The 53,392-nt window shown below is 62.7% G+C and overlaps 2 protein-coding genes across 2 annotated transcripts; both read right to left on the bottom strand.

Moving 5' to 3' along the window:
* Window positions 1-20,057: 20,057 nt before the first annotated feature.
* TNFAIP2 (TNF alpha induced protein 2) lies at window positions 20,058-32,450 on the bottom strand. Its single transcript, XM_028506303.2, is given in 14 exon segments — window positions 20,058-21,101; window positions 23,067-23,188; window positions 23,320-23,475; window positions 23,729-23,851; window positions 24,629-24,740; window positions 25,304-25,402; window positions 25,986-26,086; window positions 26,242-26,364; window positions 26,514-26,628; window positions 28,547-28,593; window positions 28,595-29,119; window positions 29,121-29,182; window positions 29,518-29,788; window positions 32,388-32,450. Coding segments are annotated over 13 exon segments (1,944 nt in total). The 5' UTR covers window positions 29,735-29,788; window positions 32,388-32,450; the 3' UTR covers window positions 20,058-20,959.
* Window positions 32,451-39,533: 7,083 nt separating this feature from the next.
* Window positions 39,534-48,209, bottom strand: EXOC3L4 (exocyst complex component 3 like 4). Its single transcript, XM_036014138.1, has 11 exons — window positions 47,728-48,209; window positions 46,153-46,804; window positions 45,133-45,244; window positions 44,797-44,919; window positions 44,299-44,399; window positions 44,097-44,177; window positions 42,480-42,594; window positions 41,857-41,976; window positions 41,616-41,768; window positions 41,031-41,152; window positions 39,534-39,968 (listed from the first exon to the last, which is right to left on the bottom strand). Exons 1-11 carry the CDS (start codon window positions 48,152-48,154, stop codon window positions 39,773-39,775), a joined length of 2,202 nt encoding a protein of 733 aa, XP_035870031.1. The 5' UTR covers window positions 48,155-48,209; the 3' UTR covers window positions 39,534-39,772.
* Window positions 48,210-53,392: the final 5,183 nt, after the last annotated feature.

The following is a 53,392-nucleotide window of genomic DNA, read 5'->3' as shown; positions in this document are numbered from 1 at the left end:
CGCACAAACCCGAGTGAGCTTGTGCAGCGATCCTGCTCCGCGCGCCGCCCTGCGAACCTGCGAATCTACGTTTCTCTCTTAACGCCCAGCTCTCGGCATCTGGGCGGGGTGGCCCGGCTCCTCTTCGGAACGCGCGCGCTGTCACGTGACCTGCAATGGCCTCTCCCTCTTTTGCTGGGTATTTTGGGATTTTCCAGCTTTCCCCACAATGTGGGTCCTCGTAGACATATGACACGTGTCTGTCTCGTCATTTCTGGCACACACGCTCCCCACAGGTGCGACGGCCACCTCGGCGACCTGGTGGGAGGGGAGCCGAGACTCTGGCCTCTGCGTGCAGACACGGCACCCAGCAGAGAGGCAGACCAGCCCCCGGCCCCCCCCCCCCCCCCCCCCCCCCCGCCCCCGGCCCTGCCAGGCGTCTCCCGGGGGCTCGTGCTGGCCGGGGGTCCAGAAATGGGGCCGCGGACCCGGCCGGGGGGGCAGTTACCAAGTGAGACCAGCAAGCCAAGCAGAGCTCCAGGTCGCTGTCTGAAGTTACCTTCTAAAGCCGTGACAACACATTTTAAAGTCTTTGAAACATCGTCCAAGACGCTTCTCTTTAATTTTTTTAAGATTTGTTTACTTTTTAGAGAGAGGGGAAGGGAGAGAGAAAGAGAGGGAGAGAAACATCAGTGTGTGGTTCCTCTAACTCACCCCCCACTGGGGACCCAGCCCACAGCCCAGGCATGTGCCCCGACTGGGAATCAAACTGGTGACCCTTTGGTTCGCAGGTCAGCACTCAGTCCACTGAGCCACACCAGCCAGGGCCGGCTTGGTCAGTTTTCATAGGCCTGTAGACCTTGTGATACTCTCACAGTGCTAAAGGTAGCGAACATATCCATCACCACCCAAAGTGGGTCTGTGGCCGTCGGTCACCGCCACTCCCCCTCCAGGCACCCACTGGCCTGCTCTCTCAGCTGGATCAGTTACCATTTGCTAATGGCAAGGCGGGCGGCCACCCTGCGCTCTCACCCAGGGCTCTGGGGAGAAGGTGAGCACAGCCCCTGTGCAGGGCCCGCACCCGCGAGCCGGCCACGCCCTCTAGGAATGCACCTTAGCGCTGCGATGACCTCCGTGCACGAGGCGCAGGTGCCGGGCCGCTCACTGGGCCTGCAGCTGCCAGCGTCGGAAACCCCCTGAACGCCGGCAGACGCCCGAACAATGGAGCACTATGCAGCTGCGAGCGGGGAGAGGGAAGTTCTCCGAGCTCCGCTGCGGGAGCGGCTCCAAGGTGCGACGTGAAGGGGAAGCATGTGTACACAGCGGTGGGTGGCATGGGTGCCCCTTCCCTATTTGGGGGCATTCGTGACAGCCGTGACCCCGACCTTGCCTCTCTTATCTCCCCTCCACCCCTCGCCCCAGGTGGGTGAAGGTATTAAGCGTCTTTCCCTCTGGTTTTATCTGTTGGCTTTGTTCTGCTTTTCTCCTCGTCTCTGGGCGGGGAGTCTGTCCGAGGTCAGCCCCGCTGCCCACCTCCAGGGGGCGTGTCTGCCCAACGACAGCGGTGCGAGCAGCAGACGGTTCGAGGCCTGCAGGGAAAAGCGCCATTCTGCGCATGCGCCTTCTCCGCTCGTTCCGCCGGTTTAGCGCGTCGGTGATTGTCTCCGCTGCACCTGCCTGTCCGTCTCAGGTTGCATCCAGGTAGGTTTATTCCCCCAACAATGTGGTGGCATGGCAACAGTTGTACACATGTTATGCATGCGTAATTCAGGGCGTGTGTGTATGCTTGTGCCCGGTGAAGTACACGCGAGGTAAAATTCACCATCTTAATCCTGTTAGTGTTAGCTCAGGGGCTTTAAGAACCGTCCCGTGGCTGTGCAAGCAGCGCCACCCTCCACCCCCTAGTTCCTTTGACCTTGTACACAAACTGCGCCACGGAAGAGTCACTGCCCACCCCGCCTCCCCTGGTACCCGCCCCACCCCACCTTGAGTCTTTGTGGCTTTGACGACTCCAAGTGCTTCGTCTAAGCGGAACCTTATTGTATTTCTCTTTTTGTGGTTGGCTTATTTCACTTAGCAAAATGTCCTCAAGTTTCTTCCATGTTGTAGCATCTGTCAGAATTTCCTTCCTTTTAAAGAATGTGCCTGTTGACTTGGAAGAAAGACGAAGGAAGAGAGCGAGAGGGAGAGAAAGAGAAACGTTCATTCATTGCTCCATTTAGTCTACACTCATTGGTTGCCCTCGTATGTGCCCTGACCCGGGAATGAACCCGCAACCTTGACCCCAAACTTGGTGTGTGGGGTCAGTGCTCAAACCAACAGAGCTAATTGGCCAGGGCCTTTCCTTCCTTGTCTTTTTAAGGCTGCATAATGAATTCCATTTCAATCCAGTGGAATTCCGTTTCATTCCGCTTGTGTATGCTTACATATTGCTTGCCCACCCACCCAGCCATCGATGGACATGTGAGTTGCTTTCCTGTCTCAGCAGTTGTGAATACTGCCCCTATGAGCGTGGGTGTGCGCCTGCCTCTCCGAGATCCTCTTTCACTTCTCTCGGGTACACACTCAGAGATGGGATTGCTGGACCACAAACGGTCACCGTACTTTAGTTTTCCTGAGGAAGCCCACAGTTTTCCACTGTGGCTGTGCTGTGTCACATTCCCGCTAGCAGTGCCCAAGGGCTCTGAGCCCTCCGCTTCCTCACCAACGCTTTTTTAAAAAAATAATAGCCACCCAAGCCCTGGCTGGCGTAGCTCAGTGGATTGAGCGTGGGCTGCGAGCCAAAGTGTCGCAGGTTCGATTCCCAGTCAGGGCACATGCCTGGGTTGCAGACCATGACCCCTGACAACCGCACATTGATGCTTCTTTCTCTCTCTCTATCTCCCTCCCTTCCCTCTCTAAAAGTAAATAAATAAAATCTTAAAAAATAATAATAGCCATCCGAATGGGTGTGAGGTGGTGTTCCATTGTAGCGTTGATTTGCATTTCCCAGGTGATTATGAAACATCTTTTCATGTGCTTCGTGGCCATTCATGCTTTTTTCCCTGGAGAAATGTCTATTCAAGTCTTTTGCTCGTTTTGAATCAGGTAGTTTTGTTGTTGCTGCTGTTTAGAAATTCTCTAAATGCTATGGATATTCATCCGTTGTCCGATGTATGGTTTGCAAATACTGTCTCCCATTCTGTGGGTTGCGGTTTTATTCTGAAGACAGTGTCTTTTCACGAACAAATGTAAGTTTTTCAGAAAGTCCAATTTGTCTATTTTTTTCTTTTGTTGCCTAAGCCTTGCTGTCACAACCAGGAAATGATCGCCAAACCCAACGTTATGAAGCCTTTGAACTATGTTTTCTTCTGAGAGCTTTGTAGTCTTTGGTCTATCATTTGATTCCTTGGTCTATTTCGAGTTCATTTTTGTGCACAGCGCTGGGGACAGGTCTAGTTCCATTCTTCTGCATTTCCCAGCACCATTTGTTGACAAGACTGCTCTTTCCCCATTGAGTGGTTTTGGCAGCTTCATCAAAAGTCATCTGACCCTGTTCGGGAGGGTTTAGGGCTTGGGGCCTCATACCGTTCCACCGGCCCGTGTCTGTCTGTAGGACAAAGCTGCATGGTTTGATTACTGTAGCCTTGTAGTAATTTTGAAACCAGGAAGTGTGAGTCCTCCAGGTTTATTCCTTTTCAAGATTGTTTTGGCTACTTGCGGTCCCTTGAGATTCTGTGTGAATTCTGGAATGGGTTTTTCTGTGCTGCAAATTATGTCACCGGGATTTTGACAGAAGTCTTGCGGAATCCACAGAGTGCTTGGGACAGTGCTGGCATTTTAACAAGTCTTCCGGTCCGTGAGCACAGATTCTTCCCGTTTATTCATTTTTCATTTCTTTAAGTTTTTTTAAAAGATTTTATTCATCCATTTTTAGAGAGGGAAGGGAGGGAGAAAGAGAGAGAGAGAGAGAAAGAAACATCCATGTGGGGGTGCTGGCGCCGTGGCCTGCAACCCAGGCATGTACCCTGACTGGGAATCGAACCTGCGACACTTTGGTTCGCAGCCCGAGCTCAATCCACTGAGCTACACCAGCCAGGACTTGTCTTTCATTTTTTTTTCAGCAATGCTTTTTTCTTTATACCACACTAGTTAATTCTTCAGTATTTTTTTCGTGCATTGTAAACAGTTTTGTTTTTGTAATTTCCTTCCCGGGTCACCCGTGACGCGTGTGTAACGGTGCGGCTGACGTGTGTGTGTTGCCCTCGCACCCGCCGCTTCACTGAGCTCGTTTACGACGTCCGATGGCTTTTCTGTGCGGTCGCTGGGGTTTTCTGCGTGTACGGACCGCGTCGTCTGCAAAGAGACATCATTTTCCGTCCCCTTCCCCAGTTCGGAAGCACTTTATTTCTTTTCTTTGCCCGATTGCTCTGGTTAGGGTTTCCAGCACTATGTTGAGTAGAGGTGGGGAAAGCAGGCGTCCCTGCCTTCCTTGTTCCTGATCTTAGAGGTTTTCCTAAGAAAGCGTTTGGTTTTGGTCTTTCACCATTAAGCATGAGCCCTGGTGTGGCTCAGTGAGTGGAGTGAGTGCTAGCCTGGGAACCGATTCGATTCCCAGTCAGGGCACACGCCTGGGTTGCAGGCCAGGTCCCCAGTGGGGGGCACACGAGAGGCAACCACACACTGATGTTTCTTTCCCTCCCTTCCCCTCTCTAAAAATAAATACAAATTTTAAAAAATTATGCCCTGTTTGGTGTGGCTCAGCGGATTGAGCACCAGTCTGCAAACCAAATGTCACTAGTTCCACTCCCAATCAGGGCACACTCCTGGGCCAGGTCCCTGGTTGGGGGCGTGTGAGAGGCAATGTTTTCTGGATGTAGCTCTTACACATTGGTGTTTCTCTCCCTTCCTTCCCATCTCTCTAAAATAAATAAATAAAATCTTTAAAAAGCGTGTGATGTTTGCTGTGGGATTTTCATATATGGCTTTCATTGCGTGGAGGTGGTTTCCTCCGCCTCCCAGCGTGTCGAATGTTTCGTCGGGGAAGGTGGTGATGTGGTTGCGTGCTTGTTCTGCATCCGTTGAGATGATGCTGTGGTTTTCCGCTTTCACTCCGGTGCTGTGCCGTGTTACACCGCCCTCGCCGGCTGGCCCGTCCTCGCGCTCCCGGGGTCAGTCCCACGTGGTCACGGTGTATGATCCTCTTTCCTGCTGCTGACCCTGGCTTGCTGGGGTCTTGCTGAGGACTTTAGTGTCATTGTTCACGGGAGACACTGGCGTGTGGTGTTCTTTTCTCGCCATGTAGTCTTCAGGCTTGCTTCATGGAAGGAGTTAGGAAGGGTTCCTTCTGCTTCAATTTTTCGGGAAAGTTTGAGAAAGATTTGTGTTCTTTCTTTCCCCCTTAATCCTCATACAAGGATGTTTTTTTTATTGATGAGAGAGACAGAGAGAGAGAAACATCTATTACCACCCCCCCCACACACACCATACGTGCCTCCCCCTTCCCCTCCAACCAGCCTAGCTGTGTGCCCTGACCAGGGAGTGGACCCACGACTGTTTGGGTGAACCGGGCGACGCTCCAACCAGCCGAGCCACCCGGCCAGGGTGGTATCAGCTCTCCTGCGGCTGTTTGGTGGAATTCACCAGGGAGCCCGCCAGGCCCAGGACTTCTCTTTGCCCGGAGACGTTAGGTCACTGAGCCAACCTCCTGATGAGCTACAGGTCTGTTCGAACGTTCTGTTTCTCTGCGGTTTGGTCTTGGCAGGTTTTGTGCTGCTGGACATTCGCCCATTGCATCTCGGTTATCCAGTTTTTTGGTGTGGAATTTTCATGCCACTCTCTTACAATCCTTTTTATTCCTGTAGAATCAGTAGTACTGTCCCCGCTGTAATTTCCAGTTTACCAATTTGAATATTCCTTATTCCTTAGTCACACTAGGTAAAGGTTTCTCAGTTTTGTTGCTTTCTTTTGAAAAACCAGCTTTTGGTTTCATTGATTTTGTTTTGTTTTGTTTTGTTTTGTTTTAAGAATAAACATCAAGCTTCTTTTTTTAAAAGATTTTATTTATTTTTATTTTTAGAGAGAGACAGGAGGGAGATAGAGAGAGAGACAGAGACATCAATGTGCGGTTGCTGGGGGCCTGTGGCCTGCAACCCAGGCATGTGCCCTGACTGGGAATCAAACCTTCAACACTTTGGTTCACAGCCCGAGCTCAATCCACTGAGCTACGCCAGCCAGGGCTGGTTTCATTGATTTTTGTCTCTTGTCTTCATATTTCCTTTATGTTGATTTCTGCTCCGATCTGTATTATATCCTTCCTCCTGGTAGTTTCACATTTAGTTTGTTGTTCTTTTCCTTGTTCCTCTAGTTTTAAAGTGTGGTTGCTGATGAAGATCACTCTTGTTTCGTAATGTACGCTTGTACAGCTGTAAATCCCCCTCTGGGCACCGCGTGGCTGCGTGCCAAAAGTTTTGGCGTTTCATTCATCTCTAAGTGCTGAATGTTTTCTAATTTCCCTTGTCATTTTTTTCCTTTGATCCATTGGTTGTTTAAAAGTATATTGTTTCATATCCACAATTCTGTGAATTTCCTGGTTTTGGACATTGGATATTTGTCTTTTAAAATCCACTGGGACCTCATTAGTGGCTTCACTTGAGGTCCATGCCTGGGGATGTCCCACATGCACTTGAGAACAATGCGTCTGCCGTCTTGGCAGAGCGCCGTGGCTGCCTCTGTCAGGGTGGGCCGGCCTGCTGTGCCGTGGAAGTCCACCTCCGAGTCCTCACTCACCTCCGCCCGGCGGCCCCCCCCCCCGTGCTGCGTGGGGTGTGGAAGTCTCTGACCTGGCCGAAGACACTGCCCGTGTCTCCCGTTCCTGCCGTTGGTTTTTGCTTCAGATGCTTTCATAGTCCCTCATTAGGAGAGCACATATTTTATAGTTGTTACGTCTTCTTGCCGCATTAAGACTTTAATTAACATATAACATTTTTCTTTGTTTATTGATTTTAATGAAATTTATTGGGGTGTCATCGGTGAGTGGGATCACACAGGTTTCAAGTGGACATTTCTGTGATGCGGGATCTGTACGTGGCACTGGCGCCCACCCCCCCAAAGTCAGTCAATCTTCTGTCTCGTGTGCTAGGCCCCTCCCACACCCCTCCCTCGGGCACCCCCCACGTTGCCGTCTGTGTCCACGGGTTTCCAGTTCTATATCCCACATGTGAGCGAGGTCTCATGGTTCTTAGCTTTTTCTGACTGACTGGTTTCACTCGGCACAATATTTTCAAGGTCCGTCCACGCTGTCGCAAGTGTCTCATCTTTTCTCGTGGCTGAGTCGTGCGTGGTCCACGGCACACGTCGGGTCGCACAGCTTCCTTGCCCTGCCCCCTACGGAGGGGCACTTCTGTTCATTACACACCTGTTTTCTCTGGTGTCCGTTTGTGTGGAGTGTCTTCTTCCAGCCTTTCACTTCAAGCGGCTTCTGTTTGCGATCTCGAGGGAGTCTCTTGTGGACAGCCTGCAGCTGGATCCTGTTTTAATCCGTTCCACCAATCTCTGTCTTTTGATTGGAGAGTTTAACCCATTTACGCTTAAAGTGGTTACTGTTAAAGAGAGACCTAATTCAGTCATTGTGCTGCTTGTTTTCTAGTGCCTTATAGCTTTTCTTCCTCGTTTCCCACATTACTGTCTTTTGTGATTAGTTGATTGCGGTGGGGGGGAGTTAAATATTTAAATTCCTCTCTGATGTCCTTTTTAAAAAACCATTTATTTTTTAAAAGATTTCACTTATTTATTTTTAGGGAGAGGGGAAGGAAGGGAGAATGAGAGGGAGAGAAACATCAATTTGGAACTTCTCACACACCCACAACCAAGGTCCCAGCCTGCAACCCAGGCACGTGCCCTGACCGGGAATGGAACTGGTGACCTTGCAGTTTTCAGGCTGGTGCTCAGCCCACTGAGCCACCCCAGCCAGGGCGCTAATTTCCTTTTGTGTCTATTCTGTAGTTATTTTCTTTGTGGTTACCATGGGGATTATTACATCTAACATGCTAACACTGTGACACCCTAGTTTAAATTTGCACCAGCCTAGCTTCACGGGCTCTCCTTTGCGGTGCTACCCGACCCTTGCGGTTGCGGCCACGACACGGCCACGTCTGTAGGCATCACCGTTGTGCGTCCAGCCCTTGGGTGGCGACCCCCTCGGCTCGGAGCATCAGAGGCACGGGCCTGGGCCCACCAGCTGACAGTGACCCAGGGGCGGGAGAGTCTCCTGCCCAGGTGGGTGTTGTCGCTGGGCTGGCCCTTGAATTCCCTGTTACAATTTCCTCTTACGATTGCAGGTGCATTTCAGCAGGACGCCCTCAGGGAACCTGAGGAATTCGCTCTATTATTCATGGGTCTGGAGGGCGCCCCCCCCCCCCCCCCCCCCCCCCGCCGAGGGTCACACAGCCAGGCTGGGAGGAGAGGACAAGGACGTGGGCCTGGGGCTCTGCCCTTTTTGGGGTCTGAGGGTGGGGTGCCCGAGGTCTTGTGGGGTCACTTGTTAGAGCCTAATTGGAAGCATAAGAGTGGGATCTAGGGCGTGGGAGGGCGGAGGTAGGGTCACTGGAAGGATCCGTTTTCTAGGTCACCCAGGGATCCCGGAAAAGGGAACTTCGTGGGTGTGGGTGGCTCAGTTCCTTTAACTGCCTCTTGGCTGGGGACCATGTCATATGTTTCTTCAAAATGGGTCTCTTTCTAGAGCTCAACATCAAGCACTTATACCACGTTTGTGTTCTCAGCAACATAAAATAATAATTCCTTCTTTAGTAGGTTTTTAAATCCTTGACCCAGGACATGCTTGTATTGATTATGTAGAGAAAGGAAGGGAGAGAGAAAGAGAGAAACATTGATCAGTTTCCTCCCATGAGAGTCCTGACCAGGGATTGAACCCCCAGCCTAGGTGTGTGTCCTGACCAGGGATCGAACCCCCAACCTTTTACTGTACAGGACAACGCTCCAACCAATGGAGCAGGCTGGCCAGGGCTAGACCAATCATTGCATTAAGTACATTGGTCCCTTCATGTAGAAAACAAGATTTGGAGTCATACACCAAAGTGATAATAATACTAGCTTTTACACTAACGATTATTTTCTTCAAATGCTTTGGTCAGGCAGAAAACAAGCGAAAGCACAGCCACAGGCCACTGATACAACTGTAACCAGAAAAGACACCGGCGTTTGGGCTGCCTGTCACTACCAAACCCAATAAGCAATGACAGCGATTGAATCTTTTTTTTTTTTTTGCGATTGAATCTTTTATGGGCGCTTTGTTCAGATGGCCGGCGGTCTGAGGAGATGGCGGGTTCATACCCTAACAGACCATCTTCCCTTCTCTTTCCTGGCCAGATCTTTTATAAGTGGGGTGGGGGAGGACACATAAGGTACAGTGAGGGCTTTGAGATTCAGGGAGGATTGGGTGGGCGAAGCTGCAGCCTTCCTGTTCTCGGCAGTTAGCTGTTGGTGGGGGGGGGGGTCACACAAAAGGCCCGGATGCCTCCAACACGTCCCCAGGCGGCAATCTCCAGCCAGTGGCCCAGGAGGTCGGCTGCTTTTCCCAGGAGCCAGGGGGGCCTTATCTGCAGTTTCTGAAACAAAAAGCTTAACATACACATGACTTGCTAGACTTACAACTTTTTACCTTAAGCCAAATTTCCCCAGTCTTGAGTCCCCTGTCCCCATCACACCAGCTCTTAGAGTCGCCCAAGCCTTTCCCTTTGCGGAGGCCTCCCCTCACCCCTGCGGCTTCCAGCCGCTGCCTGGGGTTTGCTCGTTCTATCCCGCGGGACTTCCTGGCGCATTCCGTGCCGGAGGGCCCACGGGTCGGAGTTTCCCAATTCTGTGTCACCTGGGAATGTGCTCTTTTCTCCCTTGCTCCTGAAGGTCAGCTTTGCCAGACAGAAGATGCTTGGCTGGCTGGCTTCTCTTCTTTAGCGTTATGCACAGACGGACCCGCTGTCTTTCGGCCCCCAGAAGTCCCGACGAGAAAGAGGATCGTGGTCTTCTTGAGGGTCCCTTGAGTGTGACTGATAGGGGCTTAAGGCTTGGGAAAATTTCGCTTAAGGTAAATAGTTATCAGTCTAGCAAGTCATGTGTATGTTAAGTTTTTGTTTCAGTGACTACAGATCAGGCCCATTCTGGAGCCTGAGATTAAGCAGATGACCTCCTGGGCATTAGCTGGAGATGACCTCGTCTGGAGACTTCTGTACCAGGAAGAAGCAAGCGACTACCCTCGCCCCTTGGAGGCAACTGTTGAATTTCAAAGGCTTTTGCTGACACCTTGTTTACCCTCCTCCAACCCTGTTATAAAAGATCTGGCCGGGAAAGAAAGAGTAAGATGGTTTGTTAGGGTATGAACCCGCCATCTTCTTGGATCGCCGGCCATCTGAATAAAGGACCTAGAAAAGATTCAATCACTGTCATTGCTTATTGGATTTGGTAGTGACAGGCAGCCCGAACGCCGGTGTCTTTTCCGGTTACATGACGACCGACTGTTCTCGTGCTGTTTCCAGGGTGCTATCTCCAGGGTGCTGTCTCCAGGGTGCTGTCTCTGTGTTTGTCTTTTAGGAGTTTGACGGCGGTGTGTCTCAGCGTGGGGCTGTCCGAGTGTGTCTTACCTGGAGCGTGCTGAGCTTCTTGGATGTTCGTATCACGTCTTTCACCAAACTTGGGAAGCTTTCAGCCATTCTGTCCTCACACAGTCTCTCTGCCCGTTTCTCTCTCTCTTCCCCTTGGGATGTTCATGATGTGTATATTGGTTCCCCCAGTGGTCACCCCAGCACCCACTGGTTTTTACAGCCAGAAGTTATGGGGGTTTCTCTCTCTGGCTCTGGAACCCTGGGCTGTGCGGTCTGGCCTGGGGCTGGGATTGCTCTCTCCCAAGGTATCCCTCCCTATTTTTTTCTTTTTCTTTTAAAATTATATTGTATTGATTATGCTACTAGAGTTGTCCTCCTTTTCCCCCCTTACCCCCTCCCCCAGTAGCCCCCCTCCCTCAGGCAGCTCCCCCCCACACACACTGTTCATGTCCACGGGTCATGCGTGTGAGTTCTCCGGCTGCTCCATTCCCTGTGCTGCACTTCACGTCCCCCTGGCTGTCCTCTGACCACCTGTTTGTACTGCTTACCGCCTACCCCCTCCGTCTCTTCCCCCACACACCCCCCACCCCCTCCCATCTGTCATCCGTCAGAACGCTGTCTGTATCCGTGATTCTGTCTCTGTTCTTCTGGTTTGCTTAGTTTGTTTTTTAGATTCAGCCATCGATACATATTTTTCCATTTTATCGTTCATAGTTTTGATCTTCTTTTAAGTCCCGTGGACATTTCACATAATAGCGGCTTGGTGATGATGAGCTCCTGTAGTTTCACCTTGTCTGGGAAGCTCCTTATCTGCCCCTCAGTTCTGCATGGCAGCTGTGCTGGGTAGAGCAGTCTTGGCTGTAGGTCCCTGCTTTTCATGACTTCGAATATTGCTTGCCAGTCAGTCCCTTCCAGCCTGCAAAGTTTCTTTTGGGAAATCAGCTGACAGTGTTATGGAAATTCCCCTGGAAGTAACTAACTTCTCTTCTCTTGTTGCTTGTAAGATTCTCTCTGTATTTTTAACCGTTGGCATTTTAATTATGATGTGACTTGGAGTGGGCCTCTTTGTATCCATCTTGTTTGGGACTCTCTGTGCTCCCTGGACTTACATGTCTATTTCCTTCATCAAATTAGGAAAGTTTTCTTTGTTTTTTTTCAGACAGAATTTCTTGCTCTTTCACTTCTCCTTCTGGCACCCCTATGATGTGAATGTTGGATCTCTTGAAGTTGTCCCAGAGGCTGCTGACACTGTCCTCATTTGTTTGGATTCTTTTTCTTTGTTGTTCTGATTGGGTGTTTTTTTTCTTCCTTATGAGCCAAATCATTGATGAGATTCTCGGCTTCATCCACTCTATTTTTGTTTCCATGTAAATTGTTCTTGGGATTTTTAGATATTTTATTTATTTATTTTTAGAGAGAGAGGAAGGGAGAGAGAGAGGGAGAGAAACATCAATGTGTGGTTGTCTCTTACATGGCCCCAACTGGGGACCTGGCCAGCAACCCAATGCCTGATGAGGAACAGAACCAGGGACCCTTTGATTTGCAGGCTGGCACTCAATCCACTGGGCCGCACCAGCCAGGGCCCTGTAAATTGTTCTTTATTTCAGTTAGTGAATCCTTAATTTCCGACTGGATCTTTTGATGCTGCTGAGGTCCTCACTAAGATCTTTGAGTATCCTTCCCACCAGTGTTTTGAACTCTGCAACTGATAGGTTGGCTATCTCCATTTTGTTTAGCTCTTTTTCTAGAGTTTCAATCTGTTCTGTCATTTGGGCCATGTTTCTTTGTCTCCTCATTTTGGGAGCCCCCCCTGGGTTTGTTTCTGTGTGTTAGGTAGAGCAGCTTTGACTCCGTGTCTTGGTGGTGTGGCCTAATGTAGAAGGTGTCCTGTAGGGTCCAGTGGCACAGCCTCCCCTTTCACCCAAGCTGGGTACTTGAGGTGCACCCTCTATGTGGGCTGCATACCCCTTCCTCTTGTAGTTGAGCCTTGATTGCTGTTGGCACATCAGTGGGAGAAATTTACCCAGGCCACTCAGCTGCAAGGACTGGCTGTGACCACTGACCACCAGCCTCTGCCCTCCATGGAGGATCAGCTGTGCAGGGGCAGGGTGGTGGTGCTCCCAAGTGGTTTGTTGCTGTCCACTGGGTGCACTGGCCCTGGGGCTTCCTGGGTGGTGCAGGCCAAGGTCAGCCCCCACTTGTGTTTTGCCCAGGGTTACCCTGCCTGAGCTATGAAGCAATCTGAGATGGCTGCTACTTGTGCTGAGCTTGGAGATTCCCAAGTGAGCCAAGCTGTGAGTCTAGGCTGGCTGCTGCTAGTGCCAGGCCTGGGGCTCACGGAGGCCAGCTGCTGCTTGTTTGAAAGGATGTAGGCTGTTGTGAAGCAAGAGCCAAGACCAGCCACTCATGGAAAAGCAGCTCAAGTGGGCCCCCAACCTGGATGGGGCGGAGCCTCTGGGGATCTCCGAGGCGGGTCAAACAGTGTTGGCCAGGCTGATGGGCCTCAGCTACCGCACCAGCCTGCAGGCTCTGGGTCCCTGCTGATTTTCATCCACCACTGTGACCGTGGGGTCGCCTGCTCTGTTGCTGCCCCCCTCTGCCCCGCACCAGACCTCTGCCCCTCCTGGCTTGTCCCCTCCACTCCCCCCCCCCACCCGTCTGGATGAATGTGGCTCCTTCAAATCCTTGGTTGTTGGGCGTCCACACAGCTCGATTTTCTGACGGTTCTGGGTGTTATTTGTTCTGAGATCTACTTGTAATTCTCTCTGGGGTTGCACGAGGAGGTGAAGCGAGTCTACGTACGTGCCTCCACCTTGACGGGAAGCCCCATTTTACCCGATTTTGAACGTGCCGTTCGGCAGCATCAAGTACAGTCACGTTGCTGTGCAGCCGTCACCATCGTCCATCCCCAGAACTTTCTCGCCTTTAAAAACAAGTCCCTGTCCCCAGTGAACAGTAACCCTCTGCCCTGGCCAGAGGGCTCTGTGGGCTGGGCGCCGTCCTGCAGACGGGACGGTTTCTGGTGATTCCCGGTCGGGGCACATGCCTGGGCTTCGAGTTCGTTCCCCAGTTGGGGCACGTGTGAGAGGCAACTGATTGATCTTTCTCTCTCACGTTGGTGTTTTTCTTCCTCTCTTGCGCCCTCCATTCTCTTTCTCTTAAAAAATTAAAAACAAAACAAAAAAAGAACCTCCCAGGGCCCATCCCGCTGAAACGTTACGCTGGTTGGATCTGGCAGATTGGAAGTAGCAAGTACTTCACACACTTTCATGAGACGTGTGTGAGCTAGAAGGTGGGAGATAACACCCCAAATTTAGATGTCTGTGGTTCCTGCATCTGGGGGAGCCCTTTACTCTGGGGAATTTTTAAATACCTCCTCCAAAGTGAAAGGTGAACTGCCACCCCCTCACCATCTACCACGAGAGCGGGGGCCGAGGCCGATTTGGGGAGCGATGTGATTCAGCGCGCTCCACCAGGACCTCCTCAGGGTCCCCCCCCACCCCGTGGGAAGCCCATTTCCGGAGGAGAGCTGGGCCGGGAAGGCTGTGCAGGTTTCGGCTGCCGAGTGGCACCAGCCCCGGTACCATGTGGGCCCTGCAGCCCAGCAGACCCTGGGTGCTCAGAACACCCTCGACGGGCCTCGCGGGAAGACCTCAGCCATGGCCCCGGGACTCTGGGGCAGTTCTGTGTGCTCCTTGTGGATCCATGCTTTCTCTCTGAGCAGCTGCTGCTGGCTCTCACCTGGGGCTCGAGGGAGACACGGGTGACCTTGGGGCCCGAGTCTGCCGTCGTGAGCTTGGGGTGGCCGGACCGCCCGGTCACCGGTGAGGTGTGTACGGCGGCAGCCCGGCACCGGGTGGAGGCAGGGTGCGGGCCGCGCCTGGGCAGGCCCGAACGGGCGCCCAAGCAATTTGCCAGGAAGGCGGCTCAGGCTCCTGCCGCACACACCACCCCCTGGAGCATCACTTCTCCCCCGCAGCCTGTGCCTGCGGCTGTGGGGTGTCAGGCGGGAAGAAGTCACCTGGTTGACAGACAGAGCCGCGTGGCATGCTGGCTGCTCCTGGAAGTGGACAGACACAGCCTCCCTCAGCGTGCCCCGGAGGACAGCGATGGAGAAACATCCCTGGAAGCAGAGCTGAGCGATGCCTTTGGTTGTCCGCTGTGTCCAGAGGGAGGCGGCCAGTGGTACAGATCTGTGCTAATTTAGACGGCTGCGCGCTGGCTGGTGTGGCTCAGTGGACTGAGCACTGGCCTGTGAAGCAAAGGGTCGCTGGTTCGATTCCCAGTCAGGGCACACGCCTGGGTTGTGGACCAGGTCCCCAATAGGGGGCGCACAAGAGGCAACCACACATTGATGTTTCCCTCTCTTTCTCCCTCCTTTCCTCTCTCTAAAAATAAATAAAAAAGATTTTTAAAAGTAAATAAAAATAGTTGCCAACAGTTTGGCTGGGTGGTCAGTGACTCGGGAAAAACAGAACTGGGAGTGTGGTGACGAGACAGTGTGGGGAAGTGGGCGCAGACACGCACACATCTGTGGGCCGCGGGGATGCTGCTCCCGGCGTGGCCTCGCGGGTGAAGAAGGGCGCTGCGCAGAGACGGCTGGCGGCCCTGTCTGCGGCTGCCGGGGCCCTGTAGCCAGGCACCGCGGCGGCTTGGAGCAGCAGGAAGGAACATCTCCGAGTTCCAGAGGCTGGAAGGCAGAGGCCAGCGGTTGGCAGGGTTGCTCCCGGGGAGCGTGGGGGCGGGCCCGGCGGGCGGGGCTTCTCACCTAGCTGCTGCAGTCGCTGGGATGACTTGGTTGTGCCCCTCCAGTTTATTCGCATCACCCCGTTTCTGCCTCCATGGTCACACGGCACTCTCCCCGTGTGCGTGCTGCCTCCAAGTGCCCCCTTCCCGCGAGGACATCGTCACAGTTAGTTAGCGCCCAGCCTCAGGGCCTCATTTCAATGGGACCACGGCGAAGATGCCAGCTCCAAACAAGGCCGCGTTCCCGGGCACGGGGCTGTGGGGCTTCTGTGTGAATTTGGGGGGCACATAATCTGGCCCACGGCAGCCTCTCTCCCCTGTCACCCCAGTGCTTTCTCAGTGAGCCCACCCACAAGGCGGCTTTGGCAACGGGGGGGGGCCGTCCGCGGGCTCAAGAACAGGGACCTCTCGGCCCAGGCCACTCGGGCTGCTGCCGATCGTCGTCTCTGACGTCAGCAGAGACGCGCACGCAGCTGCCGTTGACCCCACCTCCGGGGGGGGGGCAGCCCACCCCCGCTGGCGGGTTGGTTACCCTGGACCCTTGCACCCCGGGGCGGGGGGGCCGGGAGGCAGCCTCCCTGGACGAGGTCACTCTGGGGGTGCACTTGGCCTCCTTACCCATAATGCTTCGGTCGAGGCCACCGTTCCCAGACCCTCGGAAGGCCTTGTGTGTCCCCTTGTCTGCCGCCACGGTGTTCCCCAGGGCGTGGCCTCCGGCCCAGGAGGTCACTGCTCAGCCAAGGAGGCGCGGCAGTGCGGGCTCAGAGCCACGGCGCTCACTGAGCTGGCCGAGCCGCCCGTCTCCGGGAAGCGCCTGGCTGACGGAGGCCGGGAGCTCACCGCGCATTTGGTTGCAGTGCCGGTTGGGGAACAGCGTCCAGGAAAGGCAGGGCTGTGCCGGGATCTCCACCCACTGCTCTGGTCTCGGGGTCGCGACCTCTCGGGGTCGCACCCGCTGTGTCCCCACCAGGAAATGCAGCCCCTCCAGGACCTCAACGGCAGGAGTCCCCTGTGTGGGAGCCCCCTGTCCCCGCACGGGCTCACCCTGGCGGTGCCCCACCAGTTGTCCGCCCCACCCTCCTGCCACCCAGGTCCTCTCCGGTGACCTCACCTGAGTGCCTCGCACCCTGGCCGTCCTCCTGCCCTGGCACGGCCTCCTGACCAAAACCCATGTCCTCGGTGAGTCCCAACTCCGGGACTCCGGGCCGGCACCTGGAGCTGAACTTGGCTGAGAACCCACTTCCGACAGGCGCTGGACATGGCTGGACGGCCCCACCCGAGTCCCGCGGCCTCGCCTCGAACCTCCAGGGACACTTGCTCCCACGTCTCAGTGGATGTCAGGTCACGACCTGTCACATGCGACACGCTCCCACGGCTCCACAAGAAACGCCCGGGCCCTGGCTGGCGTAGCTCAGTGGATTGAGCACGGGCTGGGAACCAAAGTGTCCCAGGTTCGATTCCCAGCCAGGGTACGTGCCTGGGTTGCAGGCCATAACCCCCAGCAACCGCACATTGATGTTTCTCTCTGTCTCTCTCTCTCTGTCTCTCTGTCTCTCTCTCTCCCTCCCTTCCCTCTCTAAAAATAAATACATAAAATTAAATTAAAAAAAAAAACCCCAAACTCCCGGAACAGGCGGTGCCCACGGCTGCCCCCTTCCTCCGCCCCACCCCCAGCACCCCGCCGTGCGCGCGCCCGCCCACCGAAGGCCGCGGCTGCTTCTGGGAGCGTCCTGTAGGCCGCCCGCCGCGCGCCGGGGCGGGCACGAGCGTCGCTTCCCCACTCTATTTTATCTCATGGCAGCACCCCCAACTCTGGCCCGCACCCCGCTTTCCTGCCCTGAGCGTCACCCGTTGGAGCCGCTCCCGCAGCGGAACGCGGAGAACTTCCCTCTCCCCGCCCGCAGCTGCCTGGCACTCCGTTGCTCGGGCGTCTGTCCCTGCTCAGGGGGTTTCCGACGCTGGCAGCTGTGCCCGCGCCAGGTGCACTGACCAGCTGAGACACACCCATCAGGGCTGTAAGAATTTTTATGCGTTTATGTGACCCAAAGTGAGGGCAGTTGCCGGGAAGCAGAATCTCAATGGGCTGGGAAAAGGCCCCCGGGAACGGTGATTTCGCACCTGGTTTTATACGTTAGGATCAAAGGAGGGGACACAGGGGCGTCACGGGAGTCCGTGGGGGGTAGATGAGGGGCAGGAGAAAGCCGAGGGGGGATCTCCGGGACTGGGTAAGGAGTGAAGCGGAGAGACACGCCCTCCCTCTACGTGGGTGGGCCCAGGACAGGGGGCACTTACAGCCCACGGAGCTGGGGGTGGGGGTGGGAGGGCACTTACAGTCCACGGAGCTTGGGGGGAGGGTGGGATACCAGGGTGGGCTCCCGTGCAGGCCGGCGAGCCCTGGGGGGCTGGGAGAGTCGTCCCAGGTGCGACAGAGGACCGACAGGCTCAGTCAGGGTAGAGCCTGACCTTTGTCAAGGGAGCCACCGGCCCGGGACGAGACTCCTGCCGTGACCGGCCGCGTTAGGAAGTTCCCACGTCAGACCGGCCTGGGTGGCCACTTTGGTCCCTGAGTCTGTCGGGCCGCCACGCGGGCCTCCTGAGCTTGTCGGGCTCCGAGTGGGGCCCCTTTTCCTTCCACAAACCCCCCTCCTGGTCCTGGACTCTCAACACTTTGTCTCCCCCTCCCCTCCCCTCGGCCCCAAACCCGGGAGGAGTGGCCCCAGAAACGGAGCACAGGCCGCAGGCCCCCACGAGGCTCCAACTACCCAAGGACCAGGCACCCGGTGCCACACAGACCGTGGTCTCCTGGGGCTGCTGCCCCACCCCCTCGTCTCCCCACTGCGCTGTGGATCCCTCCTCATCCCTACTGGCCCCACAGGTGGGCCCCCCCTCCCTGCCTCCAGCCCCCTGTGTCCCTGGCCCAGGCTGCTGATACCCACCCTGGCTGGGTCCCCCCGGGCTGGACTAGGGTCTCCGGGATGACTCAGGGAATTGATGTTCGCCCCTCGCCCCGGCCTTGGAGCTGGCCTCCTCTCCCGTCACATCAGCAGCTACGGTCCCCTGGTGACCCCAGCCCCTGACACGGCCTCCCGGGCTGCCCGCTGCCCCCCATTCTCCATGCAGCCGCCAGAAGGATCTTTCCAAGTTGTAATCATATGCTTCCTCAGACCCAATCACCTCTTTGGAACCCTCCCATGCTTTTTCTTTATGGCTTCAGGGAACCCCGACTTCCTTTCCCCCCGACTTCCAGGCCTTTCCCCACAGGACCCCAGGCCCCAAAGGCAGTGCCCTCGTCTGCCCCCCGCTCTGTGGAATGGACCGGTCAGGTGCCCTCCTTCCTTCCCCACACCCCGGGCCGGGATGGGAGTGCTGAGGGGGACCCCCTTGCAGCTGCACAGGAACCTCATTTTCTCTTGGTCTGCGCTTTAGTTTGATTTTTTTTTCCCTTTGACTCAAGCTGGCCTCCCCCAGCACCCTGCCTCCCCCACCCCCTCCCTTGCTGGGTCATCAAGGCCTCAGAAACAGTGCGGTTCTGGTCGGTATCCAGTAGTCGTAAACCAAAGCTTCAGGTCTGCTCGCCACGGAAGGAGTTCTGGCTAAACCGCTGGGTCTGCGTGGTTTCAGCTCCAGACAGACCCATCAAGCTGCATCCTTGCGCAACCAGACGCTGCAAAGCCAGGGCTGATGTCAGCCATGGGGGGTGGGGGGTGGGGGGTGGGGGGGCGGGGCCTGGCCTCCCGGGACCCGTGTCCTCATTACGCCCACACTTCCTTGGCTGCAAACTCCTGTCCGCGTGTTACTGGGCTTTGATGTGCCGCGGCACATGGGCCCTGCAGTCCGGCCACACCCTCCCCAGTGAGCTGGGGTCCCTCCCTACAGGCTGTGGGGCTCCCTGTTCACGGATGTGGCTTTCAAGGTCAATTCCAGCAATAGAAGGATAGGTTCCCACTGCGGCCCTACACACGGCGCTGAAATGGCTGTCCAGCGCCCCCCCAGCCCCCACCCCCGCCCGCCTCAGGAAGGGAGTGCGGGCAGGCGCTTCCCAAGCCCCTGCTCACGGGGAGAAGGGGCGGGCAGTGCTGCGGGGCTGGACCCACTGTGAACTTGCCACAGAGCAGGGAGGACAGGCCTGTCCAGGCGCCAGGAGCCGGGGGAAGCTGTGGATGCCCGCCCACTCCCCAGACCAATCACTCCACAACCACTTCTGAAGGCAGCTTTATGTCAAGTTATAAGAACCCAGGTCCTGTCCTGAGTAGACACCTACAAAAGCAGTATATATCAAAAATAATATTAATAACATCAAACACGCTAACTGTACAAATGTACAAAGGCTTCTGTGCACCATTGACGGGCCAGGTCCCGGCCAAGTACCTGGAAAGGGGGCCAGCCGACCCCGGCAGCCCCCGAGTTTGAACTGCCCCTGATGCAGGGAGGGTCTGTGGGGTGGGCAGAGGTCGGAGGGCAGCTGACCCGTCCTCTAGGGGTGGACGAGGTGTCCCGGGGCAGGGGGCAGACGGAGGCCACGGCGAGCAAACCCGTGGCTCCCGCAGATGCCACACCCTCCTCTCGGGCACCCGAGACCGTGTCAGGCTCCGCACGAGGGGCGTGGGGGCGGCAGGTGGAGTTGAGACCGCTGATCCGCTGCCGTGACCGGCGGAGAGGGTCCGGGCCCCCCACGTGGGCCCAGGGCGATGGCGAGGGCTCTGACGTGGGCGAGGGAGGCAGGAGGGGAGTGCTAGGGTGGGACAGGCTCTGGGGTGGGGGGGGCACTGTGAGCCACGATTTCGGGCAGGGTGGTCTCTCACGGCTGCGGGAGGCCAGGGGGTGCTCCCCCAGAGCCTCGGGAGGAACAGCCCGCCCAGGCCTCAAGTCGCAGACCTGCACAGGGCCTCAGAACTGAAAATAAGTCTTGCTTTAAGCTGCTACGTTTGTGGAAATTTGTTACAGCAGCAGGAGGAAACTAACACAGGGAAAGGGGTCAGAGGTCAAGCTTGCCCCACCCAGGGCCTGCATGGGGGGGGCAGGCTGAGCCCTAGAAGACCCCGGAGGCCTCCTCCTGGGCCCCCCTCAGGGGGTGCCTGTGGGCAATGGGAGAGGCCAGGGTCTGTGCTGCAGGGGTCCCCGTGCAATCTGGAGGAGGGCTTTGGCGCTGGAGGGGCCCCAGTGTTCTGGGGGACTCCCCTTCCCCGGCCCCAGATAAGGGCTCCTCTTTCCCTTCCTCTTCCAGCTGCCTTCCGCCCGCCCGGGTGCACGGACGGGCCACGGGGGAGCAGCTGCGAGGTGGACTGGGAAGGGCCCCACCGGCAGGAGGGGACCTGGGACCTCTGAGCCCCGGCCCCTCTCCCGCCTTCAGCAAACACAGGAGCAACCGTCCGTCCTCAGGTGTGGCCTCCCTGGCTCCTCGCGGCGGGTGTGCCTGCCCCCGCAGGACTGGTGACAAAGCGAGCCTGTCCGGTTCCAGCTGCCTAGGGCCCCACACCTCGGCGAGGCCTGAGCAGCAGCAGCAGCAGCAGGAGGCAGGGGGCCCGTGAGGGGCCGAGAAGCCGGTGCCGGTCTGAACTGCCCCCCAGTGGGGTGGCTGCCCCCAAGGGGCGTGTCCAATGCCCGCCGAGCGCCCACAGCAGGTCAGGCCGCAGGAAGAGCTAAGCAGCGTTTATCAGTGAGAACAGGGACTTGTGGGGCCCGTGCGCCCCAGCGCTGACGTCCAGGATGCTCCGGATGCTCTTGACATCGCTGCTGGACAGGTTCCCCTTGATGGCCAGGATGGCGCTCAGGTGGCCCTTGCTGGCGAGGAGAACGTCCCGTCAGTCCAGCCTGGTCCCCAACACCCCTGCTCGCACCCCGTCCCAGCCCCCCAGGCTCCTGGCCGGAGTGCGGCGCCCTGCGGCCAGCTGGCCGCCCACGGGGGCTGCACTGCCCCCCCCCCCCAGCCCGGCAGCAGCAGCCACCCGCCTGTCCCTGCAGCACACCGGGCCCCGCCCGCCGCAGGCCCTGGACCGGCTGTCCCTCCACACGCTCTTCAGACGACCCCTCCTCTCACTCTGCGGGTCTCAGCGGGAACGCCACCTCCCCCGGGGCCCTCCCTCCTCTCAAGCCAGCACCTGCTGCTGGGGGAACAGCCTTTGCCACCTGGAACTGTATTGCTGTGCCTGATTCCCTCGTCACCGCCACCCGTCCGGGGGTGATCGCTCCATGGGGGAGAAGGGAGACCTGGTCTGTCCTGTATTTCACGGCATCCCGGGGGGCGCCTGGGAGAAAGCCTGGCACCTAGTGCACCGCTCAGTGATTATGGGTGGGAGATGGGCAGAGGGGTGGGTGGGTGAGTTGATGGGTGAAGGTGGATGATGGGCGGATGACAGACAGATGCATGGACGGGTGGATGGGTGGGGGTGGGTGGATGAGCAGAAAGTGGGTAGATAGATGGATGGGTGCAGGGATAGAGGAGTGGAAGGATGGCTGGGTGGGTAGACATGTGGATGGGTGGGTAAGCACGAGGAGGGACCCCAAAAAACCGGAATTATCTCCTGGAGGGCAGGCCCCTTGTCCTACGGGCGTCCCCTGCTGGATGAGTGTTCTAGGAACCCACCCGTATCAGTGCACCAGCTGGTGCTGTTGTGAGAGGCTGGGTTCTGCTTCAGGGAATATTTTTAAGGATTCTTTCAACGCGTTTGCCATTGCATGGTGGGTGACTCACGAGCACGCCTGCCCACACCTCACTGAGTGTTCAGCAGTTTTTGGCCAAAGACAGCGTGAGCCCCCTGCCCCACCCCCCCTGTTCACCCGGTCTCACCCCAGAGACCTTTTTGTTTCCCCGGGTGGAAAAAGTTGTCACGGGGAAACATTTTGCCGATGGGGGAGAGGTGAAACAAAAAATGGCAGAAGCACTAAAAGGCATCAAAGTCGACAAGTTCAAAAACTGTTTTGAGCAGTGGAAAAAAAGTCTCAATAGGTGTATTGCATCAAATGGAGAGTATTTTGAAGGCGGCTGGAGTTTAAACATGTGAGAATACACACTTTCTAATAAATAAGTTCCAGTTTTTCAGGGTCCGCCCTCGCCTGTCACCGGAGAGCTACACAACACAACCACCCACCTCGGTGCTCAGATGGGGAGGTGGGCGGGTGGTGTGGGTACGCGAACAGATGGGGGAGGGGAGGGAGGTGGGCGGCCAGGTGGGCGGGCGCAGCGGGTCAGTGGGGGGCTGGATGCGGCTAAGCTGTCACTGCAGTCCGAGGCCCACTCGGCGCCCTCTCCGTGCCACAGGACTCAGCCCAGAGACACCATCTCCTCAGCTCCCGAGCCCCGCAGGCAACCCGGGGCTAAGCCTCCGCTGCAGAACAGGGCCCAGGGCCCCATCCTGGAGGATTCTAGGCTGACAGGCGGGCCCCAGCCCCATCACCGACCTGCCACGGCCTCCAGCGAGTTCCTGGTCTCTCTAGCCTCAGCCTCCCCCCGAGGGGCAGCGCCGTAAAGGCAGCACCACACTCATCTCAGCTCTACCGCTGACTGGCCGCGCCCCCTTGCCCGCCTGTCTGCGGCTCCCCAGGCCTCGGGTGCTGGCCTCGTGGGGCTGCACAGAGGGCCGAACCAGTGAGCTATGCTGTTGGACCCTCTCGCGGCAGCTGGTGCAGCCGGGACCGAGCTCCAGGCACCGCGACGGCAGACCGCCGCCACGCCAGGCTGCGTCTGACCACGGTGGGGGCCGGCAGGGCCGTGCCGACTGCCCAGGTCATGTGGCGCCCTGTCCTCACCTGAAGTCAGGGTACAAGGTGGCGTAAGTGGCCACCTCCATCTTGATGGCGTTGGGGTCTTGCAGGCGAAGGATCTCGGCGAGTGTGGGCAGGGCCTGGTGCAGCCAGGTCGCCAAGGAGCCCTGCAAGCACAGGCCGGGTTGGAGGGAGGCTGCCTCCTCTCCAGGGGCCCGAGAGGCTCAGGCCAGACCTGACGGAGCTGGGGGAGGCCCAGAGGGGTAGGGGCTGCCCATCCCGGGCGGCTGGGGCTCACGTGCTCAGTGCAGAAGCGCTGGATGAGGTCGGCATTGGCCAAGATCTGCCCCGACAGGTGCCGCTGCTGCTCTGCGGTCTTGAGCACCAGGCGCCGCTTGCTGAGCTGCACGATGTATTCCTTCACCAGGTGCCGGTGGACGAGCTCCATGAGCTCCTGTGCGGGCCAGCAGGCAGGGTCGAGTGAGCCAGGCCCTGACGGGGAGCTCACCACCTCCCTCGAGGCCTCGAAGCCAAGAGTCCAGGGAAGGGCGGATGGCAGAGCAAAGGAGTGCACACAGGCGTGCACGTGCGTGCGTGTCCGTGGGGCTGTGCACACACCTGTGTTAGCACGCGTGCTCAGGCTGCAGCCCCTGCCGGGCCCAGCCCCCAGCCCCGGGCCCCCAGCCCCCAGCCCAGGGCCCCCTCACCTCCCGGAAACAGTCTCGCAGCCCCGAGAACTCGGGCAGCGCGCTTTCCACCGTGCGGACGATGTTCTCCATGGTCTTCTCCGAGGCCGCCCAGCGGGTGTGCGAGAAGTTCTTGAACAGGGGCTGGGACAAGAGAGAGGGGGTGTCTGGCCCCGCCCTGCAGGGGAAGGGGTGCAGGACACACACACACACACACACACGCAGACATGCACACACACGCAGACATGCACACCGCCCTGCAGGGCCAGCCCAGGGGTGGGGGCTCCAGGGCCGCCAGGGGGCCGGGACGGAGCTTGGCTCACAGGCGGGGTCTCCGTACCCTTCTCCAAGGTCAACCAGCTGTGGCTCCTTTGGAGCCAAAACCATCTGGCTGTCTTGAGGTTTTCTCCACCCACCCCCCACCCCTTCAAATAAATACATTCCTGCCTAAACAAGGCCTTGGGGTTGTGGTCTGGACTTCACTGCCAGCAGGCCACCCATGGCCTCTGGCTCCAGTCGCCGGGGACAGGGTGGGCTCCGTGGGAGGCAGGCAGGGGACCCCTCCCGTCTTTTTTTTTATCCTGGGACTCTGCCTCAGGGGCTTTCTGTGGGTTTCCCGGCTCCGGCAGGGGCCGTGGGTGGCTGCTGAGGCTCTGAGCATCGCCGCTGGCAGTGAGGCCCAGGGACGGGCTGGGGGCGAGGGAGGCAAACTGGGTCCAAGCGCGGGGACTGCGCTGAGTCTGAAGGGTGGGGTCCACTGAGGCTCTTCTGAGGCCAAGCCCCGGTCGACCCGGTGGAGGCAAGGTCAAGGCCTCCATGGCCTCAGTCCCGGGCAGCACCAGCCCCCACCAGCCAGTCTTGGCTTGTGCCCTTCCTCCCCGCCCTCCATCATGTCCCCAGCACCGGGCACAGCAGGGGTACCTGCAGGCGCTCCACCAGGCTCTGGAGCAGCGTGTCGAAGCCGTGACTCTTGAGCTTACTCAGGTAGCCCAGGAGGTCCTGGGGTGTCTGCTGGTTCTGCTTGATGAACGTCCTGGAAGGCCGGGGGGGGGGGGGGGTCACGCCGGCCCTGCCCAGCCTAGGCCCACTCCCAGAGAGCCAGCTGGCCCAGCGAAAATCTTCCTCAACCACCTCTTCACCCTGGAACCCTCCATGGGTCCCCATTGTCCCCATTCCCTGCGGGAGCAAGTCCAAGTCACCCAGCCCATACTCCCCCGGTGGGCCCAGCTGCTCACCGCCCCCCACCCCCAGCACGCACCCAGGCCACACCCTCTGCTAGCCGGGGGGCGTGGCTCAGCCTCCGCACGCCGCAGTGCACTCCCCGGCTGAGGGGCACCGTCGCTGCAGCCACCTCGCAGGGCTGCTCGGAGGATAAAGCCACCGGGAAACCCCTGGCCTGCGAGCTCGGCCGGACCCGCCGTCCCTCGGCGCTCCCCGCTGCTTTCTCCCCCACGGGCCTCGCTCACGTCAGCCGCCCGTCGTGCTGAGCTGCCCCCTCCACCGCCCAGCGGCCCAGCCGCCCCTCCTCTCCCACGGGCCGTGCCCTCCCGGGTTCGTCCGCTCCCACACCCCCTCCTGGGCCCTCACCCCGCTCACCGCAAGGACCAGCAGCTGTTGATGTTGGCCATGACCGTGGCCCTGTAATTCCCCAGCTGTCTGCACCGCTCCAGAAATTCGTCAAAGGCTCGCTGGTAGCTGGTGAAACCGGAAGTGGCGCTTGCGGGACCAGCGCAAACACTGGGGTGACAGCAGCCTCCCGGGGCTTACGGAGCGCTTTTCCCAGAGGGACCCCCACGGCCCGGCAGGCACTGGCCCCTAAGCATCCTGGGACTGACTTCGTCGCCCCAGTGGGGCCGGGCCCTGCGGAGCTCCCGAACAGGGGGCCAGCCCAGCTCTGCTGCCCTCTCTATTCCTGGGAGACTGGAGGGGCTATGGGCAGAGGGGGGAGTCCTCACAGGGGGGGAAGGAGGCAGCCAAGAGAATTGTGGGGTGGAGACTGGAGGTGCCACCAGAAGGGGAGGCCAGGGGCTCAGGCCCTGGGAGGCACCCTCTTTGCAGCTGGAGGGCGGTCTGCCGGGAGCCTTGCCGAGGAGAGAGGGGGCACTCCGCGCTCGGCTGGGTGGTGCAGGGGCCAGGACTCCTGCTCGAAATGACAGGCACTCCAGGGGCTGGGAGGGGGCCCTGCTCTCGCTTGGATCCCCGGATGGGGCTCAGGGACGAGGCTGTAGGCCCCCCGTGTGCATCCCGCACACACACACACACACACACACACACTCACCTCCTCAGAAATGCAGCCAGCTCCACCCAAAGCAGGGGCTTTATCTGCACGCCCAGGTTAGCCGTGATGCTCTCGGCCTTGGCCTGGCTCTGAGAGATGATCTGCAGGGGTGGGGGTGAGCTGAGCAGGGCCCCTGCCCTGGGACCAGGGCTGGGGGAGGGGAGGGGGGCTCGAGGGCACGAGGGGGCGGGCTCGGAGGTGGGCCATGTGTGCAGTGGGCTGTCCGTCCGTGAGCAGGAGGGGTGGGCTGTACTACCTGGATGATGTCGATGGCCAGCTCGCTGTGGCAGTGGCCGTCTAGCCGCTGGGGGGCCACGTCCTGGGCCCAGTGCTGTGACTCCAGGCTCAGGGCTCGGGCCATCAGCTCCTTCGCGCTGGTCTGTGGTGGGGAGGAGGATCAGGGTGGCAGGAAGCCCACCGCCCTGCCCACACGGAAGTCCTGGTCCAGCTCTCTGCCCACGTCCTGCCCGTCCTGAGCCGCCCCTCTGTCCCCTTCCTGCCCCTCCCCGGCGCTGCGGCCAGACTTACCACCTCGTTGGACAGGAAGGTGGCCTCCAGCAGCCGGATCTGCCGGGGTGGCAGCAGGCTCCCCAGCTCGACCCCCTGCAGCTGGCCGGCAAGCTTGGGGCTGTTGATGATGTCGCTGTGGGCAGTGGGGGGGGCGGTGTGAGGAAAGCGGCCCCCCCTACCCAGCCCCCACCGCTCAGGCCGGAGCTCTCCTCCCCGGCTTGTCTCCGTGGCTCCTCACCGCGTGGTCTGTCCCCCCCACGGCCCCCCACCCCTGCTTCTGCAGCTCAGATGGTGGCTCCTCGGGTGGGTCCAGGTCGAAACCCTGGAATCCTCGTGTCTCCACCTCTCTCACCCTCCCACCCACTCAGGCTCAGAAACCTCTCCCCCACGGACCGGCCCCCAGCCCCCGGCCAGGGCCCAGCCACCTTCACCTCCCACCTGGCTCGCTGCAGGGCTCCCTTCCAGGCCTCCCTGCCTCCACCCTAGTCTCTGACAGCGGGCAGCTGTCCGCTGGGCAGGAGGAACCTGCTCACCGCCGCCGCCTGAGAACCTGACCCCCCCTCACACGTGAAACCCAACTCCCTGTGGCCGCAGCCGCCGGTCTCCGCCACCGTCCTGCCTGTCCCCTCACCCCCCTTCCCTGCCAGGCCGGCCCTGCGGCCCCAGCGGCTGGGCGGTGCAAGCAGGAAGGGCTCCGTGGAGGCGGAGGCGGCTCCACTCGCCTTCCTGGCTGCTCTGCAGGGTCCGGGCCCCTCAGGGACGGCCCCACCCGGGCACTTCCTCAGGCCTTTGTGTGCCAGGAGGCTCAGGGGTGGCCCTCTCTCTCTGCCCCTTCCGAAGGCTGGACACCATGTCCCTTTGCTCCCCATACTTCCGGCCACCCAGGCCTCCACAAGGCCTCCCTGACCTCCCCTCCTCGGGGCTCCGTGCCCAGCTGGCCTGTCTGCTGCCGGGCCGACCCCCGTGGGCCCCGGGACCGGGTGGCTGGTCAGCAGCGGTGTGCGTGCCCAGCATTTCCTGGTGAGTCAGGCGGCGCAGGCGAGGAGAAGCCGGCTCCGGGCTGGCCCCCCTCTCCTGCAGCCCCTGCCCTGCTGACTGCTCACCCACCACGCCCCCGGCCCTTCCTCCGGGCCTCGCTGGAGGCTCAGCGCCACCCAGCCCACCGGCCACAGAGGTGTCCCTGAGACCCTCAGACACGGCTCCCACTGTCTGCCCCGCCAGGCTTCCTGCCGGCTTTACACTTGGGGCTGGGCCAGCCCAGAAGGACGCCCTGGCTTCTCGGGCTGGGCGAGTCCACACTCGGTCCCCCTCCACCCAAGCGGGCGCTCAGGGATCCCCGGAGTCTGGGCGAATCAGGGAGCGCCCGAGGCTGTGCCCACCGCTGCCGGGTCCCTCCGCTGGCGCAGCCGGACCCCACCGAGGAGATGTGGGCCCCTCCACCAGCAGCCAGCTTGCCATGGGCAGCCCCGCACAACAGGGGTCTTTCCAAGGGGCCCCACGGCCCCGCCCAGCCCCGGTCTGGGAGCTCCCTGGGAGGGCCCCGTGGCCTGTGGGTGAACCCAAACAGTGAGGAGCTCCCACGGCTTCCAGATGCCTCCCGGCTCCGCTTCAGGCCCTGAAGGGACTCCCTCTACCCAGAGCACCGCCCTCCCCTCCGCTGCCTCCCTTCCTTCCGCCGGCCCGGGCACTGCCCTGGGCAGGGATGCGCCCAGCTCCAGGCGGAATCCTCCTCCGCGATCCTCCAGGCCGGCTCCCTGGCCTGACCCGCACAGGGTCCCTGCCCTGGGCTCCCCCGGTGCTGGGCTCCTCTGCCACGCAGCCCTCCTGCTCTGGGGGGTCCTTGTCCTCCCCCGCCCCCTGCCAGTTCATGAGCCAGCGGAGTCCCTGCCATTCCCTGCACCTCCGTGTCCCCAGCTGCAGGACGTGGTTGAGGCCCCGGAAATGAGGGAGCCCTGCAGCGAGGGACTCTCTGCCTGCACTGGCCTGGCTGACCCTGCTCCCGCCCAGGGCGACAGGGCCTCCCGCCGCTGCGGCCCCTCCCTGCCACTCACTTGGGGTAGAGGTTCTGCACCCAGACCAGCAGCAGGTAGGTGTCGCGCTTCCAACAGCTCAAACTGCGCCATGGCCGTCAGCTGGGCCGCGAAGTGCTGGTGGTAGCTCTCGGCGTAGGCCGCCACGACGCCGAACTCGGCGGGGAACAGCGGCTTCAGCCGCTCCACCACGGCCTCCAGGTCCCCATTCAACGTGCGGCCCATGTGCAGGAAGGCGCGCTCTGCCTCCGTGCGGCCCTCGGCGTCCGCGGGCGGCGGCTGGTCCAGGCGCTCCTGGGCCTCCTGCGCCACGCCGCGCCGCCACAGCTGCAGCCAGCGCCGCGGGCGCGTGGTCGCCAGCGCCGAGGGCCCGGGCCCCGCGGCCTCCGCGCGCCGGTCCTCGCGCTCCTGCTCCGCCAACACGGCCAGCGCCTGGCGCAGCCGCTCCGGCGCCACCTCCAGCGGCCGGCGCAGCAGGCTGAGCACCTGGTCGCGCAGCAGCACGTACAGCGCCTCCACTTTGCTCTGGCGCCGCACCAGCTCCTCCTCGCTCGCGCTGCCCGCCGCCGCCGACGCCGCCAGCTCCCGCTCCAGCAGCAAGCAGCGGCGCCGCGGCCTCCAGCCGCCCGAGCTCCAGCGCCGCCTTGAGCTCCTCCGCTGCGAGGACCGGACAGCGCGTTAGCACGGCCAGCCGCGGGTCGGGGGCCGGCGGGGACACCTCCGCCCCCATGAGAGCCCAAAGGGCGAAGCAATGCGCCCAAAGAGGCCCGTGGGTGTCTCAGACGGGACGGAAGCCCAGTACGCCTCCACCCAGCCCCCAAACTAGGCAGGAGGTGCAGGTGGAAGCCAGGACGGGAGACACCTCCAAGCCCACGGTTCCTGCCCTCTCTGGGTCCTGGGTCAGTGGGCCAGCTGCTCGGGGAGCCCCACCCCCCAGAGGCCCCGCACAGCTCTGACGTGGAACCCCAAGCCCAGGAGGGGCCCCAGCCTACCCGTGGACAGTAGGTCCCCACGCTGGGGTTCGGGCTCAGGCTTGCCCTCCGTCTTGGCAGCACTGGGCTGGCCCTTCTTCTTCCTCCCTTTGGTGAAGATGCTGAACATGTTGGTCAGGCCTTTCGGCTTCTTCCTCAGAGCCTCCTGCTCGCCCCTCTCGGGGGGTCCCTCGGATTCCAGGGGCGGCGCCAGGTACTCAGAAGAGGCCTCTGACATGGGAGAAGGTCATCATCGTCTTCAGCGTCACGTGGGCTCAGGCCTGCAGGTGGGCTGGGGAGGGGGACAGAAGCGTGAGCGGTCCCGGCGCACAGGCGTGGCGGCAGCCCCGTGTGCTTGGTCAGCTGCCCCTGGCAGGACCCCCGGGGCGCTGGCCCTCAGGCCCGCGTGGGCACCAACAGTGGCTCCCTCCCTGGACGGCGGCTTCTCTGCCCCTCCGGCTCCTCTCCCCCTCCAGGCGCTCCCAGGATGACCAGAGCGGGAGGAAGCTGGGGTGCCAACCCTCCCAGACAGAAAGGCTTCCGCTTCCTCGGGCACACGATCCTCTGACAGCCCACCCTCTGGGCGGGGCTGCAGGGCACGAGGACACCCCTGACGCCCCGAGCAAGGGCTGCGGTCCCAGTGCACGGAGTCTGCACAGAGGCCCGGGGAGGCCCGCGGCGCCAGGGGCCGGGCGGAGGCAGAGACCGGCGCAGGCACACCCCTGTCTCGCCCGCTCTCACCTGCTCTTGTCTGGCCGTGGGGCCCAGAGGGGCCCCGAGAGCAGAAACAGGCCTGCTCCTGCTGGGACCACGAGGCAGGCAGATCCTGACCCCTGGCACGGCCTTGGGGCTCAGGCCACAGAAAGCACGGCACCCCTCACACCCCAGTGGGCGGGAGAGGTCGTCGGAGAGCCTTCCCCACGCTGGCGGGGACAGGGCTGCCTGAAGCCACAGGGGACCTGGACGGGGGCACAGGCGTCCTGGCTCCTGCTTCCCCCCGACAGCCCCGGGAAGGGGAGACACCGCCCTCACCACAGCCCCCACTCTCTCTGCCCCTCCTGGGTGCCCACCCCACCTCCTCCTCACTCCCACCCAGGCGTGATTTTCCTCATCTCACGAAACCGGCTCGGGGAGGTCCACAGGCCCTGTGGTCTGCCGCTTGAGCTTGGGGCTCATCACGTGTCCCTCTGCCTCTGCGTCCCCCACCGCCTAGCCAGCTGCACTCGGGTGGGCAGGACCACCTTCTGCCCGGCATCGCCCTCCAAACGCCTTGACCGTTATCAGAGCGAGGCCAGGACTGGGGGAGGGGAACAAGGCTGACCCCAAGGGAGCAGACGCGGCCGGGCCTGCCTGGTGACTGGGGCGACCGGTAACCATAGCGCCTGCTCTGCCACCCAACAGCAAATACGCCCGGTCATCACGCATGCAACCTGGCGACTTCGGTTGGCCCCTGCCACAGACAGTGCTGACGGATAACGCGCCATCCGGAAGGAGACACTGAAGTGTGTGGGGAGAGGTGTGCTTGCCCCAGACGCAGAGCAGGTGGGGCGGGGAGGCGGGGGGCCTCAGCTCAGGCCTGTCAGCCTCCGCAGAGCCCCTGCTGCCTCCCCGGGCCCACCCCCTCCCAGGGGCCGGGGAGCCTGGGTTGTTCCTGCTCCCACCGGCTTTACCGGGCACCCTGGGCAGGGCCCTATAGAGTTGCTGCCTGTGCCACTCGGTCTGGCAGCTCCTCTCCAGCACCAAGCAGGGGCACTCTAGGGAGCCCGCAAACCAAGGGCCCTCAGCGAGAGGCCAATGGGTGCTTCTGCCCACCCACCCACTGCCCCTGGCATCCTCTCCCACTCCACCCCACTTTCGCGCCGTGCACCCCTAGGAGCTGGTCTGGCCAGCTGCCTGGGCTGCTCAGCGCCACGCTGCTGGAGTGAGGGAGAGGGCCGTCCTGACCAGCAGGGCTGCCACCAGCCTCACCTCTGCTCTCACTGACCCTACTCCTCGGTCCCCGCGCCCACTAGGCTCCGTCTGACCTCGGGACCCTGCTCTGGCAGGCCCCTGCCCTGCACCGCTGCCTCCGCGCCTGGGGCACAGACTCCTACTCCAGGCCCGGAAGCCCCCCAGGCTGGGCCCCCGAGGCTGGCCCCTGCGGAGAGCTGAAAGCACTCGCAGCCAAGGGTCTGCCCCTGGCTGGGCCTCGGGAAGGCTGCGCATCTGCTAGGCGGGGCTGGGCGCCCCGCACTGCAGAGGCAGGCAGGCAGGCAGGCACCCGCGCCCGCCAGGGCAGTTGGCTGGGCGCACGCAGATAAGAGACCTGTATACAGTGTGGCCCAGCCTGCGGCCCAGCGGTGGCCCCCACACCCGGCCCTCCCAGTGCCACCAGCTTCCCCGGCTAACCGGCCCCGCCCCCTCCTCCCCCGCAGGGCTAAAGCTCACACAGCCTCCCGTGGCCTCTGCGCCTGGCTCCTCTGGGGACGGACGGAGGGCGAACCGTCCCCAGATAGCGGCCAGGCACAGGGAGTGAAGTAACTCGGCCTCGATCATCCAGCCAGCTTCCCTCTCCCGCCCTGGGCCCCGGCCTTCCTACCGCGAAAGACAGCGAGACCCCGGCGCCTTTCCGCACATCCCGCCCTCTCCGCCTTCCCAGGGACAGAGCCCGCGCCGAGGGCGCCACCCCGGACCCCGCTTCCAGCGCGGGGCTGCTCCGTGCAGTTTCCCTAGAAGTGGGGCTGCGGGGGGCCTTGGGCTCTTTGATCGTCCGCCCCCTTGGTCCCCTCCGCCGCATCTGCCGCTCCCTCGGAGGATGGGCCGCGGACCCCTGCCGGGGACCCTGGAGGACCGGCAGCCGCGCGGGACAACGGGGACGGGCGCCGGACGCCAGGAGACTGGAGGTCACTTACTCTGTTGGTCGCAGCGCCGCTCTGCCGCTCTGCCGCCGGAGCCCGGCACGGCCAGATAAAGATCCAGACTCCGCCCCCCCCCGCTGGGCCCCCGCCCCGCTCCCGCTCCCCCCACCCAACCCTGCAACCGCGGAAAATCCGCCGGCTGAGGCTAGGGCGAAGGCTCCCTTCGTCCCCGAGTTCCTGGTCGTGTGCGCGCCCCCGCCCCCGAGGCGGTGCTGGGCCCGTCCCGCTGGGGAATGTGAGTGTGTGTTTGTTGCGGGTGGTCGCCACCTCCCACCAGCCGGGGCGGGGTGGCGGGTGCAGGGGGCGCGACTGGCGGAGAGTCCCCTCGGTATTTGGTGCACGGAGATCCTCACCCAAGGCGGACCGACCCGTCCGGTGTTGACCTATTGTCCAACGACGGATTCTGATTGGCTAACTGGAAGAGCCCCCCCCCCCCGGGCCCGCCCCCTGCTCAGGACAACGCCTCCTCGTCACAGAGCCGGCACCCACTCCAACTCCCTGGGCCCAGCTGGGGAGGGCCGGTCCCACTCTGGGCATCACTGTGGCTGCAGAGAGACACGGGAGGGAGCCTTCCTGGAGGAGGTGCCTCCAGGGAAAGGGGCTGCAGGGGTGCGCGGCTATTGGCACCCCGCCTGTGCCGGGGGCCTTCCCGCAGCAGTGTCGCGTGGGAACCCACACTCAGGCCTGGGGAACTCCTGCCCCAGCTGGGGCTGGGGCTGGGCCAGGGCAGGCTGCTGGGGGCAAAGCCTGCACCCAAACAGCCGCGGCTCCATCCTCATTGAGCCCAGCTTTGTCCTCCTTAGGGAGGCTCTGAGCAGGCCACACCCCTCTCTGGGCCTCCTGGTTCCCCTCCGAGGCCTGCCTCCTGGGCTCTGTCACCGGGCGGGCAGAGGGTCCCGGAGAGAGTGCCCCCCGCAGCCGCCCGGGCGCTGTTTCACCATCCAGGAATCTCGCGCTCTGGAAAGGCCCCGTCACTCGCTCAGGAATTTCCCAGCAGAGCACCAGCTTCCCTTTTGCTTCTTGCTGGAGCCTCTGCTCCTCCCTCTCTTTTGTTTGCTCCCCTCCTCCGGCCCCCCCCCCCTTGCCCACTCCCTCGGCTGGCCTGGGAGCAGTTGCAGAGCGGCTGGGGAGCGGAGCCGGGGGTGCCCCTTGGGCCAGAACTTCCTCTTCCTCCTTGGGACTGGTGGTCGTGGGCCAGCCTGGGTTTGGACACAGACCCTGTCCCTGAGGGGCTGCTGGGAGGTGAGGGGCTCCGGGAGGAGACAGCGAGATGGGCCCCACCCCCCCTCCGCCCGAGGCCTGGGGCAGGGCGTCTGTCCCCTGGGCCAGCACAGCCTCAGTGCCTGGCTGGGAGGGTTGTTCCATCTGCTCCCCAGATGAATGGAAGCCCCCCCCCCCCCCCCCGCTCCCCGCTCCCAACACGTTCATCCAGCCAGAAGCGGCCGAGGGAGGGAGCCGGAGGGGTCCCGGCTGACCGCCCACTGCCCCTCACTGTGCAGGTGCAGCTTTCCTGCCGGGCACGGGTCGGGTCAGGGGGCTCGCTGAAGCTTTCTGGGCGGGGGGCTGGGGTGGGGGGAGGTTTCTGGGCAGCGGGTCCCCATCAGCAGAGGCAGGAATGACGCTTCCAGGGCAAGCACTGAGCCTGGTCCCCTGTGGCCTGGGGCCCCTGGCCCCCTGTCTCCATGGCTTCGCCTGAGCAGCAGCCGGGGCCAGGCGTGGGGCCCACTCCCCTGTCCGTGTGTGCTGCACCAGCCCCTTCCCGGAGGGCCCGGGCGTGTCCGTGAAGCTCCGGACACACGGGACAGCCTCTGACAGCAGGGCTACCCAGAGGGCCACGGGCGGCGACGGCTGGGGTGGGGGGCAGAGCCTGATGGGGCAGGAGCTATTCTTACCCCTCTGACATGTGAGGACGCTCGCAGGGCAGGCCAGCTAAGAGCCCTGCTTAGCCGGAAGGGAACATCAGACGCCAGGTGGGAGTGTCCCTGGCCATCTGCGGCCCCACGCCCCGCAGGGCGGCGGGCTGGCTCCGCGTGGCAGGGAGGGCAGCAGATGGCCCCGCCCCTGGTCAGGAGCCCCGGTCAGCTCCTGCCACGCGAGGCAGGGCCTTGACCCCGTGCCCCACCGCAGGGCTGCGCACACCGGGCTCTGCCTCCCTTCTCTCTGCTCAGGAGTGATGGCTGACTTAAAAAAAACCCCACCAAACTCTGGTAAAATATGCAGAACAAGCCCTGACCGCTGTGACTCGGTGAGCTGGGCGTCATCCTGGGAACGGGAACCAAAAGGCCGCCTGTTTGACTCCCGGTCAGGGCACGTGTCTGGGTTTCCAACGAGCTCCTCGGCAGGGGGGTGCACGAGAGGCGGCCAATTGCTCCTCTCCCTCTCTTCCTCCCTTCTGTCCCCCCCTAAACACAAGTAGATAAAACCCTGTAAAAACGTGCGTGACCAAAGGGACCGCTTGCCATCCCCGTACCTCTGACTCACCTGAGCACCTCACGGAAGGGGACTCCCGCAGTGTCGGTCCTTTCGTGAGTGGCTTCCTTCTCTGAGCCCGAAGTCCCAAGGCCCGCCCAAGTGGCAGCGTGTGCCAGACTCCCCTTCCTTTGTAAGGGTGAGCAACGCGCCGCCGTTCGGCCATGGACTTGCCAGTGGACCCCGGGGTGGCTACCGCCCCCGGCCGCTGCGGCCCGCGCAGCCGTGAGCACGGGAGGAGGGATCGGGCCTCTCCCGGGCGCTGCCCCCGATTCTATGGGGCTCGGAGCTGACTCCGCGGGCCTCCACGGTGCCAGGCCCTGCTCTCGGGGCTTCGCACGCACTGACTGTTTCCGTCAGAAAATCTCGTGACGTGGGCACTCCTTCGTCACCCCTTTCCCACAGACGGGGAAACTGAGGCACGGGCAGGCCCAGCCCCGCGCCAGTCAGGGGCGGAACCGGCAGCCCCACCCCGTAGCTGCTCTGCCCGGCTGTGGGCCGGTGTGGAAGGGCAGCTCCGGGCACTTCAGTCAGACACCAGGAAGGACTGCCGGCCAGACCGCCAGATGCAGCAAGGGAGGTTTTGCTGCCCTCCACGTGGGTATCATCTTTGGAAAAACAAGATGATTTCCCAATATTTCATAACCTTGTTTATTTGCTGAGTCTCCCCCTCGCCCTCGGGGCAGCCCAGCCCAGCCCAGCCGCATGCGGTGGTGGAGCTGGCCCTTGCTAGGGGACAGCTCCCCCGAACAGGGGGGCGTGGAAGGCGGGGGGGCCCATTCAGGGGCGGGGCAGCAGGTGCAGGAGGGGCTGAGGGGCTCCTCACAGGAATGCAGGGGCCGAGGGTGGCTGGGCCTGGCTCCACCAGCAGGACCTGCCCAGTGGCCCCGGTCACAAGGGCGGCGCTGCCCGTGGGGTGGGCTCCCCACGACCGGCGGCCCAGGGCACGCGGGCACACCCCCCGGCCCCTCCCCTGGGCCTGGGCCCACTTCCCTCTGGGAGATGACTTGCATTTCCCGCTGCCCCACTCCTGGTCCGGCTTCTCCCTCAATCCGGGGGAGGCCTTCCTGGCGCCTCCCGCCCCCCAGGGTCGCGCCACTCCCCGACCGCGCCGGGCACAGCCCTTGTGTCCCCTGCCGACGGACAAGGAGACTGGTCCCGAGCAGGGCGAGCCAGCTCACAGGCGGGGGCCTGGAGGGGGGCGTCCCTGCCACCGCTGGACCTTGCCCAGGAGAGGTCGCTTGCGCGGGACCATCGCAGCTGCGCCGGGCCCGGGCCGGAGTCAGCTGACCTGCCCGGGGACCACGGGGCGGCCAGGGCAGCTGACCAGGAACCAGCCTCCCGGGGCACCCTGGCCCACGAGGGCCCCGGCCCCGCCGACAGCCCCTGCCCTTCTCCAGGGAGGAGGCCAGGCCGCACACTTCCTTTCGCGTCTGGCAGATGGGGAAATGGGGCGCTAAGGGGAAATGGCTTCTCTGGGTCCATGAGGCAACGGGACTCCCATACAGGGGGCCTTCCTTCCAAGGCGTGCCGTGCAGGAGGGCTTCCTGGGGGAGCGGCCCTCCCAGGTCATCAGGGGCTCCCCCCTAAAAGGGCCCAGCCTGTCACCGAGGCTTGTGGTGGCGATGCAAAATGGCCAAGTTCAGTTTCTGTCCCTTCAGCCTGGGGCTGCCTGTGGACCTTTCTCGTAGCCGGTGTGATTTCCGGGAAAAGGGCCGTGGTGGAGACTCACTCATCACTGAGCTCCACCCAGTGACGGAGGGGGATTCTCCAGGGAATTGCAGTGCTGAGCCGGCAGCCCGGGCAGGGAGGCAGGGAGGCTGCCCAAACCACCAGGGCCCTGCCCCTTCCTGGGGCCTGGATGCCTGCGCTCCCCCCCACCCCCGACACGTGCACACGCGTGTGCTGGGCATCTGGACTTTGGAGAGGGGAGGCATCATGGTGGGGGCTCGCGCCGGGGACCACCCGGCCCCCAGGAGCTGCATCCCTTACCTCAGTGTCTTTAGACACGTGTCCCCACCCCCGGGGCCTCGCTGTGCCTCCTGGAGATGGGCCGCACGTGCTCTGGGCTGCGGGGAGGCTCAGAGGAGACAGGGCGGGTATCGCCCACCGCGGCGCCTGCCTGCTGCTGCCCTTGGGCGTGCGTGCAGAAAGCCAGGCACTCAACGGACCTGCGTCTTCTCGCTGGTGCTGCCCAGTGAGGCAGAGCAGCAGGAGGCAGAGCCCAGAGAGGTGGAGCGACCTGCCCAAAGTCACACAGCGAGGGAGGTGTCGGAACCCAGAAAACCCAGCAGCTCATCCGGGAAGGGAAGAAAGCCGACACACCCAGCGGGACCTGGATGGGGGGGGGGGCAGGCAGGCCCCCGAGACGGTGGGATTGCTCACGACATCCCTCTCTCCTCGGACCCTAAGATCCTGTCTGGGGGGCTTCATTCTGACAGGGTTCGAGAGGGCTGCCCCCGGGCCCAGCCGCCGCAGCGAACGCAGGCTCTTCGCCCACGCCCGAGCTCCACCACCCACCACCCACCACCCCGGTTTTCCGCGGGCGAGCCCCGCTTCTAACCGGCCCGGCCGGCCTGGGGGGGAGGAGCTCCGTGGCTCCGGGAAGGACGCAGCGGAGGGGGAAGTGAGGAGACTTTTCACCTTGTGCCTTTTTGTGCCTTTTTAATGTTGAACTAAGCGAATGAGTCACTATCCACAGTTGTCAGCGTTCCGAGGGAGGCCATTCAGCCCTTCACAGGCTGCGAACAGAGGTGTGGGTGCGTGGGCAGCCGGCCTCGTGGGACTCGATGACACCCCAGCCCCGCAGCCCCGCAGCCCCGCAGCCCCGCAGCCCCGCAGCCCCGCCCCAGCTTGCCCCGGAGCCCAGCACGGGCCCCCGCCCAGCACTGCACACAGACTGGCTGGGGGAGAGCAGCGCGCAGGCAGAGGCCCGGCCCCCGGGCCTCCCCCGGGCCTCAGCATGGATGCTGGACAGATGCTGACCCTGGCGGGGGCCCTCTGGTCTGCTGGGGTCCCCAGAGGGATGCTGCGGTGGCAAAGGAAGGAAGTGAGATTGGGGACCAGGCAGCCCCCTCCCCCCTCCTGGCCAGTGGTGAGGGGCCCTTCGAGGACCGAATCCTGCTGAGAGGGCTGTCCCCAAGCCCGGGGGCCCCGTGAGGTCCAGGGCCAGGAAGGGAGGAGCCTGGGTCACAGGCCAGGAAGGAAGAGGGAGAGGCCGCACAGGCACGGAGGGAGCGCTGACCGCCGCTCGTCGCACGGCACTGGGGCACTGGGGCCGGGAGACAGGGCGGCCCCCCCGCCCTCTCTGGCGGAAGAGGGGCCCCGCTGACACCGCCCCCCCGAGGCTGAAGGGCCCGGGCCGCCTGCGTGTGCCTGTGGGGGACCCTGGTGCGAGGCAGGGCCGACCTCCCGCTCTGCACGTGCCCCACCCCACTGCAATCCTGGAGCCCGGGAACCCCAGCCGCTCCTCTTCCTCATTCCTGCCCCATGCACCCTGCCAGGTTCCCCACTCCGGGAGGTCGGGGTGCTCCCTGTCTTCCTCCGCCACCAGCCTCTAGCCCCTGGGCGCCCGTGGAGGGAGCAGCCCCGACCCTGCTCCCACCCCTACTCCTGGGGCCCCGACAGGACCGACTCAGCCCTGGCTCTGCATTCCAGCCCTGGCTGAGGGGATCGGACGGGGCCTCCTGTGGGCGCAGCGAGGTGGCCGGGGGGGGGGCGACACAGGGAGACACAGGTCCCCCACTTGGCCAGCCCGGCAGCCTTTCAGGACGCTCGCCCTGTGCAGGGGAGACTCCACCTCACCGGGCTCTTCGAACCCCGGCCCCCTGCAGTTGCCTGCTCCCCAGTTGCCTGCTCCCCAGCTCTGCCATGGTCGGGGCCAGGCCCAGAAGGACGGCGGGGGCCCCGGCAGAGGGGTGTCCGGGAGGCACCTGCTGCTGCTTGTCTCGGTCTCCTCCTTGTAACCCCTCATCTCGGTGCCCAGCCCCCTGCCGAGCCCCAGACTCCCGAAGCCCAGGGGTTTCCCAGCCGCCTGGCCTGGCCTGAAGGCCAGGGGGAACTTCAGTGCCAGCTCTTTGTGAGAGAAGGATGGGTGGGGGGTGCAGGCGCACCCTGGAGCCAGCGCCTTGCAGCCCCACCCCAGGGCTGAGACCTCCAGGCCCAGCCTCCCCCCGCTCCCCCAGCGGGGTTCACATGTGCAGCAGCATCCCCACAGCTGGGAAGTCCCTCCCGCATCTCACCCAAATCCCTCACGCTGCAGGGCAAGCCTTGCTGTTTCCTTGTCTCTCCGGGGCCCCGGCCTGTTTAGGACGGGACAGAGCAGTGCCCGTCCCTGCAGGGCGAGGCTCGCTTGACACACGAGGCCAGTGGGCTCGGAACCGCAGGGTCCAAGCCTGCTCTGCTCGGTAGCCACAGGGGTGGGCCTTCTCAGCTGTGGGCCTGCCTCAGCCTCCCCACCGGTACCACGGGCAGGGAAGGGCCGTCACCCAGTGGGGTCACCGCAGACCCTTCCAGCCCAGCCTCCTGCTCCTGGACAGCTTGGCCCCGCCCCTCCTGAGGGGGGCACCATTTACATCTGTGCTTATTTTTAAACACTCTGCTCTTCACCTTCCGACCGGCGACTGGCGGCGGTGCCGGGCAGGTGGGCGGGGAGGCCTTCTCCGGTGGGCAGCCCCCGGCGCTCCCCCGCAGATGCCTGGGATGCCTCTGTCCTGGCTCTTCCTTCTGGCCCTGCAGCCGCACTTGGCTGAGGAGGGAAATTCCATGACTCCGAGCGTCAGGTCGGGGGCAGGGCGGAGGGAGAGCACCTCCCAGCCTCCTGGCTTGGGGCTCGGCGCCCGGGGGACGGTGGCGGGCCCCGCGCCCGCTGCGGCCCGCGCCTGAGGCCAGCCCCCTGGGGTGCGGGGGCCCTAGATGCAGGCGAGGAGCACGCCCACAGAGGTAGGCACCTCGATCTCCTCGAAGAGCACGTGGCCCCCGGAGGCCTCGGCTTTGGCCCCGGCTTTGGCCGCGGCCCGCAGCAGGTGCTGGGTGTGCTGCAGGAGGCGCTGGTTCCGGTGACGGCCCAGGCGGCGCAGGGCCAGGATGGCCAGCACGTGGTCACGCCTGCAGAGACACGGGGCCCTGAGTGCAGACCCAGCGCCTCCGGGGACGACGCCCGGCCCCCCGGGCAAGGGGAGCCCCTGCCTCGGGCTGGAAGCACGAGTGTGTACCCACGTCCCCCGAGCCTGAGAGGGGCCGGGAGGAGCCCCCGTGCTCCCGCAGGGGCTGGCTGGGTCGGGAAGGGTCCCAGCGGGGTGGGGAGAAGGGGCTGCCCAACTGGGGAGGCACGCCCTGTGGAGGTCCAGGAAATGGGCCTGCGGAGTGAGGGAGGAGGAGGGGTCGGGCAGAGGACGGTCCCGCCAGGGGGCGTCTGTGCCGGGGCCCAGCCGGACCACAGGGGGAAAGGCAGCGTGGAGGCCGGAGGTCGGTGCCCAGAGGCGTGGCCAGTCACCCCTGCACGGCAAGAGCACCCGTCCGGCTTGAAGTGCCACCACCCCAGGAGCCCGGGGAGCGGGTGCTGAGGGCAGCAGGACCCGAGGGGCCAGGCCGGGACCCTGGGGGGCTGCGAGGGTGCCGTCACGCCGAGCCAGAGAGGCGGCAGCAGCTCCGGGCAAGGAGCCCTCTCCCGGCGCCCGGCCACAGGGCTGGGGAGGGTGCGCCCCCCCCACCCCCCCCGGAGCCTCCAGGGTCGTGGAGAGTTTCTGGCTGGGATTTCCACAGCTCGATGACTCAGCCTCTCCCCCCACCGCTGGCACACACCCTGGGAACACAGTCTCTTTCCTCTTGGCCGGGGCTTCCACAGGGGGTTTTGTCTGGGAGGCGGGGGCTGTACCTCCCCCCCAAATTCCCTGGCAGGGACGTGTTTCCACCGTCAGACGCCCGAGGAGGGGCCGGCCCTGTTCGGAGGATTCCAGGCGCCCTCCGCTCCACCTCGGGGCTGCACCAAAACCACAGAGACCCGAGAACCCCCGTTCCCGGGGGCTCCCTCCCCTACGCACCCGTGGCTCTGCCGGCTCCTCACCCGGTCCCCTGCGACCCCAGCACCCAAGTGAAGGCACGAAGCCCTGGCCCCAGGGCCCCGAGGTGCCCCCTTGGAGCCCCAGGCTGGCAGGCGGGGGCACAGACCTGATGTCGGGGTAGTTCTGGACCAGCACCTCCAGGTGCCGCTGGATGCCGTCTTTGTCGGTCTCGCCCAGGATGTCGGCCACGCATGGGATCGCCTGGTCCAGCCACGTGGCCTCCGAGCCCTGCGGGGGCAGGGAGACACGAAGCCTGCAGGGCTGGCCCCCACTCCCCGGGGAGCCCCTCGCCGCCCTGCCTGCAGCCCCCGTCTCGGCCCCACGGAAGGACACGGGGCTCCACACGGTAGACTCGCCACAGCAGCCCTCTGCACAGCACAGCTCTGTGTCTTCCCGCCTCTGCTCAGTTGGGTAAACTGAGGTGCTGCCTGGAGGGAGCAGCAAGTGGGGGGCCGGGGCCGGAGCAGGGGTGTTTGTGTAGGGAGGAGGTGCTCAGCTGCAAAGGCTGGAGGTCAGGGTGCAGGAAAGGCTCCCACAGCCTCACCCACCAGATGCTGCGGGCCCTGGTTCTGTCCCCACTAACCCCACAAAACGTATGCAAATGTATGCAAAGTGCCACCCGGGCCCCGCCCCTCCGGGGCCCCGGCAGCAGCTGAGCACACACTCAGACGCAGCGGGAAGGCGCTCCTACCAAGCCCTGGAAGGTGTCGCCGATGGCCTGGGCGTCCAGGCCCATCTTCTGGGAGCCGACCCTGCGCTCAGCGCCCCGGAACCGCTCGCGTGGCCTCAGCGCCTGTGCCATGTACTCTCGGACCACATAACGGTGCGCTTCCTGCAGAGTCTCCTGGGCAGTTGGGGGGTCGGGGTCGGGGTCAGGGTGCAGGGCCTGGCTTCAGGCATGAACCCATCAGTGCCCCTTGCTTTCCAGATACCTGCGCACGAAGTGGGGTCACGTGCTCCAGGTGGCGGGCAAAGGCCACCACTTTGTCCATGAGGGGCTGCAGCTCGTCCTGTGTCAGCCAGGCCTTGGTGCACAGGACCCTGAAGAGTGGCTGGGGACAAGGACAAGTGTGGGGGGGGGGAATCTTCCAACTGCGCCCCACCCCCACCCAGCAGCCCGTCCCCTGACCGCCCAGTGCAGGGCTCCGACAGGGGCATTTCAGGCCTAGGCACAACCTGTCAGCAGGAAGGAACTCTGAGGGGCTCTCTAATCCCCTTCTCTATGCAGTAGCTCGGTGACACGTCTCCAACCAGGAATTGTGTCACTAGGCCCTTCCAGGGGCCCTGAGCTCCAGGGCCAGGTTTTAGTTTGAGCCTCTAGCCGGGCCTTGCTGGGCAGGTGAGGTGCCTGGTTCCTGGGACCTACCATCTCCAAGAAGTGGAGACCCACCATCCCTGCCCAGCTGGGAACTTGCCCAGGCTCTCTGCCCACCCCACCACCCCTGAAACTGCCCCTGGAGTAAATGATGCTGAGAATTGGGCCCCCAGGCTCCAGGACATGGGGGGCACCTCCTGGGCACGGGAAGTAGGAAGAGAAGGGGCTGTGCCTCCTCACCTGTATGTCACACTGCAAACCCTGGAGCAGCCGCTTCTGGAAGACGCAGGTGGCAGCCGCCAGGGGCTTCTCCAGCTCCGCAAAGGCTCCTGGGTACCTGGCCAGCAGACTGGTCCTGGGAAGGGCCCAGGGCAGGAGACAAAGTAGGCAAGGGGGAGCAGGCTGGGGATAACGCATGTAGTCATGCAGGCTAGGGGCCATATCAGCCCCACTCGTTTAGACTAGAATGTGAAGGTCCCAGGGCCACACAATGTATAGAACAGCCCGGGGTGCAGAGTCAAGTGAGGGGACGGTACCGAAGCCCCAGGAGCTGATCAAGGAGGGGCAGGCCAGCAGGATGAGGGTGGCGGCCCCGCTGCACCGCAGCGAGCCCTTGCGGCAGCCTGGGGTGCACCTCCATCCCTCCTGGGTGGGGCAGCACAGCTGAGCCTGGCCCCCCAGGGGGCCCCTCCCTGAGCCTCATGACTGCCCCCCTGAAGGGGACATGCCCTCACTCCACTGTTGAGGAAACAGAGGCCGAGGCCGTGCCCAGTCCCCAGCACAGGGACACAGAAGGGGAGACTAACATCCCGTCAGGGGCGGGGGCCCAGGCTGCCTGCCCACCAAGGGGTGGGGAGTGTTCCCTGGGGCCAATTGGACAGGCCTGGCACAGACTGGGGACAGGCAAGTGTCCTCGTCGCGTCCATGCTTTGGATTCACACAGGCCTGGGTCAGGCTCCCGGCCCAGCACGACCGGGCGGTGTGACCGTGGACAAGTGGCATTTCTTTCCCGAGCCTCCGCTTTCCCATCCGTGCGTGGGGACACCACACACTCGTGGGGCGGTGAACCGCACCCGGTGGGCAGAGCACCGGCACAGCGCCGGGCGCATGGCAGAGGCTCTCCAGGAGCCAGCGGGAACCGGGCGCTCTGAGTCAGGGGAGCAGGTGCTCCCATCTCCATCTGGCCGATGAGGAACGAGGCGCAGAAAGGGGAACTGACTCATGCCCTAGGCGGCAGCAGCCAGCAAGTGCAGAGCTGGGGCATGAACCCCGCGTGGCTCGGAGTCCGCGCCCACAGCTGCTGACTGTCCCGCAGCGGCTGGGGCATCCGCAATGGGGGGCGCCGAGGCTCGGCCTGGGTGTGGGGGCACAGAAGGGGGGCAGCCTCTGCCAGCCCACGGGGACGGCCTCTGCCTGCTGGGGGCAGGAGGGCCCAGGCTCCAGCCCCAGCAGAGCCGCGCTTCCCCGAACAGGGAGGGTCCTAAAAAGAAAGAGGGCCGGCTGGGATGAGCGGAGCAAAGAAACGGCCCGCATCCACAGGATTGGACTGTGAGGCCCGCCGGGGCGGCTGGCACTTTTCGGCCTCTGCACACAGCCTTGAAACTCCCGCATCCCTTGCAGGGACTCGGCTTCGCGGGGCAGAGGGAGGACCCCACAGCGGGGACGGGGTCCGGCGAGAGGCATTCCTGGAGGCCTCCTGGGAATTCCTCCGCACCCCACCCACCCTACCCCGCCAGCTGCTGACGCCTGGTCCCAATTTGTTTCGCCCTTGCGAGCCAGCGGCCACGTTTCCGGAGCTCGCGCGCCCCCTGCGGACCGTGCTGGGCAGCGCAGCGTGATGCCGCGGGAGACACGCACCTGAGCTCCTCGCAGGCGTTGAGGTGGGCGCCCAGGAGCGGCTCCGTCACCGCCTCCGACTCCAGAAAAGCCTTTTGAAACCTGGGGGCGGGGTACGCGGAGTTCTCGAGGAGCCTTCCAGGCCACGCTGTAACCCCGGGTCCTCCCTCCCCTCGGGACTCCCCCCCCTCCGCTCCCACCCTGGCGGAGGATGCGTGCGCACCTGGACAGGAAGAGGCCGAGCTCCCGCGCGCAGATCCGCAAGGTGGTGGCCTCCAGCTCCGCGGAGATGGCTGCCGCCGCCTTCACGTGCTCTGCCACCAGCTGCGAGCGAGGCCACGCCCTGAGCCCCGCGGCCGAACCCTGGGCTCCGAGGCTCAGTCCCCCGCTGATGGCCCAGTGATGCCTCCAGCCTGCCCTGCGCTGTCGCACGGTCTCGGACCCAGCTTCCAGGGGCCTCAACGTGGGAGTCAGCCCTCCCCAGTGCCCAGACCTCCCGCCGCCTGCGGAGCTGGGAGCTGTGCCCTGGTGCGCGCTGCCTGGCCCTGCGACCCCCGAGTCCCTCGCCCCGCCCTGCGTGGGTCTTCAAGCTCCCGTCTAAGGGGGAGGGGAGGTGAGAACTGGATGTTACAGCCGCAGACGCCCCCACTTCCAGGGAGACCGAACACGCCTGAGGGAACCCACACCTACGTCCCCTCCTCGCCCCGCTCCCGGGCCGCACCATGTGGACATCGATGGACAGCGGGGTGTGGTAACGGCCCTGCAGCACTTCGGGGGCCTCCGCGGCGGCCCAGAGGCTCTGCTCCAGCTGCAGGATGCTGTCGAAGCAGCTGGAGATCTTGGTCTGGGCGGGGCGGAGGAGAGGGCTCCGTGAGACCCTCCCAGGAAGGAGGTCCGGGTGTCCCCTGCTTCCCGAGCCCAGGGCCTGCCCCCGGAGACAAGGGCCACCCAGTCAAGGGGGCAAGCCCCCTCTAGCGCTCTTCAGCGGTCCTGGGCCCCGCACCCCCCTACTGTGGGACCTTCCTGTGCTCAGCCTGACCCCGCCCCCAGGCCTAACCTCTAGGAAGCTGGTGTAGTCGCTCTCCAGTTGGGCCCACACATCGGGTGCCAGGAGTGGGGGCAGCGGCTCCATGGACAGAGTCAGGTCCGGGGCACCCAGGAAATTCGGACTGGAAGATAGGTCAGAGGCTGAGGCGGCCGCAGCTGCCTCCCCACTGCCCCCTGCCAAGCTCGAAGCCTAACAGCATCACAGCCATCACCAAAGGGTCCCTGGGGTCTCTGGTCACACGCTCCACCCCGCACCCCGCCCTGCAGGCTTCTGTGCAGCCCCGCCTCACCCCTCACGCTCCCCGCTGCCGGACTGCCTGGCACTGACCATTAGAACTGCTATCCAGATGGACTTTGGCCAGGCTGCCTCCGAAGTGATCTCTACCCTCAGGGTCAGGGTGCACCCAAAACTCAGCTCTAAGTGTCCCCAGTGCCACAACGCTCAGGAACCTGCCACTATCCAGCCCATGCCAGGGAAGCCCAGAGAGGGGCGAGGACCTGCCTGAGGACACACAGCAAACTCACTCGCCCGGGACTGTAGGCACCCTCCCCCTGCCCGCTCTCCTGCCTGTGGGGCGGGCCAGCACTGGGCAGAGAGGCGGTCCACCCCATCAGACCACCCAGAGCCAGAGGTGGGCCGGCCTGTGCCCTGCTCCCTGGTGGCCACCTGAAGGGGACAGTGGGGGTAAAATCCAAGCCGCTCTGAGCCCGCAGTCACGTCCTGCCTGGAGGGGGCGCCCTTTCCTGCCTCACTGAAAGGTAGCACGTGCATTAGCACAGGCCCTCTGACTGGGCTCCCTGCCTAGGTAAGAACCTCCCCTCCGAGCTGTCTGGCTTCCGGAACCCAGGCACGGGTGGCCCCTTGAATGTCAGAGGCCCCTGGGAATCCCTGCGCCTGATCACAGCCCTCTCCCGTGGAGGGAAAGGAGAAGAGAGGTGCCCTGCGCTGCTCCGCGTGGGCACCTGAAGGCCTGGGAGGGGCAGTGCCAACCCCTCCCTGCCCTGCGCGGCTCCCTGGCCGAGGCCTCACCCGCCGTAGACATTGGCGGCCCAGTCCAGCAGGGTGTAGAGCTGCTCGCAGCCGCGGGCCTCCTGCGCCAGCTCCTGGAGGCGCTGGGCCACCGCGTCGTGGTAGGCGTGCCGGTAGGTCTCCCACGCCGGGAAACCGGCGGACGCGTAAGCGGGCTGCACCTCCAGCTGCACCTTCTGCAGGTCGCGGCGAACCAAGCTGCCAAGCTCCGCCAGGAGTCTGGCGAGGTCCGACGCACCCTCCGCCACCTCCGAGGCCTCTCCGACGCCCAACTGCCGCACGCGCTCCTGCGCGCTCCGCCGCACCGCGTCCTCCCATTGCTGGCGCCAGCGGCGGGGCGTGCGAAGGAAGTCTCCGTCGGCAGGGGACCGGGGGTGGGCCTCCTCCTCCGCGCGCACCACGTGGGCCAGCTCCGCCAGCGCGGTGGGGTCCACGCCCCCGGGGCCCAGCGTCTCGCGCACGATGGTGCCGATCTCGGCGCCCAGTCCGTCGTAGTGCAGGCACAGGTCCATGGCGCGCCGCGCGAAGCCCGTGGGGTCCTGCTCGAAGATGTGCGACGCTTTCTCCTCCACTAGCTGCGCCTCCAGGTGCTGCAGCTGTCTGAAGGCCGCCAGCAGCTGCCATTCGGCGATGAGGTCCGCCACGGATTTGCCTTTTTTCAAAGACAGGCAGGGAGAGGGGCAGTGAGGGGACTGCCCCAAGAGGCCGGTGGGCCTGCGTCTGACCCATCCCGGGCTGGGCAGCCCGGCCCGGAGCTCAGCTGAAGGTCTGCTCCAGGAGCCACAGCCCCACCTGCTGGGAGCTGCCCCTGGAATGACCTCTGAGGAGGCAGGACCTTGGGCCCAAGCTTGGCTGAAAATGGCAAAGTGTATCAGCCCCTGCCTCCTCACCCCCCACCTTCACCCTTGCTCCCACCCCGGCCCCGGCCCTGCCCAGCTGGACCCGGAGGCCTCAAGTGCAGCCCTCACCGCCGGCAGGTCCGTGGGGTCAGCGCTCAGGCTGGGCGGGTCATGCAATGCCCAGGCTCCTGCCCCAGTGCCCAGGGCAGGTGCGGTGTGCTGCTCCCCCATCTGGGCCAGCCCCCACCCTTGCGGGCCCTCTGCCCGCCCCTGCGCACCCCCTTCAGGGCTCAGCTCCCGTGTGTCCTCTCCTGGGCAGCCCCCGGACCCCCCCCCCCCCCGGCACGTTCGGCTCCAGTGCACGCCCTGTGACGCTGGCACCCCGGAGGGCCAGGGCCTAGGCAGTCACTCCAGTTCGGCCAGGACCCAGGAAGGCCGGGGAGCGGCCAGAGCTCCGGAGCTGTGCAAACCCGGGTTCGAGCCCCGTTTCTCCACCTCCCAGCTGGGGGACCCGAAGCCAGCCACCGACTGTCTCTGAGCCTCACTCCTCTGAGTGCCCACTGGGCGCTCCCCTTTTGAAACGCGGGAAGAGTTTAACGCACAACTGTACTTGTGCGGTGGGGGCGGGGCTGGGGAGCTGGGAGGACAGCCTGTTGGGAAGCCGGGGCTGTGCCGGTCCACCCTCTGGCCTCAGTTTCCCCCCATGGTCAGTGTTGCTTGTCTGTGAAGCCCTCACCTGCCTCAGGTTCCAGTTCTTCAAGTCCCGCCTTGGGGGACAGCTGCCGGCTGACACCATCAGGAACCGCAGAGGGCGCCTCCGGGCCGTGGCCTGCTCCTGGCACAGCGGCGCCCCGGCCGTGGTCAGCGGCTGTACTACCGTCCAGCGGGCGCCGAAAGGACCGGAACAGGAAGCGGGAGCTGCGTCGGAGCAGGCCTGGGTCCACCTCCGAGGCCTGGACCAAGGCCCGGCTGGAGGCCCGCTGGCCCACCCGGGAGAAAGCCCGCCGGAGGGTGCCCAGGCCCGATCTGGAGTCCTCGCGGTGGGTGCTGGGTGCCTCCTCGCTGCTTGCCCGCCGTGTGCCTTTCACTGGGGTCTGCGGCTCCACAGGCTCCTTGGGGCTGTGCGGCTCCATCCCGGAGCTCAGCACCTGAGTTGTCGGCATCTCGGCAGCAGGAGAGCTGGGGATGAAGAGGAGGCCCGGGAGGCGCCCAGCCCTGGGCAGCCAGTGCCGACATGTAGACAGCCACTTCCTCCAGGAAGCCCTCCCGGACACCACCTGCCAAGAGTCTCTCCCGGGGCCCACCTTCACGGGTTCTGCCAGGTCAGGCTCCCCATCAGAGCTAGAGGGGCGACAGGGCCTGCAGTTCTGTGGCCTAGCCCAACCCACAGCCCACGGTTTCCTGGGCTGGGCCCGGCAACCACATCCAGGACTTCCTGGACCTTAGGTCCTCAGGCCTAAAACCCCCACCACCACCCAGAGTGTCGACTGTCCCCTAACCCCCCAGAGCCCTCAGCTCACCCCCATCAGGCCCTCGGGACAAACTGCTTCTGCTCAGAGGCCCCTGTGGGCAGCCACCCCATCCCGAACACTGGCCACAGAGCATGCTCGAGGGCGCCCCAGAACTAGAGGGGGGCGGGGTCAGGCTGGAGGGTATCGGCGGAGGCCAGCTTATCGGGGACTTGCAGTCCTCGGGGCTGGGGGGGCTTGGTGGGAGGAGCCCTGGTCTATATTTAACCAGGGCTGGGGGTGCCCATCGCAGCCTCTCACCCCTGACGTCTCCCCCACTCTGCCCCGCCGTGTGCTCTAGCCTCCATGCCATAGGGGGTGAGGGGAGTTCCTAGGGCGTGGGGTGCAGATCAGAGGCTGGCCCTGCCCCCAAGTCCCCCCCGAGGCTCTGCCCCCCCTTTCCTCTCAGCCCAGTAGGGCTGTGCTTGACTTTCCGGCTTCAGGTCATGCTCAGGGTGGGAGAGAGGGGAGACCCTCCCCTGCCCACTGGGCGGGGGTCCCGGCAGGGCTGGTGCAGGGTTCCCCTCCAGCCCTGGAGAACCGAGGGCCAAAGGAAAGGCGGGACCTGCTGAAGTCACCGACTAAGAGGCTGGGGCCCAGCTTGTCCCCAGGTCCCCCCTCACCCCGGGACACAGGCCAGGTTGCCCAGGCCTCACCCACCCACCCACCCCTCCAGTGACATGTCTGTCCGGGGCCAGACGTGCAAGGGGGCACAGACGCCTACCTTCCTCTCCCTCAGGCCTCCGGGCAGCTGGAAGGAGGGAGGGGCGGGACAGGGCGATTGAGGGGAGCCTTATCAGCCCCACCCCAGCCACAGGTCAGCGTCCTGCCCTGGTACCAGGACCTGCCCGCCCGTGACCCTGCACACCAGGCGGGGAGCATTAGGACATTAGGCCAGGAGCCAGGCCCAGCAGGGGCGGGAGCCGGGGAGCAGGGGGAGGGGCGGGTGCAGAGAAGTGTGCTGGAGAGCTGCGTTCTGCCCGCCCGGGCTCCAGGCAGCTGCCAGGGGCCTGTGGGCAAAGGCTGGGAGGGCTCCTGTCGCAGCTGCGAAGAGCCCACCCTGAGCCAGCCCCTGTGCCCGGCACTTGCGGCGGCCCCGAGACAGCAGAGCCGGAGGGTGCCGTCCGAGCCGTGGCCCGGGTGAGGGCACGGCCTCCGAGAGCAGTGGGGGCTCACCTTCAGCCACACGGCTCAGAGGTGGGGAGCCTCGCCCAGCCCAGGTCTGTCTGCACCCTGGGGGCAGAGGCCAGACTCCGGCTCCCCAGAGCCAGCCAGTCGGGGTTGCTGTCCAAGGAGCACTTTCGCCGGGCAGAGGGGCCCAAGGTGGGGGCGGCCCCCAGATGCCGAGAGTGGGGCCAGACTGGAAGGTTTCCCGGGAAGCCTGGAGGCAGATTCTGGGGGAAAGAGAGGTAGCTGGTGACTGGGTGTTGTGGGAGGTGGCTTGGGGCCCGCCTCGCCTGCTCAGCCACCCCCGTCCCAAACCGGAGCTATGGTGCAGGTCGCCTGGGGCCCCAGCTGCTCTCTGGGCCCTGGGACCTGCTCCCGCAGCAGCCAGAGCGGTTCTCGACCTTCCCAAAGTGCTAGCCAGACAGGCCCCGCCCCCGGCCGAAGCCCCCCTGTGGCTCTCACAGCCCTCGGGCATTGCCTGAGCCCACCGCTTGGCGCTTGAAGCCCACCGCCCAGGACCGAGCTGTCTCCGGCCTCCCTGAGAGGCTTCCCTCCCCTGCACCCGCCCCACCCCCTGGGCAGTGGCTCAGCCCCACAGCTCGACCGGCATCCTGACTTCCGCTCAGGGTTTCAGGACTCAGGGGTGCCGGTGCCCTCCCCTCGGTCCGTGGAGTCCCAGGGCTGTGCTGCACCCTCTTTCTGCTCAGGGCGCTTGGGATGGTCCCTGAGGTGATGGGGCCTCCTTACTGGCCTGGGAACCTCTGACCACCTGCTGTCTCCCCGTCACCCCCGAGCCGGCCCGGAGGAGCAGTGAGCCACGAGTTTCAGGGGCGCCACTGTCTGGGCTGGCCTGGCTAGGGTCCACACTGGGGCCCGCGGGCTGGGCTCTCCGCTGGCCCCGCCTTGGCTTCTGCCCTGTGCTTGCCTTCCCACACCGAGGAGTCTTTCTTTGGCTCTCCGTTCCCACTGGCCTGAGTGTCCAGAGGCTCTGGCTTCCGCATCTGGGGCTCAGCACCAGCTGAGCTTCAAGGCCCAGGGACCCCAGGACCAGCCTAAGTCCCGGGCCCCCACTCCCCAGCTCAGGCCAGCCCAGCTGCAGAGCCAGCAGAGTGCCGCCCTCGGGCCCTGTCCACTGAGGAAAGGCAGGTGGCGGGGGTCTTGCTAAAACGTAAACCTCCCTCGAAATCCTTCCTAAACATAAGGAAGAAGACAGGCGTGTTCTCACCATACTATTCCACCTTTGTTAACGCACTGAGATAAGAAAAACAAATAAGAGGTACAAAGAGTGGGAAGGACATGGTAACATTGTCCTTCATAGGCAAGCAGCTTTGCTGAGCTGGCTGGTGTGGCTCAGTGGATTGAGCACCGGCCTGCAAACCTGAAGGTCGCGGGTTTGATTCCCAGTCAGGGCACATGCCTGGGTTGCGGGCCAGGTCCCCAGTTGGGGACAAGCAAGAGGCAGCCTCACATTGATGTTTCTCTCCCCATCTTTCTCCCTCCCTTCTCATCTCTCTGAAAATAAGTAAATAAAATCTCTTTTAAAAGAAAATAAGCCTATTAGAAAAAGGCACTTAAAAGGCTCCCCCTTGCCCTGGCTGGTGTAGCTAAATGGATCGAGCACTGGCCTGAGAACCGGAAGGCTGCTGGTTCGATTCCCGGTTGGGGTGCGTGCCTAGGCCGGGTCACCAGTTGGGGGTGTTTGAGAGGCAACCAATTGATGTATCTCTCAAACATCTATGTTTCTTTTTCTTTTTTTTAAATATATTTTATTGATTATGCTATTACAGTTGTCCCATTTCCCCCTTCACTCCCCTCCACCCTGTACCCCCTCTCCCACCCACATTCCCCCCTTTAGTTCATGTCCATGTGTCATACTTGTGAGTTCTTTAGCTTCCACATTTCCCATACTATTCTTGCCCTCCCCCTATCTATTTTCAACCTACATTCTATGCTACTTATTCTCTATACCTTTTCCCCCTCTCTCCTCCTCCCACCCCTCTACTAGCCCTCCATGTGCCCTCCATTTCTGTGGTTCTGTTCCTGTTCTAGTGGTTTTGCCTTAGGTGTGGTTGTTAATAATTGTGAGTTTGCTGTCCTTTTACTATACATGTCTTTTCTTTATCTTCTTTTCTTAGATAAGTCCCTTTAGCATTTCATAAAATAAGGCTTGGTGATGATGAACTCCTTTAACTTGACCTTATCTGAAAAGCACTTTATCTTCCCTTCCATTCTAAATGAGAGCTTTGCTGGATAGAGCAATCTGGGATGTAGGTCCTTGTCTTTCATGACTTGGAATATTTCTTTCCAGCCCCTTCTTGCCTGTGAGGTCTCTTTGGAGAAATCAGCTGACAGTCTGATGGGAACTCCTTTGCAGGTGACTGTCCCCTTATCTCTTGCTGCTTCTAGGATTCTCTCCTTCGTTTTTACCTTGGCTAATGTAATTATGATGTGCCTTGGTGTGTTTCTTCTTGGGTCCAACTTCTTTGGGGCTCTCTGAGCTTCTTGGATTTCTTGGAAGACTGTTCCCTTTGCCAGATTGGGGAAGTTCTCCTTTATTATTTGTTCAAATAACTTTTCCACTTGTTGGTCCTCCCCTTCTGGTACCCCTATAATTCGGATGTTGGAACGTTTAAAGGTGTCCTCGATGCTCTTAACCTTTTCCTCGATTTTTTGAATTCTTATTTCATCATGCTTTCCTGCTTGGTTGACTCTATCTTCCTTCTGGTCCACTGTATTGTTTTGAGACTCAGATTCCTTCCTTTCACTATTGGCTCTCCTCCATATATCTTCCTGCATCTCTTTTATGGTGACCTGCATCCTTTCATCTAAATTGCACCCAAAGTCAACCAATTCCGTGAGCTTTCTGATCACCAGTGTTTTGAACTGCGCATCTGATAGATTGGCTATTTCTTGGTCGCTCAAAAGGATGAGTCCTGGGGGACTGATCTGTTCTGCTGGAAACATGTCTTATGTCTTTCCCTATCTCTCCTATTATTATTATTTTTTTCTTTTCTGGTCCGGTTACTCTTCTTACGGTGGGGGGAAGAGCCTTAGGTGTTCACCGGGGCTGGGCACCCCGGTTGCTAGATTGTGACATTATATGTGGGGGCAGGGGCGGGAGCGGGGACGAGAGGGAACGATGGCGGCAGTTCTGTTCTCCTGGGCTCAGACCCTTCTCTGGGCTCCCGGGCTGTGAGCTCTGCCCTGGTCCACAATCGCTGCCCCACTGGGTCCCCCAGCCGCAGCTTGCGTACTCAGGGACCACCGCTGTGATCTGGCGCCCCGGATGGCTGTCGCACCGATTTTGCGCCAAATTTCCCCCAACCTCCGCGCGCCGCCGCCGACCAGCGCCAGCCCCGCGCCTGCCCGGCTCGTCTTCTCGGCCCCTCCTACCGGTCTGGATGTACGGGTCTACTTCAACTTCTTGGCTGTCCGACTTCCATTCAGATAAACCCTCTGACAGTTCTGAGTGAAATTATGCCTGTAAATTATTGTTGTTCTATTCTTGGTTGTGCGAGGAGGTACGGTGCGTCCACCTATTCCTCCATCTTGCCAGAAGTCCTCTCAAACATCTATGTTTCCTTCCCTCTCTCCCTCCCTTTCTATTTCTCTAAGTAAATAAATAAAAATCTGAAAAAATCAGTGGATTGAATGCCAGCCTGCAAATCAAAGGATCACAGGTTCAATGACCAGTCAGGGCCCATCCATGCTTGGGTGTTGTGCTAT

This window comes from Phyllostomus discolor, chromosome 1 (genome assembly GCF_004126475.2).
Source record: "Phyllostomus discolor isolate MPI-MPIP mPhyDis1 chromosome 1, mPhyDis1.pri.v3, whole genome shotgun sequence".
Lineage (NCBI taxonomy): Eukaryota > Metazoa > Chordata > Mammalia > Chiroptera > Phyllostomidae > Phyllostomus > Phyllostomus discolor.
This window is presented reverse-complemented; position numbering and strand designations above follow the sequence as displayed.

Excerpts from the sequence above, each read along its gene's own strand:
- EXOC3L4 (XM_036014138.1), bottom strand. The coding sequence starts at position 48,154 with ATGCCGACAACTCAGGTGCTGAGCTCCGGGATGGAGCCGCACAGCCCC. Across the intron at positions 44,400-44,796 it reads TGTCCATCGATGTCCACATG|CTGGTGGCAGAGCACGTGAA; the intron begins GTGCGGCCCGGG and ends CCTCGCTCGCAG. Across the intron at positions 39,969-41,030 it reads CAGAACTACCCCGACATCAG|GCGTGACCACGTGCTGGCCA; the intron begins GTCTGTGCCCCC and ends GTGTCTCTGCAG.